Here is a 72,089-nt window from a genome sequence, read left to right as displayed (position 1 = left end):
GAAGCGTAGCTGTTGGTTTCGCATGCGAAGAAAAGCTGGAAGAACAGCAGGGATGATGATTGCGGATCCACCTCCATTCCTAGGGACCCTGTGATGGGCCCATTATGTGGTGTGAATGAGCCACTGCTCCACCCTGGATCCTCTGCACAACACCTCCCGCAGTGGTGGAAGTGGGTTGGCCTACCGACAACCTTCAGCCTCCTTGGGCATCCCTTGTCCATCCTCCGTAGCTGGGCTGCGGACCCCAGCGGCCTCTTTGAGGTGGTGACTGCTCCGACAAGGAAGACGACGAGGCTGGCTTTGCTGCTGCAACACATCGGGTGGGATGAATGCTGCTGGAGACAACGATTTGTCGACCGGGCAAGGAACGACGACATAGTCACATCCTGCACCAGCTGTGCCACAGACACTGCGGCAGGTGCAGGTGCCAATGTCACATAACTATGCTTTGCAACCGGTGACATGGGCTCGGCCAAGGGGAAACTGGAGGCTACTGGTGGAGAGACAGCGATGGCTGCTGGAGTGAGAGGTTCAAGCAAAGGCTATGGCTGGGCTGTGGGTCCCACTGGTGGTGGTGGTGTCTGCTCCCATGGTGATAGGGGTCGGGGCAAAGCCTCCCAATGGGAACAGCACGGGAAGTCATCCCAGTCCTCCTCCCCACTCGAAGCTTCGCTCAGCACCTCTTCCTCCTTGCTCTCAGTCTCCTCCTCAAACAGAACCTTCTGCCACCACTCAGAAGACAAACCTTCCCTCTCCATCGTGGCAAGCACTGAGACACAAAAGTTCAGTCTGAGCTAGATTCATGTTGCTGAAAAACAAAGAGATATTATTCACTCATGCAACACCAGCACTATGCAAGTGATGTGATATCTTTCCATACGACCAATCGCTGCACCATTTACGAACACTTCACATAAACGATAACTTTTCAGTGTCTTAGCATGGTGTAATACCTGTCCACTGGCATCCCTGGGTGTGTGCCATATATATATATATATATATATATATATATATATATATATATATATATATATATATATATATATATTGTTACGGAACAGAGAGAGATAATGAACACTTCAAGTGAGAATACTAAAAATCACTACTGTCCCGCAAAGTTCCAGGTTCAAAACAAAAGAGTTAGGTAAAATTACAAATTAAAGTTTAATGCTCAAACTAACAACTAAACATTCAGGACTCATAAGGATAATGTAACGGCAAAAAACAGGTTAAATATATGGTTAACTGCAATAGCCTCTATTAACACGAAATTAGCAAGAGTAAATTTATCTAAGTAAGCACTGATAAAATGAGAAAACCGGATAATGCTCAGTTAATGCAAGATATATTATTACAGATACAAAATATTATTAATGATGGCTGACATCAAAAACTCCACATGAATCACAAAAACCTTACCAGGCCTACGAACCAACACCTTATGCTATACAGTACAAGAAAAAATGTAATAACAATTATACTCAAATTAAACAGCAGCTAGATGGCTGGAGACTTCCTGAGCACTCACAAAAATAATAACAACTGTACAGGGGAGGACAGAGATGTGAACAAAGTGAGGAGTAGATCTAAGTGGCAATTAATGCAGAGACTGAGCTCATTATATAGGGGCCGGCAGAGCTTGATACAACTTGTAAGAAGGACACGCAAATGAAGCCATAGGGGACAAAGAGTTGACAATCCTGCTCTGAACAACAGAAAGAACGACTTACTCTACTATAAGGGAGGAGAAGGGGGGAGTGAGGTAGAACACGGAAACTTGGTCACTATGGAAGCCACGAGGCGAATCGTGATCAAACATGCAGCATACTGTACATTAGAATTATACAAAGGATGATGAAATCATAGGCTATGTAACACCTCCCCACAAAAAAAAAAAAAGAAATTTACAAAGGAAATTTCTTATTACTCTAAAACAATCTGTCTAAAGTCTAGACAAGCAATCTGCAATAACATTTTCTTTCCCCTTGACATGTTGCATGTCTAATGAATACTCCTGAAGAAGTACACTTCATCTTGTCAATCTCTGATTTTTATCTTTAAACTTACTAAGGAATTTCAGTGGGTTATGATCGGTATAAATGACTATGGGGTCAAAACCAGAACACAAATAAAATGAAAAATGCTGTAAACCCAAAATCAAGGCCAAAAGCTCTTTCCCAATAGTTGAGTAGTTCTTTTGAGGTGGAGTGAACTTCTTACTGTAATAAGATACAGGGTGTTCAATACCTTGATCATCCTCTTGCAGGAAAACAGCCCCAGCTCCTGTATCACTTGCGTCAACAGCCATCTTAAAAGGCTTAGCAAAATTTGGAGTAGCGAGCACTGGCTGACTTAATAGGATAGCTTTAAGTTTGCTGAAAGAGGATTCACAGTTATCGGTCCAGACAAATTTAACTCCCTTTCTCAGTAGGTCTGTAAGTGGTGATACAAGAATTGAAAAGTTAAGAACAAATCTCCTGTAATAACCTACCATTCCCAAAAATCTTTGTAGCTCTTTCCTACTTTTAGGTCTGGGAAGATCACTTATAACCTGAACCTTGGCTCCTGGTGGTGCAACATGTCCATCACCAATTACGTACCCAAGGTACTGAACTTTAGCTTGAACAAACTCACACTTTGATAAATTAGCTACAAGATTAGCCTGAGCCAAACGCTCAAAAAATTTACTGACATGGCATAGGTGATCTTTCCATTGTCACTGAAGATTAATACATCATCAATATAAACAACACACCCTGCCAAATCCTCTGTTACAACATTCATGAGCTTCTGAAATGTGGCTGGTGTATTCTTCATACCATATGGCATTACCGAACATGCGAAAGTCTTTCCTAGTGTTACAAAACATGAGATCTCCCTAGCACGTTCAGTCATAGGTACTTGCCAGTATCCCTTTAACAAATCAAACATACTTATGTACCTAGCCTTTCCGATCTTGTCTATGCAATCTTTCACGTGAGGGAGAGGGTAAGTGTCTGATTTGGTTATCTGATTAACACGTCTGTAGACGATGCAAAGCCGCTGTGACCCACCTGGCTTAGGGACTAGAGTGACAGGAGAACTCCACTCGCTCTGACAGGGCTCAATCATCTTGTGGTCCAACAGGTAGCCAAGCTCCTTCTGGATGAGAGGAACTTTCACTGGGTTCACACGGTAAGGAGGCAGTTTAATTGGCTTTGCGTCTCCAACATTGACATCATGCATCAACACAGTGGTTCTTCCTGGAGTGGCACGGAACACTTGCGGGTACTCCTGCAGTAATGCTGAAAACTCCTGCCTTTCCTCGGGAGCTAGATGAGAAAGCTTAGTCTGGAGGTCATTCATGATATCAGGATTCTTCCCCAAACTATCACTCAGGCTCATGCTGCATGGGAGAACTTCACTTGCAGACTCGGGTGGAACAGCTACAGTGCAGACTGGGTTATTTTCGTCCTGCCGGTGATATAACTTTAGCATGTTGATGTGACAAAGTTGCTTGTTCTTTCTACGATCTGGTGTGGCGATGACATAGTTGACATCACTGAGTTTCTTCTCCACGAAATAAGGACTACTAAACTTGGCTTGAAGAGGTTGCCCATGCACCGGTAGCAGAATCAAAACCTGATCTCCTGGCTGAAAGTGGCGTAACCTGGACTTCTTATCATACCAAGTCTTCATCTTCTCCTGAGCAGCTCCTAAATTCTCTCTCGCCAGTTGTAAAGCATTGGACAGCCATTCTTTGAACTTCATCACATACTCCAGCAGGTTGACGTCATCTTCCTCCGACAGCCAGCATTCCTTGAGTAGCTTAAGGGGTCCTCTTACTTCATGGCCAAACAGTTGTTCAAAGGGTGAGAAGCCCAGTGATTCATTTGGAGATTCTCTTGCGGCAAATACAACGAATGGAAGACCTTTATCCCAGTCTTTCTGATGTTCCAAACAGTATTTCCTGAGCATCGATTTGAGTGTTTGATGATATCTCTCCAACGCTCCTTGGGTCTGGGGATGGTAAGATGAAGACGTGATCTGGGTGATGCCCAACTCTTTCAGAGACTGCTTGAAAACATTTGACATGAAATTACTTCCCCGGTCTGACTGTACCTCCTTGGGTAGACCAAACTTGGTGAAGAACCCTAGCATTTCCTTAACCACGTTCTTTGCTGAGATATTTCTAAGTGGAATGGCTTCAGGATAACGAGTAGCCATATGAATCAGGGTCAACACATAAGAAAATCCTGAAGAAGTCTTAGGAAGAGGGCCCACAATATCCACCAACACACGGGTGAATGGCGCCTCAAAAGGAGGAATGGGAACTAGAGGTGCAACCTTTTCGGTCTGATTACACTTCCCCACAACTTGACAGGTGTGACAAGACTTACAATACCAGGAAACATCCCTGAAGATACCTGGCCAGTAGAAGTGTTTCAAAATGTGTGCCACAGTCTTCCTCACTCCAAGGTGTCCTGCCAAACTGGAATCATGAGCCACTCTAATGATATCCTGCCTACAAACACGAGGGATGATAACTTGATGTACAACCTCCCATTCACAGTCGGCTGATGCTGTTGGGGGTCTCCACTTTCTCATAAGTACTCCTGACTTCATATAATAACAAGTAGAAGCACCAGCTGACTCTTCCTCACTGCAAGCAGAGTTAGCTAGACCTTTCAACTCAGGGTCAGCAACCTGCAACTCAACCAACTCTTGACAAGACAAATTATCAACACTACGGGGTACTGCCTCATCTGGTGAATGGTCCAAATTAGCAAGAAAAGTGTCAGCTAGGATAACATCATCATCATCATTATCCTCTAAGTCACCAGTAACTTTAGACTTAGCCCTAGTGACAGCACATGCAGAGAACACATCAGGGATATCACAATCCTGGGTCGCAGTCACTGGTTCACTAGACTACTGAGGAGCTGGACACACTTGACTTCCACCAATATCAATTCCAAGTAAGAAAGTTACACCTAACATTGGGAGTGTCTCAACCAACCCAACCATAACGGAACCATTAACAAAACCAGACTCCAAATTCACTCTGCACAGAGGGACAGAGAAGTAATTATTCCCTACACCTTGTAAGATTACAGTTTCATCAGAGGAATTAACATTAGAGCCTAGAACACTGGTCAACATAAGGGATTGGCAATCACCTGTATCACGATATATTTTAACTGATTTCCTGTCATTACTGTCCAGAGGACTGACAAAACCATCAGACAGGAAATTAGCACATGAACTCTCGAGAGTGTCACCCACGTTACTGCTCAAAAGAGGAGCTTCATCATGAGAATTTAATTTACCCCTCAAAGCAGGTTCAGTTAACTCGGTTAAAGAATTCTGGGAACTCTCAAGGGTGGACACTAGACCAGTTGACTGAATATTTAAAGACTCCTTTTTGTTCACATCACGCTGTCTCCTGAAACATTTCTCCGTAGTATGACCAAGCTTACTACAATAAGTACATTTACTTTTCTGAAATCTAGAGGTGAAGCTGGTATTTACTTCCTGAGAAACATCATCTTTATTCTCTTTCCTGTTACCTGTACTCTGAGTAGAGACAACGTACTTACTCTCAGCTTTCCTTTTTTCTTTAGAATATCTCTGGTGAGTGAGAACATATTCATCAGCTAAAACTGCAGCATCAGACAAATTATCTATTCTTCTCTCACCAAGATATAGGCTTACATTTTTATTAATAGACCTTTTGAAATCCTCCAGCAAAATCATCTGCTTAAATTTATCAAAATCAGAATTCACATTCTTAGAATTTAACCACTGCCCTAACAGATCTTCTTTGATTTTTGCATACTCAACATGGGATTGCTTATCTTGCTTATAAGTTGTCCTAAATTTTACTCTATAGGCTTCAGGAACAAGCTCATAGGCCTTAAGAATCAAGCTCTTAACTACATCATAATTATCAGATTGATCCTGAGGCAAAGATGCATAAGTTACTTGAGCTTTACCGGTGAGAACAGTTTGAAGGAGTACTGGCCAATACTTTTTGGGCCAATTAAAACCTGTAGCTACCCTCTCAAACAACTGAAAATACTTTGTTAAATCAGATTCATTAAAAGGAGGGACAAGTTTAACATTTTTAGCCACATCAAAATCATCAGAGCTAGATGATCCAGTTCCACCTTGTTTCATGCGATGCTCATGGTCTGCCTGAATCCTAGCAAGTTCAATTTGTGCCTCCTGAATACAAGCCTGAGACTCAGCCTCCTTAGAACGTGCCTGAAACTCAGCCTCCTTAGCACGAGCCTCCTGCAGGGCTCGCTGTAACTTAGCTATTTCAATCTGCGTTTGCTCATCTGGAGGAGTTACATCAAACAAGCTTTTGTTAATCATGCCAACAATTTGATCTTTAGAATGATGAGAGTGAACAGCAATTCCCAATTGTTGAGCAACAAGCTTAAGTTCATTCTTTGTTCTGTTTTCTACATCACACACTGTTTGCAAATTTGACAAAAAATCTTTGGCTTCATCAAGCGTAGTAATAGTAGACATCATGAATAAATCACAGTCACAAAATATCAAGCAATATCCCTATGATAATATCCTGAATATCCTGATACGAGGTCTCTGTTACGGAACAGAGAGAGATAATGAACACTTCAAGTGAGAATACTAAAAATCACTACTGTCCCGCAAAGTTCCAGGTTCAAAACAAAAGAGTTAGGTAAAATTACAAGTTAAAGTTTAATGCTCAAACTAACAACTAAACATTCAGGACTCATAAGGATAATGTAACGGCAAAAAACAGGTTAAATATATGGTTAACTGCAATAGTCTCTATTAACACGAAATTAGCAAGAGTAAATTTATCTAAGTCAGCCCTGATAAATTGAGAAAACCGGATAATGCTCAGTTAATGCAAGATATATTATTACAGATACAAAATATTATTAATGATGGCTGACATCAAAAACTCCACATGAATCACAAAAACCTTACCAGGCCTACGAACCAACACCTTATGCTATACAGTACAAGAAAAAATGTAATAACACTTATACTCAAATTATACAGCAGCTAGATGGCTGGAGACTTCCTGAGCACTCACAAAAATAATAACAACTGTACAGGGGAGGACAGAGATGTGAACAAAATGAGGAGTAGATCTAAGTGGCAATTAATGCAGAAACTGAGCTCATTATATAAGGGCCAGCAGAGCTTGATACAACTTGTAAGAAGGACGCGGAAATGAAGCCATAGGGGACAAAGAGTTGACAATCCTGCTCTGAACAACAGAAAGAACGACTTACTCTACTATAAGGGAGGAGAATGGGGGAGTGAGGTAGAACACGGAAACTTGGTCACTATGGAAGCCACGAGGCGAATCGTGGTCAAACATGCAGCATACTGTACGTTAGAATTATACAAAGGATGATGAAATCATAAGCTATGTAACTATATATATATATATATATATATATATATATATATATATATATATATATATATTATTTCTGCCCTGTTTCCCCTGAGGTTCCCCCAACATGATAAACCCCCTAACTATATCCCCACGCACACTTCTGGCACATAGCACTAATCTTTCATATAAATCATAAGTTATCAACAAATGTCTTAGCACGGTACAGTACCTGTCCACTGACGTCTGTGGTTGCCCACCGTTCTTACATCCCCTGCACACCTGCCGCTAAGGTACCACTAACATACGCTATGCACCCTAAATATCCCTTCACGAACACTCGTGGCACATTTCTTGTACATTGAACATAAACTATAAGTTCTCTGTAAATGTCTGAGCAAGGTACAGTACCTGTTCACTGACGTCCGTAGTTGCTAGGCGTCCTTACATCCCTTGCACACCTGCTGCTAAGGTACTGCTAACATATGCTACACACCCTTAATATCCCTACATGAACACTCACGGAACATTTCACGTACATTGCACATAAAGTGTAAGTTCTCTATAAATGTCTGAGTGAGGTACAGTACCTGTTCATTGACGTCTGTAGTTGCTAGGCATCCTTACGTCCCCTGCACACCTCCCACTAAGGTACCACTAACATACAGTATGCACCCTAAATATCCCCTCACGAACACTTGCGGCACATTTCACATACATTTCACAGGAAGTATAAGTTCTCTTTTAATGTCTGAGCAAGGTCAGTACCTGTTCACTGACGTCCGCAGTTGCTAGGCATCAAACGTCTCCTGCACATCTGCCTCTAAGATGCCGCTAACATACGCTACACACCCTAAATATCTCTTCACGAACACTTGTGGCATTTCATGTACAGTTCATTCTAAATCACATGGAAATACATGACTATTACAATGATTCCATCCCCACCTCTGCAATTATTCAGTTCCTGACTACGGTACATTGTGACACAGCACCTTCACCTCGAGAGTATGACTGACCGCTATTATGGGACACACCACACTCCTTCACGAACACTCGCAGCATGTTTGACGTATATTTCACACAAATTCATGCACAAATACAATATCACTATTAAAATGATTCCATCCCTAAACACGTCTAATATTCCCTTCCTGACTACGGAGTACAGGTGACACCTGCCCTATTCCAGACTATGACTATGGTGTACATAACGCCTGCTAGTTCCATTATTTCACAAAGCTGGCCACTATATCTTTCACACAATACACAGTTTAGGGACTGGCTTCACTATACAGTATACATAAATATACTCACAACATTAGGGCCTAGGGGAGGCAAAGTGGCGAAACACTGTTACAGTGAACATGAGTCCTGCCCGCAGGCTGAACTACTGATAACGGGTACCATTGGTTTTCGAGATATATATATCTATGTTCCATTGACAAAACCACTTCAAAGTATTCTCACAAATAATATATAATGACACTCAGTCCATAGGGGCTTCAGCTCAGGCGGGAGGGGGAGAATTAATGGTGTTTAACCCGCCCTGTCCCGACCACTTTTTCACCACTGGTACCCCCCAATCCCGACCATTTTTGGACCCAAATTTTTTTTGCTAAAACTTTCGCTTTTGGTCAGAAACAATGGTCAGTCACGAAGAAATTGTTCCCCGGGGTCCATAAGTGCCCTAAACAGGTATAACTTCGTCACACCTGGTACCGTGTTCTCTGTAGGTGGTCTGAGCCTCTAACGTTTTCTATGGTATTATAAGTCTGGGAAACCAATGAAAGTAAGTAGATATGTATTTATTACAAACATAAAAACATGTGATAAAAGAGTAAATTGGATTTTATACAAAAATAGAGCTGAAATAAGCATTGTACCATCGTGCGAAACGAGCAAAATCGGGCAGATTGGTCACGATGAATCGCTAATATTCTTGAATCATGATACATATCATTTTTTCTACTTACATAATACATCTACAATAACATTATACCATTTTACATTTTATTGAACTGTTTTTACGTATTCACAGGCCTTTCGATAACATTTAGCGTAATGTTAGCGCTTATTTACGTAGTGAGTGAACTCGCTGTGACTGTTGTTTCAACTCGTATTGTGTTTTTTCTACTTACATAATACTTTCCTAATAACATTATACACTTTTCAACTTTAGGGAACTGTTTTGAGATAGTTTCAGGCCTTACGTAAATATTTAGCTTAATAATAGCTCATAATAACACAGACGGTGAAGTCGCTATGACTACTATTTCAACTTACAACCTTTTTTTGTACTTATATAATAATTCTCCACTAACATTGCACATGTTTACACTTGATATAATTGATATCACATAATTTCAGACCTTACGATTCTACTGAGCGTCATATTATCGCGTACTTACACAGTGAGTGTTATTGCGATATCATTTGTTTCATCTTACACTATACCTCATACCAATTAATCTGGCCAGGCATGTATGGCAACAGTGTTCCCGCCGAGATTCTGATTGGCTGAAGGGGGTTGTTCGATTTCATTGTTTCATAAACCGGTACTCTCTTTATTATCAGATGTGATACTGAATTTGTCAACAGTACAGTCGTCAAAAGCAATAAGATATCCGTTATATACTTAACAACAATGAAATTTTCGTAGGAAGGTAGAGATATGAGTCAACAAAGTATTATAACAGTCCAAGTCAAGGTCAGCATTCGAACAACTCCTTTAAATCTCCAACACTCCTTAATATAACAGAAAATTAAGGAAACCTGCTAAATCTAGGCGTTGGTATAACACATTTAAAATTTGAGATCAGTCCTTACTGTGATAATAGAGATACAATGAAATAGTTTTCCTTTAGCAAACTTTGAATTTCACGATTGTTTCAAACCTCCCTCCCCGCAGAACTTGTCTTTTCATTGGAATTTTTAATTATTCAGAGTTTTGGTAAGTTTTAAAGGTGAGGACTGATCTTATAATTTAAATGTGTATTATACCAATGCTTAGATTTAGCAGGTTTCCTTAATTTTCTGTTATATTAAGGAGTGTCGGAGATTTAAAGGAATTGTTCGAATGTTGACCTTGACTTGGACTGTTATAATACTTTGTTGACTCATATCTTTACCTTCCTACGAAAATTTCATTGTTGTTAAGTATATAACGGATATCTTATTACTTTTGACGACTGTACTGTCGACAAAATCAGTATCACATCCGATAATAAAGAGTACCGGTTTATGCAACAACGAAATCGAACAACCCCCTTCAGCCAATCAGAATCTCGGCAGGAACACTGTTGCCATACATGCCTGGCCAGATTAATTGGTATGAGGTATAGTATTCAACTTATAACTTACCTTACTACTAACATTACAACCTTTTCCACTTTATATAATTCCTATCACATACTTACTGACCAGAATGTTCTACTGAGCGTAATATTTTCGCAGATTTACACAGTGGGTGTACTCGTAACATCAATTATTACAACTTACACTATTTTTCAACTTATATGTTCTATTCATGCTAACATTACACCCGTTTCCACTTTATATTCTTGCTATCACATATTTACTGACCAGAGTGTTATACTGAGCGCCATATTTTCACAGATTTATACAGTGGGTGTAGTTTTCATTTCACTTCGTTCAACTTACACTATTTCTCAACTTATACATTACTTTCCTGCAAACATTACACCCGTTTCAAGTTTATATAAGACTTAGCACATACTGACTGGCCTTACCATTATACTGAGCGTCATATCGCCATCCCACACAGTTTCAGTAGTGTAGGAAGTTATGGTACTCTCTGAAACATGGCTGAAGACACAACGCAACATTGGTGGTGGTGGGGGAGGTGGAGAGCGGCGCCTTTCATCACTCGCACTTCTCTTCCCTCTCCCTTTTCCTTTACCCTTTCCCTTCCCTTTCCTTCCTTTCCCCACATCCTGGGGCTGTGTGGAGGAAGTTTGGGAATATTGTATGGCGAAAGACTTGCTGGGGAGTGGCTCCACCTCCTCTCCCCTAGGCCTACGTGCACCACGTGCTCGTGCTGCCTCCCTCACACCACTTTCCCTTTCACCCCGCACTCCCACCACACCACTTTCCCTTTCACCCCTCGCTCCCGCCACACCACTTTCCCTTTCACCCAGCACTCCCACCACACCACTTTCGCCTTCCCCAGGCAAAACACTAGGCCATACTTTATTTGCCTTCTCGCCCCACCTTCTGATCCTCGGGGTGAGATTTTTTCCTTCCCCAACCACGAGGCAACATCACGTCCTAAGCCGCCGTCATCGTCATCGTCCTCATCCTCGTCCTCATCAGAATCTCTCTCTAGGGGATGGAGAGAGGTCCATGCAGGTGTTTTGGGTGCAGGCTGGCCTTCCCTTGCCTTACGATATGTGACATACCGCTTTTTCCGGGGCGAAGGGACCTCCTCATCACTGCTTGTTATTTCCTCCTCAGGCTGCACATAATCTCGATCCACCACATCATCATCAAGTGGAGAATCACTATCTCCAGTGAAGGCATCCAGGGCAGATTGTATTTCGTCGTCTGAGAGACCTTTACGCGCCATGTCTGACCTGGGTCACTGCTAACAGGTGAGCGACCGAGACAAGGGCGAGCGCAGGTCACGTGGGGTTTGGGATGCTGCCCGCCTGGCGGCAGGTAGGGGAGGCTTGGGTAAGTGGGTGAATTGAAAATCTCGCGCGAATTTTGAAAATTGTGGAAATTATGAACCTTGCAATTGCAGGACGTTGAAGTACGTCAACGGGATTGGCAGTGACAAAACGTGAGGACGTGGAAGTGCGTCGACGGGACGCCGCGGGTTAACCTGCCCCCTATCCGCAACGTATGATGCATGTTGCAGTTTTTTTCATGCTCAGTCCCCACAGTGTACGATGAATGTTTTGCTATTGGAAGGTCTATCGTTTGCACATTTTTCAAATTTCGCGCATGATTTTTGGTACATATACATGGGACACCTTCCTCTACCACACCTTAGTACATTTTAGTACATTACTGATACTGTGTGTGCTTGAGAAAATACTAGGCTCACTATTATAGTAAGGCCTGTAAATATGTGATAATATGACACTATAATAGTAAGGCCTGTGGTAAAGACTGGTATAATGTTAGTGAAAAAGTATAATGTAAGTTGGAAAATAAAATGTAAGTTGAAACAACAGTGATAGTGAGTCAGTTGTGCAAGAATTTGGCAATTTTCATGTGTTCATGAATGAAACAACACTTATATCACCTACATTTTTGTGTGAAAACCAATATATTCTTGTATTACATGTAAATTTGCACCAAATTAATAAACATTTACATTTTTGAGTGGTTTCCAATAGTTACCCTAACACAGAAAACGTGACAGTAGCAGCACAGCTACAGAAAACACAGTTATCAGGTATTCAGAGGGGCACCTCCCTAGACCATTTTAACACTTTCTTGGTGATTTTCCATTGTTTCCCACCAAAAGCGGAAGTTTGAGCCACACACACACACACACACACACACACACAAAAGCCAAAAATTTGTCAGGTTTTCGGGGTGGGTTTTGTAATAAGTCAATATGGGGCGGGTTAAAGGTGCAACCCTACGGCCTGGGAACTCATAAGGTACTGAGGTTTATCGCTGTAGACAGGCTCCGAGGAGGTGCTACAGTGTTGCCAAGTATTTACCTTGGAAAGGAGAGACGTGCCCGCTACAACGCACCAAAAATTTTATGCAAATTGGCCAAAAACTTAATTTTTGGTGAATTTTTTCTGCTTTTTCACACGATTCATGTCAATGTGTTTTATCAGAAAAGACACAAGGTACGCGATTCGTGTCAACGTTCCCAGAAGGGGGAACAGACAGTTATTACTTATGAAGGTACATTTGTTTTCCTTATATTTGTCTGATTTTTAAAATATGTTTTGTTACTTTATATGAACAATAACATCCCAAAGTTTGAGAAAACTTGATCAAATAGATTTACAGGAAAAAAATAATCTGTGCATAAAATGTATATATAAGAAAAGAGACACGAGAAATGGGACACTAGGGAAAGTGTATTCATCTGATCTCTATGATATTTGATTGTTTTACTGATAAAACCCTCATGAATAAATGCCCTAAAAGTTATTTTAATATTCTTCATCATTACTGAACAAAAAAAATCCCAAAATGCCTATGTATTTATCCCAAATTTTATCTCCCTTTTGCCAAGTTCAAAAAATCATTACAGTCATGTTTTTCAGTCTCTGACAAAACTTTACGCACGAAATGTTCCCCTTTCATTCCTCTTTTTGTAGGTATTTTGCTTTTTGTCTTATGTCCAAAACTAATGGACTTGTATCACTCCAAAGGACAATAAGTTTAGTTCCGAGATATCACTCGTTTTCTGTTGACTTGCAGTGTCTGTACAATTAGAAACAACTTAGGTACTTTTTTTTATTTTGGAGTTAGGATTAGGGATGGTTATGAAAAGCTAGAGGGTGCTGGAGAAGACAAAGTTGGAGAAAAAGACATAGAAGGTTGGGGGTCGACAGGTGAGGTGTTAGTGGGGGGAGGGGGCAGGTGGCGATAGTGGAGAAAGAATTGCTACTCTACAACTGCTATATCAACTAAACTGAAAAAAAAAAAATTGTAGTTACACATATATATGCTTTCAGCAATTTTGCATGCCATGACAGTACTGTATAGTCATACAGAGATTCATTCTTTTTGCTTTTCTCTTTGAGAACTGATGCTGACTCACCGCGATTCTCTCTCTCTCTCTCAAGTGATTTATTTAATTATTTATTTATTTATTTTAAAGGTTTATTATATTTTTAGCCCCATATGACTTCAAGACCTTCAAGGGGGGGCAACTGCCTCCTCCGCCCCCCCCCCCCCTTCGCTATGCCCCTGAATGAAACTGCTACAAAGCCATCACAGTTGAGAAAAAGAAGGACGGATGATGATGTAATGTTGCTGGCAAGGTTTTTGTTGATGTGCCAGAAGGAGTGCAAGGAATCTGAGTTGGTGAGCTCAGAGCAATTAGTACAAATTAATTTCTTTTTAGCAGAGTGAAAAACAGACTTCAGCACGATTCCGGTCACAAACATAAACAAGATCAAAATTAGGGGTAGGATGGCTTTGATACCTTTTGAAGGCCTTCTCCTTGTTGGGAACATCATAACAATCGTGATACATCAAGTTTTTGTTTTTTGCATCAATCACAGGATAAGAGAAAAGAATGTATGCTTTCATGACCACGAGAATTACCTCTGTAATGCCCGAGGCACACTCAAATGGCTCTCTGTCATGAATGCAATAATCATTCCAGGAAAAATAAATGAAATATGGTTTGAGGGCCTCCCAATAAGCAGGTCCAAAGTACCATACCCACTGCTATTTGAGAGGGTCCACTAACCTTACTGGAGGAATAGGGTAGGTTAAGGTGATAATGTTTTGACAGGATGACCCGATGAAGAGGAAAGATTAACCCTTAGCTGGTGGTGGAACTATATATAGACTGTGTAAAATCGACTGAAAAATTGCAGGGAGACTGTATATAGACATTACCCCAAAAATTGTCCCCTGTAAATCCTAGCTGAGACTATATATAGACGGTAATGTGTAAGTGCTCTAGAGCCTCAGATATCCCTATCTGGCAACCTACGGGGGGCGGGTAGCCCATACAAGATCCACACCCTGTGACTCAATTGGGACTTCTATCCTTGGTCGCGAAGAGAGTGGATGTATGCTCGTGTGCTCTCTTCTCTAGCTTTATAGGGCTGCCTCACTGGCATTAGTTTTCTTTTTCACCCTTCTGGTGGTCGATGGGATAGCTAGTTTCTCATATTCCTCCCATTCCTCTAGCTAGGTACAGTAGTTGTCTGTGCAATTGTACTGAGTTTACCTTTGCTTACTCGCCCACGGAGGGTCCCCCCCACTGATCGCTCTGGGGCATTAACAAACACGGTCGGGCCTCCCTGGAGTGGTTTGAGAGGGCAACCTCAGATGTAGGTGTTTGGTCCCGGGTTGATTGTCTTTTGCTTGTTTTCTCTCCTCCTTTCCACTTCCCCCGTTAGGGGGGAGTGGTACTATGGAGGATGCCCCTACTGCCTCCCCCTTCTTCTGGGGGGGAGGCAGTCCTGACCGACCCCTGACTGATCCACGGACTGACATCCCCCAGACAGAACAGCCCCAGACTTGTTTGCCTCGTGACATCCTTGTGAATAATGCTGAATTTGTTACCGTCCATGTTTTAGGTTCCACTCCCTTGAGCAGTCTCAATCCCTTCATGATCAAGGTTATTGATGACTGGGCTTGGGAGGTGGAACAAGTTAAAAAACTTGCAAACGGAGACCTCCTTGTCAAGACTTGCAATTCATCCCAAGTTAAGGACTAGTTGAAGCTGCGCAAGTTTCATTGCTATGATGTCGAAGCCAAGAACCCAACCTCCATGAATTCCTGCAAGGGTGTTATCACTTGCAGGGATCTCATGGTGATGAGTGAGGAAGAGATCATAGAGGAACTCTCTCAGCAAGATGTCATCAATGCTAGATTCATCACCAGATTTTTAGAAGGTGTCAGGACAAAGACTGCAACTATCTTTTTGACTTTTGGTAAAGTGTTATTGCCTAGCCATGTAAAAATTGGTTATGAAATTGTTCATGTGCGGCCATTTATCCCCAACCCTTTACGTTGTTTGAAATGCCAGTTATATGGGCATGGTGCCAAGACTTGCCGGGCTTCCCAGCCAGTGTGTGGCAAGTGTGCAAGCTAGGGTCATGATGTGCAACATTGCACATCTGAGACAGTATGTTGCTTTCACTGCAAGGGCACTCACTCCACTTCCTCTAGGCCTGCACGGTGAAGGCAACTGAGGGTATTTCGTACTATGAAGCTAGGAAAAAGGTAGAGTTGCATGCAACTCCCACGCCGAATAGGTCCTAAGATTCGGCGGTAATGTCCCATCCTGTGATGTGCTCTGTAAAGACGCAGACTGATCTTGTCCTTCTCCCTCCTGCCACTCACAGTACCTCTCCATCTCAGCCTCCCGTCTGCTCCAACTCTCTCACTGACATCCCTAAGGCTTCAAACTATTCTCAGGCTGCTGTTGCCTCTCTGTCAGTACGGCCAAAACTGAAGTCAGACAAGTCTAGTAAATAGTCACGTCCTCATGTTCTTCCGGATCCTACTCCAGCGAGGGAGAGAAAGGTTAGCTCTTCCTCAGGGAAGTCTGAGAGCCTAGTTATTGATGAAAATATGAAGGTTTCCATAAACAAGCACCGGGATAGGTCCCCCGGTAGTCACTCACCTATTGGCAGGTGGCAAAAAAAGACTAAGCATACTGGCCCCCAACGTAAATCCTAAACCGTCGCTTTCACTATATTTCAATGGAATTGTAGAGGTGTTTGGAATAAATTACAAAATATAGCAATCTTGCTTTCAATACACAGGGCAGACGTTGTTTGTTTACAGGAGACGGGCCTGGAGGATGATCCTGATCCTGCACAGTTCAAACACTACCACTCGTATAGACGATATGAAGGTCACGAAGTTGCCATATACACACACAAAGCATTCCCACAAACGGAAGTGATTCTAAATTCTACTCTGGAAGCTGACGTGTGCGGAGTAAAATTTAATAACACGTATCTGTCTATTTCCTCTCTGTACTGTCCTCCACATTTTTTTTTTTTTTTTAATAACAGAACGGAGGAAGGAAAAACAAGTGGGGGAAAAAAAAAAATCCATACACCAGATTACTGGTGTCCTCTATTCGTAAAATAGCTGTAACAGTTAGACTTGAACAGTTGTGGGTTGAAATTTGGAGCAAAACAACTCTGGGGTAGCGAGTTCCAGAGAGATGCAGTTCGGGGAATGAAAAAACTCTGATAGGCAGAAGTTCTGCAATATGGTTGAGTGACATTCCAGTCATGAGCGCTACCAGATGCCCGTGTAGCACAAGGGAAGGCATGGAGAGGTGGCACCATGGACACAACTTTGTCTGAGCATTTGCCAAAAAAATATCTGTAAAATAATGCAAGGGAGGCAACATTCCTTCTTACTTGCAGGGGAGGTAGTTTATATGTAATGGCAGGGTTGTTAATGATTCTAACAGCTTTATTCTGAATTTTGTCTAGTTGTCTTAATGCAACCTCTCCACAACCATTCCACAAGGGTGAGCAATATTCAAGCTGAGAGCGCACATGACTCTTATAAATTATAGCTAACTGCTCATCGGCGAAGAAGTTACGGACTCTGTACAATAATCCAAGTTTCTTTCAGGCGGTTTTAGCAAGTGATCTGACATGAGAGGTCCAGCTGAGGGCACTGTTAAGTGAGACACCAAGAATTTCAATACTTTTGGAGATGGGAATATTAGTAGCACTGAAGTTAATGTACGAATCTGGCAATATCTGTCTATTAGTAAACTGTATATATTTAGTTTTACTAGCATTAAAAGAGACAAGGTTGTTTTGTCCCCATTCACTGATTGTAGCTAGATCTTGATTTATGGAGATGGCTGTACTGAGTTGAGAGGTAGAGATATTAGACTTTGTAAATGGATGTCTGAGTGTGAATGAATTATGTAGTGTTGAGTCATCTGCATATGAGTGAACGGGATTGTGAGTGACAGATAAGAGATCATTAATATGAACCAGAAATAGGGTTGGCGCCAGAACTGATCCCTGCGGCACGCCGGCATTAACTGAGTGGAAATTCGAATATACATCATCTACTTTTACTCTTATTTTCCTGTCACTAAGATAAGAAGAAATCAAAGGAACAAAAGACGTTAGTCCATAGCAAGGGAGTTTGGACAGCAGGGAACGGTGCCATACTCTGTCGAAAGCTTTAGAGATATCAAGAGCTACTGCATGAGTTTCTCCAAAAAGATCAATTGCTTGATGGATGGTATGAGTTAAGAGATTGAGTATGTCAATGGTGGATCTTTCGTGGCGAAAACCGTATTGTCTATCACTAATTAAGTTGTTGGATTCAAGATGTTTAACAATATGCTTATTAATTAAAGTTTCAAATACCTTACCAAGAGAAGATGTGACAGCTATTGGTCTGTAATTGGAGGGGTCAGACGAACTTCCTTTCTTCGGAACTGGGTGGATATTGGCTTCTTTCCATGAATTTGGGAATAAAGAAGTACGTATGCCTAGTCTGAATAATTTGGCTAGGACAGAGGCAAGTTCAGGGGAACACTTTTTCAAAACAATTGGCGGAATTCCATCTGGGCCTGGAGCTTTGTTGGTAGGAAAATTGTCTAGGATGGATTTTACGAATCTTGTCTGTATTTTAAGTGGGGCAATTTCGGGAGAATCAAGTTCCAGTACTGAGACATTCTGGCTGGTATCATCTATGGTAGAGTTTCTTGCAAAGGTACTAGCAAAGATATCTGCTTTCCCACGTGGGTCATTTGTAATATTGCCATCTGAAGATTTTAGTGGGGGAATGGAAGATGACTTGTTAAAGTTATTATTGAAAGAATTAAGAGTTGACCAGAATATTCTATTGTCATTAGGGTTGTTAAGTAGTTTTGATGCTAGCTTTTGAAGAAAGTTTGATTTAGATAGATTTAATACAGATTTTGCATGATTTCTAGCAATTTTAAATTGGGAGAGTGATTCAGATGTTTTTGATTTTAAGTAAGAGTTATATGCTAATGACTTTTGGGCTGTTGCTCTGGCACAATTGCCATCAAACCATTTTGGAGAGTTTGATCTTTTAGTGAATTGTTGACTTGATATGAATAAATCCATACCAGCTAGTATTAAGTCGCAAATGTGGGACTGGGTAGAATTGGGATCACTAGAGAAGAAAGACTGCCATGGAACATCAGCAAGATAATTTCTAAATCCATCCCAGTCTGCCCTGTCAAAGTGCCATCGGGTCACCCTGACAGGTTCGGAATGGGAAGGTGTAGGAGGGTTAATTAATGAGGCTTTGATGAGATTGTGGTCAGAGGATCCAAGTGGTGACAGTACCTCTATCCTGTATTGATCTGGATTATTTGTCAAGAATAAATCCAAGAGATGGGCATTATGGTCAGGATTATCAGGTATTCTGGTTGGTTGCTTTACCAACTGGGTGAGATTAAACGATTCCGCAAACAGCTCGCATTCTAGACCAGCGTCGTCAGTCCGGGCAGAATGCAATAACCATCCAACATTGTGTATGTTAAAATCACCCAAAATGGTAATTTCATTGCCAAGGGCAAGGTCAAGGTTACTCAACTGAGTGGGTATGGAATCAAATACACTGGGTTCCGAAGAAGCATTGGGGGAACGATAAACTACACAGATATATTTGGTAATGTTTTGGCAATTTAATTTATATAATGAGTAATCAAAACTGGATGAAGTGAAGTTTAAAATAGTATCAACTGCATATTGGGATTTGACATAACAACAATGGTCTCATTGATAGTGATGCTTTAAATTCACTATTTGAACATCTTCCTGGGAATAAGTTAGTGTTGGGCAACTTTAATGCCCATCACTATCAATGGGGTAGCTTGAGGATAAATGGTGTTGTGAACGATGGTAGAGCGACTCGTGTAGATGATCATATTGGTAACTTTTTGGCCATTGACTTATCTCTGGCCTCCCCTGGTATACATCAAGATTTCTCATGGGACCCTTATGCCGACTCCTTGGGAAGTGATCATTTACCCATCTGTCTTTCTTATACACACAACATCGTTTCAGACCCTCCACCTCCAAAATTTAACTATAAGAAAGCAGATTGGGGATCCTTCTCAAGGATCGCCAGTTTAGATATATCTGGGGAGACCATAGATGTTAAGGTCGAAAATTTAACCAAATCCATATTAGACGCAGCTGAGGCTGCTATTCTGAAGACTTCTACAGTTCATGCGAAGCATAGAGCACGTTGGTGGACGCCGGACTGCCGACAAGCATTAAGGAAATGCAATAGGAGATACAGGATTTTTTATAGTCAGCCCACTGAGGAAAATTTTATTGCATACAAACAGACACAGGCTGAGGCAAGGAGAATAATGAGAAGGGCCAAACGTGACTCCTGGCGGTCCTTTCTGTCCACCGTGACTCGTACTACACCATTAAGTAAAGTCTGGTCCACTATAAGAATATTAATTAATAAAGGCCCATACTTCCCTGTCACCACCCTGCAGGTGAACAACACCATCTATGACAAGCCCGTGGACGTTGCTAACATCCTCACCAGGAGTTTTTCTCATGTAAGTAGCTCAGCCAATTATGACCCGAGTTTCCAACATCATAAACGCACGGCTGAGCAACAGTTAACAGACTTTGCCACAGAAGACGTAGACTCCCCGTACGACCAAGAGTTTATGCTAGATGAACTGCTCCTTGCCCTTAAAATCCCATAAAGACACCAGCCCTAGACCAGACACCATCGAATACGGTATGATTCAGCTTCTTAATCAGAACAGCTTGATTAAGGCATTAGCATTGTACAATGAGATTTGGGCGTCTTGAACGTTCCCAAACTCATGGCTCTTTGCGCATGTCATACTGATACCCATAGAGGCTGGTCGTCTTATGAATCCCACTTCATTTCGTCGTATTGTGTTGACTTTTTGTCTATGTAAGGTCATGGAACGTATGGTTAATAATAGGCTTCTTTTTGTTTTAGAGTAAAAGAATTTGTTAAATGATCAACAATGTGGCTTCCATAAATACAGAAGTTTGCTAGATCATTTAATGAATTTGGAGCATTGTACTGCAGAGGCGTTTGCTAATAAAGAATTCATGATAGGGGTGTTCTTGGACATCCATAAAGCCCATGACATGACATGGCGACATGGTATACTAATGAAGCTGTATGCTTATGGTTTGAGAGGGAATTTGCCTATTTTTATCTCAAATTTCTTCAGGGACAGGACTTTCTCTGTAAAACTGCCCTGTAACGTAACATCAGATATATTTATGCAGGAAAACAGGGTGCCACAGGGAAGTGTGCTTGGTCCCACTTTATTTAGTATTATGATCAACGATATTCTGTCATCACCTCCCATCCCAAGGAATCTTAAATACTTGCTCTACGCTGACGATTGTGCAATATGGCACTCTTCCCATAATGCACACTTTTCGGCTGGGCGGATTCAAGCAGCCCTTGATTCCGGCCACCAATGGGCCTTGCAGTGGGGATTTAAGTTTTCCATCCCTAAGTGGGCCGCTGAAGTCTTCACTGATCATAACGTACCTAATTTGTGCTTAACTTTGGATAATCAGGTGGTACCTTTTCAAAATTCTGTAAAGTTTTTGGGAATACATTTTGATCGTCGTTTGAACTTTCAAAATACATATTATTAATTTGCTTGCTCATTGTGATAAACCAGTAAATGTCCTCAAGTACCTAGTGGGTACTACATGGGGTGCCAACAGAAAATCTTTATTAATGGTGTATAAGTCCCTTATTCATTCGAAGATAGATTATGGCGCACAGGTGTATGGCTCGGCATCTGATGCCACGCTGAAAGGATTGGATGTGTTGCAGGAATAAATGTTTGCGAATGTGTCTTGGAGCCATCCAGTTTACCCATGTAGCTTGTATGGAAGTGGAGGCGAATGTGCCTCCCTTCTGTATTCGCCGTGACCACCTGGCATTATCTTACGGGTTAAGAATATCAAGGAAAAGTAATGTCGGCAATGTGGCCTGTACCCCCCTGCGTCAATACCACCATCTTATGCGGGGGTACGTTGGCCACTTGCCGTTTGCCTCCACTTACTGACTCAGGAGCCTGGTGTGGACCCCAGTGACCGTGACAAGTTGGTGATTAAAAATATAGTGCCTTAGGAGCCACCTGGCTTTACCATTGATGTAACATGGCTCCCAGCACGTAAGACCAAGGCGCCGGAGGCGGAGGTCCACCACTTGTTTTGTACTATCATTGTTCGTCATTTGGGGTCCCACCACTTGTACACCGACGGCTCCAAGTTGAGTGAATGTATGGGTGCAAGTGTGTGGTCGACTGAATGTGCCCTCAGATATTGGTTGCCAACTCATAAATCTGTGTTTACCTCCGAACTTTTTGCTGCTGACAAAGCCATAGACTATTGCTGTATTTTGGCGGACCAAGCGGCGGATCGGATTCGAAGCTGGTCTACGGTGAAACCAAGCTACCCCGTTTTGGCGGACCAAAGGATACGAAGCTCGGCCCAATCCAAGGCCATAGAAACCAAGCGCGTCTTCGTATCTCACCGAAGCGTGATTGGGAGCAGTCTTGGTGGACAAACAAGAAAGAGAAGACTCTGGTGTAGCAATTCACAATGGCCAGCAATGACAAATAAATATATCATGAAATTATCCATACTTACATCTGGTTGCTGGTGACAAATACCAACGACGTAATCATATAGAGGTTCAGTTGATATAATTAAAATGGCAGATTGTGAATTGTGAATTAATATCACATCAAGCAGGTTAATTCTCGAGATATTTCCACTCTTGCAGGGGAATGAAAAACAATTTTGATTTGTAGAAACTCTCTGTGATGGTCTTGCCTAATGCAGGTCTGCTGTAATCTCTAGAATGAAAGTACAGGTAAGAATAGGCGAAACATTGTTATGGCTGGGTGGACGTCTAATGAAAACACCAAAAGTTTGGTAGATATAAAAAAGGACAGGAAGGGGAATTCACTCCAATTATTAACATGGTAAAAGAGAAAAAACTGGGTAAAGCATCAGGTAATTGCTTAGTTCAAAACAGTTGTGTATTTTTTTCTTTCTTTTGAAATTTTTAGTGAGGCGGGTTTTCATCTTAACACCGTTTGGTTGCAAATGCACATTTATGGGTAAATTTATAGTTTCAACCATCCCTATTTTACAACTTTTAACTATCATTTTCCACTATTTCCGACCATTCTAAAGCACTTTCCTTCTCTGGCATTTCCGTCGCAAATTATTTTTATTTTACTCTTGAAAACAACCAATCTTAACCTAACCTGGAGAAGTTCAGTAAAAAAAATTTGCAACAAAAATGTTATAGAGAACCCCCCCCCACCCCCAGTTTTGGTAGCTTAGGCCAAAAAGTAGCGTGGAAAAACCTGGAAGGCCGGCTAGTTGAAAGTAAAGATTCCCATTTATGGTGGTAAAATACTTGTCCTGTGTTGAAGATCCATGCTTAAAGTAAGGAAAAAAAAATTGTAAAGCAACAGGTAATTGTTAAGTTCAACACAGCTGTGTACTTTTTTTTCCCACCCTTTTATAAGTTTTTAAGTGAGCGGGGTTTTCATCATAGGTTTTTCGGTCTAAATGCACATTTATGGTGGTAAAATACTTGTCCTGTGCTCTATGGAAAATGACCAGTTCATGTTACGAAGAGATTGTGGTCTGTTTACACTGCAATCGGCAAGTGTAATTTTTCGGCTTTCTGTTTTGGCGGACAGAAACCAAGCGCCCCTAGACGAGCTTCGAATCCGAAGCTGTAGCTTGGGCCGCATTTTCCGCCAAAATGCGGCTTATGCTCTCAATTCTAGGCATGAGTCATTTGTCATATTTTCGGATTCAAAATCAGCCCTTCAGGTAATTGCATCTTGTACTACGGACTCTCACGAGATCCAGGGCCGCATTGTTAATAAATTGCATTCATGCAACAAGTCATTCACGCTGATCTGGGTGCCTGGTCATTGTCGTATCTACGGCAATGAGCAGGCTGACTTACTTGCAAAGTCGGCTGTAGAGCTCGAGTCTCACTCTCGGAAAGAAATCAATAAATCTTCTGTGGCAAGGTCAGTGGACCAGACTAAATATTCCAACATGTAAACCGTACCTGGGCGACTGGGACACTGCCAACCGCCCCAGGAGTCTTGAAGAAAAAGTGCTGGGTCGTTTGCGGCTTAATGCCACCATTCTAACTCACATGAAACCTTATATGGAAAGACGATTCCCACTGCACTGTGACATCTGTGATGCGGTGTTATCTATCAGTCATATCATCCTGTGCTGTCGGCGATTTATTCGTGAACGTGCTTCACTTATAAATTACTGCGGCACAGCAGACGTCCCCTTTACCTTTTGCACCATCCTGGGTGATGGGGACATTGTTATGACTGATAAAATTATGGCTTTCTTGAGAGAGACCGGACTGATCAGAGTGATGTGACTTTTTTACTGTATGGTTATGTTTTTTATCGACTGTAAATATTTATATATTGTCCTATTCCTTAGAGTTGACAGTTGACATATCTGAAATAGTTCCTTCTTCCCACTGATCTATTTCTAATATAGATGTCCCCTACATTAAGCCAAGTTTCTTGCCTGACAGTCACAAGCTGATGAGTGCAAGTGTGCAATACAGAAAGGTATTGGGCATTTGCAGTCGACGGTGCTCTGTTGGGCGAGGTTCTTCACTTTTTGTACTTATTATGTAAATACCGTATACCATCTTGCTTAAGTTATTCTAATTAGGGTCGACAGCGGACGTATATGGAAATGTTCCTGACTCGTCTGGTTGCCTTTCATATATTGATGTCCCCTATATTAGGTTGTGCCTCGACTGACAGTTACCAGGTGATGAGTGCAGGTATGTAATATAGAAAGGCATTATATATCAGTAGTCGATGGTGTTCTCTTGGTCGAGGCTTTTTTACCATTAGTGTAGGTCTAGTTATTTGTCTCCTAGGATTTAGTATAGGTTAGCGATTTGTCTGTTAGGTGATTAGTTTTAGGGTCTTTAGATTAGGCATTTTTGTTTATAAATAATGTATGGTTAAAAAAAAAATTATAAAATAAAATAATAATACATACATATATATATATATATATATATATATATATATATATATATATATATATATATATATATATATATATATATATATATATATATATATATTTACCTTGATGACCAGGGGCCTCGGCCCCAATGGTCGATAGGCAACAACAGCAAAAAAAATAGTGACTCAATCATTCTCTTACCAGCTCTTAGGAGGGGTGCAGCACTCTTTTGTTCTCCCTGTAGAACCAATATATGCTTTTCCTCTGATATTTGGATGTCTCAGAATCATGTACCACAAGAGGAACAAACACATTAGTGATGATGAGATACAAATTATTCTAGATCAGGATTTGGATGATTACTTCCTGGGTGATATTAGTAGCGATACTACATCAGACAGTGATGGTGATGACACTGACAGTGGTGATGAATCACAACTTGAAATTGCAGATGAACAGTGTGATAGTCTGTCAAATGCAGAAGATAATGGCAATGATGACTGTCCTGCAGTTGGGTGATTGAGCCATTCTGCAGTTAGTAGAGAACGACTGTCATTTACTGGAGACACAGGGGTCAAAGTAGTTTTGCAAAATCCTCAGGACCAATTGGAGATGTTTATGTCTTTTGTAGACATGGATATAGTTGAACATTTAGTTAGACAAACAAAGAACTATGCTGCCAAGGTCTGTGAAGAAAAGAGAAAGAAGGGAAAATTGATAAGGAAGAGTAGAGATCTGATGTGGAAGGAAACCAATGTTGGGGAGATGTATACCTTTTTAGGTTTGGTCATTTTACAAGGCATAGTAAAGAAGCTACAGTCTTCTCATACCACTCCACCAACCAGATGCTTGCAACACCTTTTTTGGGAAGTGCATAAGCCGGGACAGATTTGCACTTCTTCTGAAGTATTTGCATTATAGTGACACAGAAAGTAATGATGATCCTGCCTACAAATTTAGGGAAGTGTTAGATCACTTTAGGCACAGATAGATGTCTAATTTCATCCCCAAGGAACATATTAGCACTGATAAATCCCTGCTTCTCTGGAGAGGAATACTGAAATGGAAAAGGTATATTTCCCTAAAGAGGGCAAGGTTTGGCATGGAGACCTACGTCCTAGCAGAAGCTGAGACAGGGTATGCATGGGATCTTTTGCCATATACAGGAAAAGGCACAGAATATGACTGCCAAATATCGGGGTTGTCAGATCAAGCTATAGCCAAACTTTCAAAACCAACTAAAATTGTTCTTGCCCTAAGAAAGCCTCTACTGATAAAGGGCTATATGCCTGGAATGGATAACTTCTATGCTTCACCCGAACTTTTTGATATTCTCTTAGCTCATGGAACTGATGCCATAGGCACAGTAAGATTTAACAGGAAGGGACTTTCTGAAGAAGTAAAAGAAAAGAAGCTAAAAAAGAGAGAAACAATCTCCAGGTTCAATAACAAAGTGATGCATATGAAATGGAGAGACAAGAAATATGTGAACATGCTCAGCACAGTCTATGACGAGTCCATGGAAATTGTACAATCTGGTGGGAAAGAGGTAAGCAAGCCAACGGTCTGCATCAAGTTAAAAAAAACTGCACATGGGAGGAGTAGACCTAATGGATCAGATAACATCTGCTTCATGTGTCACACGTAAGGGTTACAAAGTACTAAAAGAGAATATTTTTCAGGTTGATAGAAATGAGTTTGCATAACTGTCGTGTAATCTACAAGAGAAATGGTGGCCAGAAAAAAGTCATTGACTTCAAGTTGCACTTGATTGAACAGATAGTGCATGCATTTGGCAAAGATGTTTATTGGATAATGAAACCCACAAGCTCAGTCACTATTGGGCCATGTCATACAAGGCTGAGTGGAAGACATTCCCCAACAGAGTCAGCTAAAGGTGGAACTACAAAATAGGTTCAAAGGAGATGTACCTACTGTGCAATGCAAAAGAAAGTAAGGAGAAGCATCTACAGCTGTGATGTATGTCAAGTTGCATTGTGCATTACTCCATGCTTTAAGCTGTATCATACTTCAGAATACCTTCCAAAGTAAGAGGGTGAAAGCATCACAGTAATAGATGAAAAGAAAAATGCCATAAGATGCAACAGTTAAAGGCTACGTTAGGTTAGCAACAATTTAGTGTGGGAGGGTGGAGGGAAACCACATCCAGGTCACAAGTCCTGGACACAGCTTTGCCTGTGGGTGTGAATGGCCCCATTTACCTTATTTTTAAAATATGAACAATAGCTGCTAGCAAAATTAAGGTTTTAGTATTATGAGCATCTTTGCTATGCTAATGAAATGTAACAACTGTTCCACATTGCAGTAGAGTCTATGTATAGATTATATTAAAACCTTACATTGCGGTAGAGTCTATATATAGATTATGTTAAAGCCTTACATGTGGTAGAGTCTACAGTATATATAGATTATGTTAAAACCTTTCATAATGCGGTGTAACTATATTTATATTCCAGTCCTGTGGTCGGGGGCATCTATATAAAAACGATGTATTTATTTATTTATTTTTTTTTAGGTGCTTCTCATCAGCTGCTGCCACCGGCTAAGGGTTAAAAGCGTAAGCAGAAGGATTAGTTGTAAGGAAGATGTCCCGTATGTTGGAACTGTCTCCAAGGCAGTCAGGGATGCAGCTAGGATGCTGTACAAGCTGCTGTAGGTCATTAGGGATAGAAAATATGTAGGTTTCTTCAACAAGTGGATCAGTGACAAAACGAGAGCCAAAGGTAGTGGTGAACATTAAAATCACCAATAACGGAGATTTTAGAGATGGGAGATATCAGTAGGGTGTGTTCCATCTTGGAAGTAAGATAGTCACAGAATTTTTCATAGTTACTAGATTTAGGGTATAAATACACAGCACAGGTACATTTAGTCAGAGAATGACAGGATAGCCGAAGCCTGGGAGTAGAGAATTCAAGTTTCAAGTTGAGGAACATGAGTGCAAGATATATTGTTGTGTATATATATACAACAGCCATAGTTGGCTCTGAAATGAGTAAAGGGAGAGTAGGAGGATACAGAGTAGGGTTTGCTCTCAGCAGTCTCAGACAGCTGGGTCTCTGTGAAGAAGAGAATTTGACGTATAGAGGAAAAGAGAAGATGTTCAGCAGACAGAAAGTGAATATTATTCATTTTAACAGAGGCGCGTGGTAAAGCTCAAAACGATTATTCCCAAATGAGTATATTATTTGAGGGTAGTATCAATGAAACAAAAAAAAGGTTACCAGACTGGAGTTATATTTATTGTGTTTAACCTCATGACATCAATATAGGCCAAGTATCTGTGTAATTCTCCACAGATTTTTAATACAGGAAATTATCTCTTCCCTGCTCCAGTTGAACCAGCATCTGCCGCATGTTGTATGTGTGTTCGACGTGTCCTTGGAGGGTCTTGCTGACAACGAGACAAAGGTGGAGTTCTCTCGGGTAATTGGTAAAGCCCGTCAGGTAATATTATTTTTGCTGGCCTAGAGGTGACTCTCAAGAACAGTTCATATATATATATATATATATATATACAGTTAAATTACACAAGGACTCGGAAAAAAATTAGATTGAGAAGGGCGTGCATCAGCGAGATACAATTTCACCAAAATTATTTACAGCATGCCTAGAAAGTATTTTCAGAAAGCTAGACTGCGAAAATAAAGGAGTGATAATAGATGGAGAAAAGCTAAACCATTTGAGATTTGCAGATGACATTGTCCTAACCTCAGAAACAGCGGAGGCATTGCAAGAAATGTTAAATGACCTGAACAGAGAAAGTCTGAAAGTAGGACTGAAGATGAACCAGAGTAAAACAAATGTTTAATCCACAAACACCAAAGAGCGTCATCAGAATGTGATGAAATTCTTGAAGAAGTTGAGGATTACAACTACTTGGGACAAATAATAAAAATAACGAAGGATCATGAGAGACGCATTGCGATTGGATGGAAAGCTTTCGATAAAAATAGAGACATTATGAAAAGTAGCTTGCCAGTTTGTATGAAACGAAAAGTATATAGCGAATGTATAATTCCAGCTATGACGTATGGTTGTGAGACCTGAAAACTCACAAAATCGATGGAAAGTAAATTAATCCATTCTCAGAGAGCAATGGAAAGGTCAATGTTGGGAATATCTTTATGAGACAGGAAAAGATCAACTTGGGTGAGAGAGCAGACTAAAGTCAAAGATATTATAGAAGTTATAAAAGAATAGAAATGGAGGTGGGCAGGCCATATAACAAGAATAAGGAATATGGGATAACCGATGGAGCAAGAGGCTGACAGACTGGACACCAAGAGATTGTAAGCGTAGCAGAAAAAGGCCAGACAGGAGATGGAGAGATGAGATAGAGAAATTTGCTGGGAAAACGTGGCAATAATTGGCTCAGTCAAGGAAGTCGTGGAAAAGGTTGAGGGAGGCCTTTGTTCAGCAATGGACTAGTTATGACTATGATATATATATATATATATATATATATATATATATATATATTTACAGCAACTTCTGTATTTGTGATCTTCCAAATACTTTCATCTTTTTTAACCCTTCCGTAGCTGTAGGTCAAGAATTTTACATGTGCCCCTGACCACCACCGGGGCCATTTTCTGAAGTTTCGAAAATTGATTATTTTCCTTGCCATGTTGAAGAGGAAGTTCAGACGCATCTAACAGTACAAATCCCAGCTTCCTAGAACCATTCTATGGCTTGCAATGGAGCACGTAAGTTGCAGAAATATCGGCAACGGATATCTGCTGCAGTGGTGTATTACCACGGTACAACATCACACGTGTTCTTATCATTTTTTTTACCCCCCAAAACAATGTGAATGGTGGTGAAATGTTGCGCATATATTAGATATCATGATGTCGAATGATTTCAGGACATAATATGTTAAGACTGTCTAAAAAAAAAAAAAAAAAAAATCTGATACATAATATGTTAAGACTCTAAAAAAAAATATATATATCTGATACATAATATGTTTACGGTAGTTTTGAGATATTTTGCTCATTAACATTGTATGGTTGGAAAAGGGAGTGAAAGGGATGAATATTCAGTCAGGGGCGTCATTTCAATTTTCCTTGGGGGGGGGGGGGATAAGCTATTTAGGAGGTCCCCCAACTCCCACCTCCCCACATGGGTGGGGTGGCAAGCTAGGATTTTGAAGCCACATGCAAAGCTGTATTTAGAGAATTAAAGCAGTAAACAAATAAAATCACTGTATATAATTATTTATTAAACCAATTACTTCCTGAAAGACACACTAATGGATATTCTACCATTGGCAGTATTTCTGTGTGAAGTTGAATATGTAATTTAAAGTGCATGGTAAAGTATATATCATTGCATTATATGCTAATGACCATGGATAAAAGACCAAACAGCAATTAAAATATTTATATTGGTGAAAGCTTTAACTGACTTCATTCTTACAGCCTAAGGAAAAGATAATTAATGTCAAATTGAGAATTAAAAGATGTAAACTTGTAACTGAATTAAAAATGGAAAGCTTTTAGCTTACTAGCCCCCAAAATACCATGAACCATAATTATAAAGTAATGTGAAAAAGTAAGCTCTACACTAAGAGATAGGAGAAATAAAATGATGGTTTTTAAATTTGGAAGAGGCTCACGTAAGAAGAGTATATTAATTTGAGAATTCATAAGAGGAAATTGAAAATTAAACTACGTATATTTATTGCATTGACAAATGAATAAACTACTGCAACAGTGGATATTTCCTTAATCTCTGCTTTGCAAAGTTATCAACCAGGGTATTAAAGCTAAGATTTTTAACAAGTTCCTTTTCTGAGGCCGTAAGTAGCAAGTCACGTACGGTAAGCGATCATTTCTCATTGAGGTTTTTAGATATATCTTGACTAAGCTAAATACTGAAGAAAGTCGTTCATTGCCTGCGACAGTTACTGGAAGGATGAGAAGAATTTTGATAATTTTCACTATTTCTGAATACTGTACACACAATCTCATGGTCTGAGTTCATATAATTAAAACAGATTCGTTGGCTTGTCACTCTTACTTAGAAAATGTCTTTTTGCAACACATATTTGGGAAAGCAGAAGAATTTCATCTATGTCTATATCTATGTAAGACTGTACTGTAATAGAAAGCTTCTCATATTATTCTAGAAGGTTTCTGAAACTACAATCAAGTGCATTCTTTGCTTCTATTAGGGGCATGTTTTGTGTGAAGCGAATATCAAGCTCTGAGAGAAATCCATCTATCAAAATAGGTTCTTTTGATTTCAGTCTTTGGAGCAATACAAGTATTCACCTCATTTCTCCCTAGAGCTGAATCATTTAAGAAGCTCTTTAGTTCTGATGATACCTTCTGAATTCTCTTAGGCTTAGGTCTGCTCAACTGATTTGAATTTTCCAGGTTGGTATCTGTCTCATATGTTGAAGCAAAATCTTTAGCTTTGTCAAAAATATAAGAGAAAGCCTCGTCCGTTCTCATGACTTCCAATTCCTTAATAGTTGACTGTATGAGAGAGCAAGCTTCAGATAGTAAGGCTTCCTTTGCTTGAAGCTGATCTGACAAACTATTGGTAATCCTAAGGACTTGTTCAGTAATATGTAAATCCATTACGAACCTGAAAGACTAACTTTTTGTACAGTCCATTTGCTTCTACCGCAGCTTCTGAATCAGAACCCTCTGAATCTACGAAGCACTGATAGCAAACTTCCATAGCGAAGCTTAACCTTTGATACTGACCTATAATAGTAAGACCATGTAGTTATAGTAGGTCTTTCTCGTGTCAAAACCTGAAGATCTTCTGCTTTCTGTGCCTCTGTGAAAAGTTGGTTCCCTGTGTTAATGTTTAATAAATGTGTAAAGTGTGTTAATAATTGAAAAAAACTGAAGAGAGGCCACTGGTATTCTTTATGCAGTCGCCCAGTACTAAATTCAGCCTGAGTGCATGGCAATGTATGTACAAGTATACTGCTTGGTGAACTTTATCCCTTAGTCTTGCTTGAATCCCGCTAAAGCATCCACTCATTACACTAGCACCATCATAACACTGAGCCGCACAGTTAGACCAAATTAAACCAGATTGTTGTATCTCCCTATATATAAAATCATCTAAACTTGCTGCATCATCCTATTCCATCTGATAGGTTCCGATGACACGTTCTTTCACAATACCCTCACTAAAGTACTGCACAAGAATAACCATATGTTCCTTTTTTTTATAAGTCTTTCCTTTCATCAACCATAACTGAAAAGCACTTGGCTTCTTGTGCTTCAGCACAAATTGTGACCTTGAAATGTCTTCCAACAACTGATGTCAACTCATTCTGGTCGATCTAACTTTTGTTTTAGAGAGGGATTTGATTCAGCAATTAGATGAAGAATTTCTACAAAATTTCCTGAATTTAATGTATCACCACCCTCATTATGTCCACGAAAAGACAGGCCTTGCCTTCCCAGTAATGCAGTGACTTTTAAAAGTAACTTTACATGTTTCCTGTTGTCCCCAATTTCTTGTACCCTACCTGAAGATAGAGAAGATGCTACAGACTGAGTGGACCCTGGCTGAATATCCTTGACATTAGACCAAGCGATCATACTGTTAATGTGTCTTTCACTTGCCTGATGTTGTTTGAGAAGGGTACTGGTATCTTTCCATTTCCTTGTTCCAGCAACAATAAACGGCGTCCTACCTAATCCTTCCTCTTAACGAACAGATGCTCCAGCAAAGTGCCTACATGGAGAGCAGTAACACGCGTCTTGTGAGACCAAGTATTCTAACCAAGAAAATAAATCAAAATAGGGACTTCTCAGTTTCCTATTATTCTGATTGCTTGAGTTGCTTGGCATTTTTGGTTGACTGGGTTTATCACAGGGGGACTTAGATATATCAACTGCTTGAGTCGCTGGAGTTTTTATTGTGTTTGGACTGGCTTTTGTATCTTTTTGATCCTGGTTCAGTGCAACAGTATGTGCTAATGTGACTTCTGGTTCATCAACAGAAATAAAATCTGAGTCTTGACTAGGGGATGATGTGGTGGCTAAGTCAGTATTGTTAGTTGTTTTACTGGTTATATAAATATATATATATATATATATATATATATATATATATATATATATATATATATATATATATATATATATATATATATACTCTTCATTATACAGTATAGGATGATGATGCCTGTAGAGCTTCAGGTTATTCAACCAGTAAAGCAACGCCCACTTTGGGAACCACTGATCTAAATGAACTCTCAAGACTCTTACCTACAGGTACGTACTTCCTGAGATGAATAAAGCTATTAATGATAGCCAGAATACAATAGAAAAGGCAGCTCGAAACTGAAGTTTTGGCTAGGAACATAATTACATTGACATCCTTTAATCTGTCTATATACCTAGGCTGCTTCCCCCAAGGGAAGGGAGGTAGCCGAGACAGGACGACACACTCCCCATTGACTCATCCATTCAAACACATTCATTCACATCTTAGCCCCAAAGGGAAGAAGGGACAGATCCTCACTGCACCACACTGCACAAGGGTCAACTACGCAGTGCAATCAGTGACATCCGCAGCAGGGCCCAACAGCAGAGCTGGTTTACCCCTGCCACATCATAATAGACCATCCCCTGACCCACACCTGACCTGACTAGCTGATCAGACCAAATGTGGAAGAATATCCCCTCAGGGCTGCGTCATCATTTATTCATTCACAATTTCTCTCCATTTATTTCTGACACGCACAGCCACTCTTTCTTGCTCAACAGACATCCCTCTCGCATCCAGCGCTCTCTTCACATTGTCCATCCATGCTGTCTGTGGTCTCGCTCTCAGAATTACACCTCTCACATCAGATCTAGTTATCTTTTTCACCAATTACTTATCCATTCTCTCCATATGCCCAAACCATCGCAACACCCTCTGCTCAACTCTACCAGCCATCTCCCGAACAACTCCAGTTCTCCTTCACACTTCATCATTTTGCACTCGATCCATATGTGTCACTCCACACCTACTCCTCAGACACCTCATCTCCATTACATTCAAACTTTTCCTCTCTGCTTCACCCATATTCCATGTTTCAGCCCTATATAACGCAGTCGGTACCACAACACCCTCATACAGCCTTCTTCTTACATCCATTCTAAGTGAACGACATCGAAACACTTTTTTCATTCCTCACAGCACCTTACCTACTTCATTTATTCTAAACTTCACTTCTGCATCTATTCTTCTATCCACAGCAACATGTGACCCTAAATATTTAAAACACTCTACCTTCTCAAGCAACTCGCCATTCAAAACTATGTTCATCCCCCTACCATCTATCAACCTCGTACACTTCATCACTTTACTCTTATTCTCATTTACTTTCAATTTCCTCCTTTCACACAGCCTTCCAAACTCCTCTACCAACTGTCTCATTCTCTCCTCTGAATCAGCCACCAGTGCAGTATCATCTGCAAATAGCAGCTGCTTCAGATTCCACTCTCCACCATCAACATTCACCAGACTCAGACCTCCACCTAAAACTCTTGCATTCACCTCCCTTACAACACCATCCATATAAATATCAAACAACCAAGGTGACATCACACATCCCTACCGCAGCCCCACTCTCACGGGAAACCAATCACTCACAGCATTTCCCACTCTTACACATGCTCTACTATTAACATAAAATCTTTTCACCCCTTTTAGTAACCTACCATCAAGTCTATACAATCTTAAAACAGTCCACAAAGCCTCCCTAATCAATTCTATCATACGCTTTCTCTAAATCCATAAATGCCCAAAACACATCCCTGCCATTCGCTAAATACTTTTCACACACTTGTCTCACAGCAAACACCTGATCCACGCATCCCCTCCCTCTCCTAAAGCCACACTGCTCATCACCAATCACTCCCTCTGTACCCTCTCTAACTCTCATAATTAACACTCTGCCATACACCTTACCTACAACACCCAACAGTCTTATACCCCTAAAGCTAGTACATTCATACTTATCACCCTTGCCTTTATACAGCGGGACCACACCAGCACTTGCCCAGTCAGTTGGCACCATACCTTTCACAAAGCACACATTCAACAATTTTACTAACCAGTCAACAATAGTCACTCCACCACTCTTCAAGCATTCCACAGCACACCCATCCATACCTGCAGCTTTCCCTGTTTTCATCTCCTTTACTGCTTTCACCACTTCCTCCTTCGTGATCAAAGAATCATTCACCTCTCCCAACACATTTATTCCTTGCACCCTTCCATCCACCACAATCTCAGCCATCCTTTCCTCCTCTACATTTAACAATCTTTCAAAGTACTCTGCCCATCTCTTCCTTACTGCATCCATCTCAATTAACATCATTCCATCCTCTGCATTTACTCGCTCTTCCTTCCCAAACTCTCCCTTTCGCACCTTTTTAACCTCCTTCCAGAACATTTTCTTATTCTGTTGAAAATTCTCAGTCAGCCGCCTACCCCACCTCTCATCTGCTGCCACTTTAGCATCACGCATAGCCCTTCTCGCCCTATTCCTCTTTTCCTTATACCTCTCATATGACACCTCATCCTTCCTCTGCAGCCACACTTCATATGCTCGTCTCTTCTCAGCCACAGCCATACTTACTTCCTCGCACCACCATTCACTTCCTTTTCTTACACCACCACCCACAAGTCTCACACCACACACTTCTTCTGCATGCCCCACCACAGCTCTCTTAAACAACTGCCATTCCTGATCTTTCACTGTGTTCCACTCATCTTTCAATTTCTCCTGATACTCTATCTTTTTCTCTCTTTTATCCAACTCACTCACTTTCAAAACCTCCCTGCCACACCTAACCCTCCTAGCTCTCACCCATCTCTTTCCTACTCTTAACTTTCCCTCCACCAGGTAGTGGTCAGACATACCTCCACCCTCCCCTCTCAGAACTCTCACATCCAACAATCTTCCTATTACATTCCTAGACACAACCACATAGTCCATCAATGCTTTATCCACAACCGTTCCACCCTCCTGTCTCACCCATGTATACTTATAAATATCTTTCTTCTCGAACAGCATATTTCCAATCACCATCTCTCGCTCAACACACATCCCTATCATTCGTTCCCCATTTTCATTTCTTCCAAGCACACCATGCATACCAACTACACCTTCAACTGCTACATTTCCCACTCTAGCATTCAAATCTCCCATCATTACCACATTCACATTCGCTCCAAAACTCTGCAGACACTCATCAACATCATTCCAGAAGGACTCCCTCTCTTCTTCATCCCTTTCACTACCAGGCCCATATGCATTCACAAACACCCACAACTCACGCTCAAATTTCGCATTTACCAACATCAGTCTCGATGACACATCCTTCCATTCAATCACACACTGCTGTACTTCCGGACTCACTAACAAGGTCACACCTTCTCTTGGCCTTCCTCTATCAACACCTGACAATCTTCCATTCACACTTCCAAACATAGACTCATCCTTCCCTTTCATCTTCGCTTCACTCAAAGCTAACATATGCAACTTTCTTCTCACAAACATTCTCCCAATCTCCTCCCTTTTAGCCTCAATCGTACTACATCCACGCACATTCATAGACCCAATCTTCAGGGTACGGGGATAACTCAATCCCCCATCCCTTTCTCTGGCCTGTCTCTTTTTAGGAACTAAAAACCAGAGGAGGGGGTCCCTAATCCCCTCACGCCACCCCTTTTAGTCTCAAGATGTATTTCACTCAAAACGTATTGAGGCTAAACACAAACTATTTTTCATTTCACAGTGTTAACCTTATATTTTTTCATTAACTGTAGTTGATTTGGAGGCCCCCTCAGAAAGCTTTGGGGGGGCTAGCGCCCCTCGCTGCCCTCCCCCCCCCAATGACTCCCCTGTATTCAGTCCTAAACGAGAAAATTGCCGGTCCTCCGAGGATGAAAGTGGAGGGTCTGGTGGATTAGTGCCTGTTCAGCTCCGATTAGGGGTAGGTGAGTGGAGGCACTTTTAGCCGCTCCCACACCACCTGTATGGCTAAAATAGAATCGTAATGCAGGTTCAAAAATATGAATAAATCAAATTATTATGAGCAGAGAGACGAAGCATAAATAAATTCGTATACAGACGAGGAAAGAATGTATTTTTCTCGTAATAACATGCTTACGTTTCTCTGTCATTATACTTTATTTTCGCAATATATAGACTCGTAAAGCATTTCAAAACTATGAATAAGACAAATTAATAAGACTAGAGAGACAAAGCACAATTAAATACGTATACAGATGGGAAAACACGTATTTTTCCCGCAGTAACACGTTTAATTTTCTCTCTATCATTTGACTTTGTTATTTTCGCAATATATAGAATCGTCAAGCAGGTTCAAACCTATGAATAAGTCAGATTGTTAGGAACAGAGAGACAAAGCGGAAATATACAGAAGAAAAATATATATTTTTTTCCTGTAATAACAAGTTTACGTTTCTCGGTCACTTTACTTTGTTATTTTCGCAATATATGTTGCTGTCTGTATGTCGTGAGTGTGGGGAAGTATGATATTGTCTGCCTGGGCAAGGAAAAAGGATAAAGTCGTATTTTTGCCTACACTTTACACTGTCAAAATATAAGAAAATACATGGGGCTGGCATCTGAGAAATAAATACAGATCAGAATACTTACTCACCTCAAGTGCATGATGCGATGTCAGGAGTCAGTGCAGGGGAACTTTTATCCATCTCTGCCCTCCTAGCACGTCAAAAGTCACAAAACATAATCTAATTTACACAGTACCACTATTTTACACTTCTATATCTTACTTCGTAACACTGCACTAAGTAATATACACTGTATACACTGAAATGCCCGTGAAGTGGTAGGAAGTGATGAGGTGGCGTGAGAGAAGTGGTGAGGTGGTGAGGCAGTGCGGGGTGAGTGCACTTGCACTCAAGCCTTCCCTTCCTCCCCCTCCTTTACTTCAGTGAAGAGCCACTTCACCATCATCCGTCTCCTCTTCGGTGGTGGCTTCTCCTCATTCTCCTAGGAGATGTTGCTGTCGTCCTCCTCAGTAGTAGGAGAATGACACCACTGATCACCACTTTCGTCACTACTCCCCACCATACTCTCCACCTCCAGGTCAGACCTAATTCGGTCCTCGTCTGTCTCCCCCCGTGGGGAAACAGGTCCACCCTGATCTCGGGGCTGGTTAGCGGCCTACAGGACCAAAGAGAGTGGCGCTGGGTGGGGGTTCGGAAAGAGAGATAGGCAGAACTCGGACGTCCACTCATCACAGAAGTGTGCAGTGTACTGATGTGTGGGGTGTATGGGAGTGTTGGGTAGGTCAGTCTGAAGATGTTCAGAACGTTCGGTCACTTCCCAGAAAATTTTGCTGTTTTTTATAGGCCGCACTCATACACTGCCTCCGGTCATTTATCAGCTAAACATCATTCGACGCCGGCGGCTACAGAGGGGTTAATGGCAGACTTCTGTTCCTGGTTTAATAAACATTACATCCTCCAAAAGGCATCAGTAAAAGATGTACTAAAGGTTTTTTCTTGCATTTTTGACATTTCTTACACCACGTACTGTTACTAACACTGATACTTGTACAGCGGCTGGCATGTTTTCGTAGATGTGGCATGGTGTGCTTGTTTACATCATAGCTACAGTGGTATGAATGGGCTAGCAAGCCCCGTTATTACAGTACTGAGTTCTAGGTCCGTTTTGGGTAAACTGGTTGGAATATAATGTATGTGAATACATATAACATGTTTACGAAATATAAATGTAATACATGTAACAGAAATAACTTCGAAGATAAATTAATATTACTCATTTGGTTGTGTCAGACCTGGTTCATGCTAGATGAAATATAAGTGCACTGAAGTTACTGAGATAAGAAGTCTTATTAATAAACAGGTAGGTTAAGGCATGGTGTGAACGCAATAAAGCTAATTTGAAAATACAATAGTATACACAAAATGAAAATTTCATTTAATGTTTTGCAGTACTAGTTATATGAACAGTAAATATCAGGCATGGAAGTAGGTGGAGTTCTAGGAGTTTGATTGAATCCCCTCTTCCTTTTGTGGTTCAACTAATGGATGATTATGCAAGAAAATATGTAATTTTAAATGAAAACCAACTTCATGGATGTGTGATATTAAGATTAAAGATAAATGACAATGAATTTCATACTTATGTTAAAAAAGTCTCTCGTTCCATCACTCTAACACGTGTCCAGTCCCTTCTCCTGCCTCTTACTAACTTTCTGTGTGACGCAGACACTGCACCCCCTATTCACCTGCATTTAACTCTCCTGCTCCTGTGTGTGTGTGTGTGTGTGTGTGTAATGCACCGGGTAGGTCATGATCATAAGATTGGGATGTGATCATCAGCTTTGGCTCTCCCAGAAGAGAGCTGAGAGCTTGTATAATCCAGTCTAAGGACCTTCACACACTCACACACCCATCCCCATGCTCAATGGGGACAATAACCACCCCCTTTGTTAACGAAAGTTTTTGCAACCTGAGCGAGGTGTGAACTCCCGTCTACCAGATTGCAGGCGAGTACTTTACCACTTAGCCAGCAAGCGGTGTGTTTGTATGTGTGAAAACTTGCAAGCCGTATGTGAAAATATTAGTCAAGGGTGAGTAGGCTACTAGGAGCAACTATGAGTAGGGAGGGGGAGCAAGGTAAATGGAATTGGTGGGTGTGTGAGTCAGAGCTAGCTGGTTTGGGTTGATGGGAGTGGGGGTGGACGATTAGGTTGGTGAGCGGGAGAGATGCTTGGGCATCGTGGGTGGGTGTGTGCAGTCAGTAGATGGGTGGAGGTGGTCTGTCACTGGGTTGGAGAGTGAGTAGGGTGGAGTACTGACTGAGCACGTGGGTAGGCAACGTTGTTCTGTGGATTGGTGGGTGGGTGGAGGGGCAGTGTGACTATGAAGATGGATAGGGTGAGCAGGGCGGTAATTGGGTAGTGTTAGTGGGTGGAAGGGTGGGTTAACCCGCGGCGTCCCGTTGACCTTCTTTAATGTCCACACGTTTTGTCACTGCCAATCCCGTCGACGTACATAAACGCGAAAAAATTGCAAGGTCCCTAATTTGCACAATTTTCAATTTTCGCGAGTGATTTTTGGTACGTATACACGTGACACCTTCCTCTACAAGATGCCAGGCAGGGACAATGCCTTGCCCAGCATGACCTCCTCCCCCCCCCTGCATGCCATTGTCTCAGCAATTCACCTATTATCAGTGACCTGGCCAGTATAGCCATGTCATGCCACGGTACGAAATTCAGGGCCAGAGTGATTCCCCAATCAATGACAATGTGGAGGACAAACTTTACATAGCATTAGAGGAAGAAACAGTTAGAAATGATGATCAGGTAATGTGGCAAAGAAGGTCAGGTATTAGTGAGTGAAACAATGCTTATAATGCCTATATTAATGCTTGAAAACCAATATACTTTCGTACTGCATATAAATTCGTACCAAGTAAATAAATAAATACCGTTTATGAGTGGTGTGAAATAGTTATCCTCCCATAGAACTCGTTTTCTTTGGTGTCAGCCTGATAGAAAACCCAGTAAGGTAAGGAGGTACTCCTACCTGTACTGAGTATTTTAAACCTCAGGTGAGCGATTTCTCTATGAATTTTCGATGTTTCTCACCAAAAGCAAAGGTTTGAGCCAAAAAAATTTTTTTCCAAAAATGGTCGGGACTGGGGGGGAGTCAGTGGTGGAAAAGTGGTCGGGATGGGGCAGGTTAATGGATTGAGAGGGTGGGTAGGTGGGCCTGCAGGCAGATCCATGGGCAAGGTTGACTGGATAGGTGGGCCTGGGTATGGATTGGTAAGTGAGTGTGTGGGTAGGGTGGGACAGGTTAGATTGGGTGGCTGCGTGGATGGACGTGCAGAGTGGGAGGAAAATCAAGGTAGTTGGGGGAGTGGGAAGTGGGAAAATGCACCAGTAGGGTGAGGAGGTCCATGATAGGCACAAGTTTAATTAGGAAATAGGGCCATGGTGAATGTGTCCCTGCAGAAATTGCCCTCTCCTTCCACCCAAAAATTGTCCAGGCAGTAAAAACAGGTCCGGTCTATGAGAAAAAATAGGTCTACTTGCGGATTTGGCTTTGCCACATGGGGAGAACATAGATCCACAGTGGAATATGGGTTTAGAGGAAAATAAGTCAATTGTCTAATAGGTCCACAAGGAAAACTAGGTCAATAGGAATGTAGGTGATGTGAGGAAATTAGTTCGTCGTGTTAAATGAGACAATTTTAAAATAACAACCAAAGTTATACTAGACCCATGTGGAAAAAAGTTCATGGACAAAAAAGGTCCATGGGAGAATAAGTTTTGAGGGAAAACTAGGTCCTTTTAGAAAATTTTCTGTGAAAACTGGTCCATAGGGATAATGGATCCCTGGGGGAAAATAGGTCCATAAGGAAAAGTTTGCCAATGTTGGAAGAGGTCCCTGGGGAGAAAGTGGAGGGTGGGAGATGCGCCCAGGAATCCTTGTCTGAGGAATTTTTATGTGCCTATTTTCATGATGCATTCTTAGACTACGATTATTTTCTTTCCAGAAAGGTATAAAATCTACCCCATCAAATCAGTGTTCTCACTTGACAAGCATTCATAGATCCTGCAGCAGCAGCAGCATAAACTAGAGTGGCTTACTGTAGAAGTGTGATTATAAAAATTATTGCGAATGGTATATTATAATAATTAAGACTAAGAGGATTAGATGCTAGATTCGCCTGGCGCAAAGACACTTAACCCTTAGCTGCCGGGGGGTTCCCGGCCGCAGCACACGCCTCTCTTCGGGCGATTTCCGAGATTTTGAAAAAAATACCCTTACTTCAAACCCTTATATCTGCCAAACTATAATAGCTACAGAATTCAATGAAAGTTCATAAGACTCAACAACTCTTCCTCCTTCTAATGAAGGTATCCCGAGGTCTCTATGTGGTCCCGTGGATGAGTAAGGATGAGTTGAAGACGAGTGGTTTTTCACATTTTGGCGTGCGGCTCCAAGCGCAGGCCACTGGCCATGGCATTGGCCAAGCCGGCTAGCGTTGGCAGCACTGATTGGAGTGGTGATTGTAACACTGCCCAAGCGTCCTTGGAATGTGGAATATTCCACTCTTTTTTTTTTACTCCTCCTTACTCACCCCCATGAAAATGAGTCATCACCCTGTTCATGTAGCTCACCCAAGGATTTACTGCCCACACCACGATGCCACTAAGCCCCGTAGGTATGTGGGAAAAGAAATATCTCGTCGTTTTTCTGTACTCACTTCTTCTGTAAAAAATCATATTTCTCCTTTACTAAGACACTTAGAAATGCACTTTACATCACGATTACGGGTAATTGCACTTTGACAAGTAAATGCTGTTGCTCTTTCACGCCTTATCGTAGAGTATGAGGTAATTATTTGTACTGTAAATCAGACTGCTTTGTACTAATCATGGTTACAGTGAAAATTATATAAATGTTTCACACAACTAACATTATTTGTGCTTCCCATCACAGATACACTGATGCTCATATTTGGCACAATCCCCCTGAGTATTGAGTGAAATAATTTAGGTGTACCGAAGCAGGTATTGTTCATTGTTGCCCGCTCACAAGTGGTTTACTTTCAGGTAACAGGTAGGCAAACTCAAGGTATATCCAATAATTTTCTAACCAATATCCAATAAACAGTATCAACTCCTGTACTGCACTTACTATAAATCACTTATATGCACTTGTAGAACTTATAAAAGACTTATATCTTAGCACTTTCTATAATTCACTTACAATATCACACATTTCACTCATTTATGAAAATACACAAACTTCTGCACTGCTGTACACTATTTACACTTCCCCACACACCTGCTCAGTACTCATACCACTCCCGAAGGGCCTGGTTGTGGAGATTCTGCCCTTGAAGTGATAGGCTGAGGTGTGGGGAAGCGCAAGCAGGCAGCGAGAGTGTGGGGGAAATGGCTCTGCGGCTTTTTATTCTGCAGATGACCGCCAGGTCCGTGTCACTTTCCCAATGTCCTGGGTCATCTTGCACCTCCTCATCGCCGAAATCATCACTCTCGTAGACTGTCCCTTCCTCCTGGAGAAGTCGGAGAGCCCTCTCTGATGTCAGAGAGCGAGTAGGGGTTGGAGAGCGAGAGAGCTCACTCTCCACGTGGTAGCTTTTTTTCTCCTAAGAGGACGTACTCGTGCTGAGTATACGAGAGGAGACAGTATCGTCAAGGGCAAGCCCTATGGCACTATCACTAAGCCCTTTACGTGGCACTAAGGGCTGAACTTTCGCGGGGATTGATGAGGCAATGGGCCCTTCATGCGGTAGGACAGAATCGGATGATGTCAAGGAAGATGACATGGCTCCTATCACTACCACTGCCGAGTACAAACTGAACAGCGCAGCCGCAGGGTACCTGGGGGTCCTACCTACCCTGTAGGTATCACAGAAAATGGACCTGCTCTTAAACAGTGGCGGAAAGGTGAGTGCGGTATATCAAGTCAACCGGCGGCCCTCCACGCCCTGAATCCTGTCGTGCATACACGTCAGCCGGCGGATAGAGGTTAAGGTATAATCGTATAGGAAAGTAGGTGGAGGGCTTTGAGGGTGCAAGATACAATTGCGACAACCAATAGCAGATGTGTGCCCATGCACGTGTGTGTGTAAGGCGGTATATCATTGCTGATGGACTATTCTCTATAACTAGTGCCATCTGATATATTTTAATGGTACATAAGCTTATGCATGTTTGTCACTGATGACTGATGATCTTCGGTTTTACAGTAAATATGAACAATGCTAGCTGTGGGCTGGCAGGCAAACATCAGCATACATGCTGCTTGACACAAGAGAATGGGTAAGAAAACGCATACCATGTGATCTGTTACAGCTTACTTTACCAACCAGCTGTAAGTGATATGCCGAGGAGTGAATACAAAACATTGGAGATGCGGAGAGGGGGTGAGGGGTGAGGACAAAGGAAGGATAGGCAACAGGACGATTAAGATTGTTCCTTGCAATTACTCATCTCTTGTCTAAGAGCATGTAAAGATGCTGTGATAAATAAACGGCAGAATACGTTGACGAGGCTATATTAAAATTACAACCACTCATTGTATATTTTCAGGGATAATCAACAAAGTGCATGGGTGAACACAGGAACTGAGGAGGGGGAATGGACCATCTGAAATTGTTTCCCACTGCGTTATAGTAATCATTCTCCATAAAAATCCTTTACGTTCAGCTATAACCAATCATTTAATCAGCTAAATTCACTGAATCAAATGACAATAAAAAAGTTCCTGGGAGTGCCACATGACTTTTCTGTGACCTTGTTCTTTGACTGATTGCTCTCAACTATGATTTGTTTCATTCTTGTTTAACCCTAAAGCCATCCAGTTAGTGTGGATCAGATTAGACTAAAAATATGAGCTGCTCTTGTCCCATGACTTCGAAATTGATCTTTCCCTGTGACCTTGAACTTTAATTGCATGTCTTTGAGTTCAAATCCCCATATCCCTGTCTTATTCTGTAACATTCCACATACTTTTGCTTAATGGAGATAAAAAGAGTTTACGTTACCTTGCAATGTGACCTTGACCTCTAACCAAGTCACTTCAGAAGGTATAGATCCTTGGCTGGTCCTCAACCATCCCATTATATTTGGTCCAAATTACATAGACTGTGTTTATATATAGACTGACCTATAGCACTTAAAGAAAGTTAGGTTTTAATTAGGTAAACTCTGTATATAATTATCTAGTTAATATATATAGACAGACAACCGGACAGAGAGGCACGTGATGTCGAACAAAACATTGCAATGACTCAGACATTCCAAGTGCATATGTAATAAATCATGTATCACTACAACACAACGTGACAGAAGAAGTCTCGAGTAAAATAACAGTGTGAAAAAGGATGAGCGTGTAATAATGACTGCTTGAAAGATTGTACTGCTAAAGGAAGGTATGTGAGACGTGAGGAAGTGTTGTGAATACGAGAGTGCAAGGGTGTGAAAGTGTGTAAATCAAGATAGTGGGTAAAGGAAGGAGATAGTTAAAAGAAAAAATACTACCCGAGGGAAAGATATCTTGTGGAAAAGAAGGGAACAAGTTAAATGAAAATATGTAATCCTAATGTGAAGCAGTACATTATGTATAAAAGAAGAATTAGGTACGGAAGATGGTAGTTTCGGGAGGTAATTGTATAAAATATGATTATATTCTCGTTTATATCTATCTATCTATCTATATATATATATATATATATATATATATATATATATATATATATATATATTGCCAGACGCCTCAATCCTGTTTGGGATGGCCACAAACAAATCGCCTCCAAGTCGCCCTGTCCCCCGCCATTTCACTGCCCAGCTCCCAACTCACACCCCCGCACACACCTACCGCTCCACCCCATCCCTCCATCTCATCCTCGGCCTCCCCCTCCCTCTTCCCCCCTCCACCTCACTCATATACACTCTCTTCGTCAGTCTTTCACCCTCCATCCTCTCCACATGGCCAAACCACCTCAGTGTGTTCCTCATAACGCTTCCTATCACATCCACATCCACACCACAACGCTCCTTTATATCCTCATTCGTCAGCCTGTCTCTCCACGTGACTCCACAGGCTCCTCTTAAATAACTCATTTCCACTGCTCTCACTCTTGACTTGTGTCCTTCCAATAATGTCCAAGCTTCACTTCCGTACGTTAGAGTTGGTATCACAATACTGTCATGTAGTAACTTATTCACTTCCATGCTCACTTCCCTGCTTCTTATCACTGCTTTCAAGGAACCAGCAACCTTTCTTCCCTGCTGTACCCTTTCAAGCACTTCACCCTCCAAACCTCCATCCTTACTCATCACACTACCCAAATACTTAAACGTACTCACATTTTCCAATTCCTCACCATCCAACCTCGCTGTACATTCACTAACTAACCACCTCTCAAAGACCATCACTTTACTCTTCCCTACATTCACCTTTAGGTTCCGTTTTCTTACACTCTCTCAAACTCATCCACCAAGCCTTGCAGCTCCCCTTCGTCTTCACTCAACAACACAGTATCATCTGCAAACAACAGTACAGGGAGTTTCCAAACACTATCCTCTCTCACCAGGGCCACTCCAACATCCACTACCCTACCTTGCACCTCTTTTATTACCCCATCCATGTACAGATTGAACAACCATTGAGACATGACACATCCCTGTTTCAAACCAACTTTCAAAGAGAAAAATTCACTTAGTTCACCATCCACACGTACTGCAGCCTTCGCATCATCGTACATACTCTTCACAGCATTCAACAACTTCCCATCCACTCCATATATTCTTAACACTTTCCACAACCCTTGTCTATCCACCCTGTCATATGCTTTCTCCAAATCCATGAAAGCCGCATACAACTTCTTTCCCTTCTCTAGAAACTTTTCCACTAAAGATCTAAGAATGAATATCTGATCTACACAACCTCTTCCCTTCCTAAAGCCTCCCTGTTCTTCTCCAACTAATTTCTCTGTTCTTTCTCTAACTCTGTCTATAAGTATCCTACCATACACTTTTCCTATTATACTAAGAAGACAAATGCCCCTATGATTACCACACATTTCTTTTTCCCCTTTTCCTTTGTACAAGGGAATAATTATACCTGACTTCCAATCCTCCGGGACTCTACCTTCCTCCCAGGCCAATCTGCACATCTTCCACATCCATTCTACTACTATCTCTCCCCCATGCTTCAGCATTTCACCACACACTCCATCAATTCCTGGGGTTTTCCCCGATTTAACTTTCTTCATTGCTTCCACAACTTCTATCCTACTGATTTCTTCCTGTCTTCTCACCTCCCTCCTTCTCCCAGCCATTCCCCAGCCACTTATACTCGCATTACTTCCATCCTCTACGTTCAACAATTCCTTAAAGTGTTCTCTCCATCTGCTCACTTTTTCTCCCTTCTCCACTAGTAATCTACTATTTTTATCTTTCACTCCCCTGCTAACTTCACTTCCACCCTGCCTTACTCTTTTCACTTCTCTCCAGAACATTTTCTTACAGTCCCTCCAATTTACACTCAAATTCCTTCCAAATTCCTCATCCACTCTCTTCTTACTCTCTCTTACTAATCTTTTCACCTCTCTCTTCCTTTCCACATATAACTCTCTCTTCCGCCTCTCATCTTCTTCCACGCCTCTATTTTTCATCCATTCATTGTATGCTTTCTTCTTTTGTGCCACAGCCTGTTTCACCTCTTCAGTCCACCACGCTGTTCCTTGCACCCCCCTCCGTCTTCTCTTCCTTCCACACACCACATCACATGCTGCACATATTTCTTCTGTAAATATCTTACACATACCTTCCACGTCTCCCATCTGCTCCAATTCATATTTGTCCAATCGTTCCTCCACTTCTCTCTTATACTCTGTCTTTTTCTCATCCACTTGTAACCTTTCCACTCTCCTTGCAACTACTCCTTCCTCTCGTCTTTGCCTTCTTCTATTCCTCCATCTTACTTGCATCCTAATTCTGGCCACCACCAAGTAGTGGTCAGAAAGTACACTCTCCCAACCTCTATACACTCTTGCATCCTTTACACATCTTCGCATCCTTTCATCCACACACACATAATCAATCATTGCCTTCCTTTCATTCAGTTCACCACCCACCCTTCTCATCACTTGCCATGTATACCTGTGGATCATTTTATGCCTGAAGAGGGTATTGGCTATCACCAACCCCCTCCCAGCACAAATGTCCACTAACGCACTCCCATTCTCATCTATCTCAGCAGGCACACCCCACTCACCAACTATTCCATCCACCTTCACATTCCCAACTTTACCATTCATATCACCAATCAAAAACACTCTCTCATTCCTTCCAAACTTTTCCATGCACACTTCGCACATTTGTCCAGAACTCTTCTCTCACTCTTCTAGCACGATCTTGCGTTGGCGCATACACACACACAATCACCCACATTTGTATTCCAACTTTCAACTTTACCCACACAATCCTTGACCCAACTGATCCATACTGTCTTATGCTCTTCTTCCATCTTTTACTCACAACTATACACACTCCTTCCTTTGCCCTCTCATTCTCATCTACTGCACATATACCCCATCCATACTCCCATTCTCTCACACTTTCTCCTCCCCATTTTGTTTCAGTTATTCCACATACATCCACTTTCGCATCCTCAAGCACCTGGACAATCTCTCTCTCTTTCACCTCATCATTCGCTCCTCTTACATTCCATGTACTCATTACCAAGTCCTTTGTCCGGTCCTGGGTCGTCATCGTTTGGTCAGTCCTTGTCCGAGGCTTCTTGTTTGTTTTTTTAGTTAGTTGTTTTCCGGGGAGGGGCACTAACCCTCCGCCAACCCTTTTAGTCGCCTTTATATATATATATATATATATATATATATATATATATATATATATATACACCCACCCACACACACACACACATACAGTATATGACACCTCTGTGGTACAGTGGTAAAGTGTGCATTTTCGCATACTCAAGAACGAGGGTTCACGCCCCGCCAGAGTAGTAAATTTTGGGTGCGTTCTTCTGGCCACGTACTGCATTGGCGGACATCAAGGGTGCTGTGGTTGAACCAGTGTCGCATACTATAAAGTATGCTTGCACCCAGTCGGCTTGCGCGGGCCGATTACAATTGGTTCACAGACTACACACGCATCCAAAGCCACTCCAACACTACAATACACTTACAAGCACTTCTCACCCTACATACAATCTCTACCAGACAGCCTAAGTCACTTGATAGTGATACATTGGCTGTATCGTCCCCACTTTGGTTGGGATAGGCCGGTCCTGCAGTGGACACTCAAATGGCTGATGAGATGATAAATATATACAGTTAGATAGATAGATAGATACATACATACATACATACATAGATACTGTAGATAGATAGATAAAAAGACAGATAAATATAGATATAGATGTATGAGCAGGGGTACCTGGTGTCACCTGGCCCAAAAAGGCGAACACTATAATCCGATTTGTTCTAATTCTACTCCAGAAATACCATGTACCTCTCATGCTTTTGAAGAGCGATTATAAGAGGTCTATGAAGTTTTTATTTCAGCTTTCACAGACTAACGCACAGTATCTGTGTGCACTTGTTTACTACTGATAGTGACCTCAGACGACATCAGAGGCCAACCTCACATAGCCTTTGTCAGAACTGGAGGTTCTATGAACCTCCATGCCAAAAATTAGGCTGCAGGGGTACCCTGGGTTGACTGGGTCAAAAAGGCAAATACTATACCAGTGACCTCAAATAACCCAGATCTGAATTTTGACCCCACTAAAACCTTCCTATGGTCACCCTGATTCAGTATGTATGTGAGTCTGGGAGTATCTGTCCTTGGTTTGGGCATAACTGAAGGATAAACAAACAAATACACAAATAACAAACAATGTGACTCGTCTATATATATATATATATATATATATATATATATATATATATATATATATATATATATATATATATATATATATATATATATATATATATATATATATATATATATATATATATATCCGAGGAAGAAGGAACCAAAGGCCATGAGCCCGTAATAAGAGTACCCTCCAAGAGAAAAACAAAATACAAGAGAGAGCCAAATTCAAGATCCATTCATTTCGAGATGCCTGGACACACTGCGTTTGAAAGACTGGAGATCATAGGCAGCAGGAAATACAGACAGAGGGAGACAGTTCCAGTGTTGACCTGTTATATAAATGAAGGACTGGGAGTAATGGTTAACTCTTGCATTAGAGAGTAGGACAGAAAAGGGATGAGAGTTTGCTGCTAGACGGGTGCTAAGCGCCTGTCGTAGAGATGGAGGAATGCATGCAGACAGTTCAGAGAAGCAGTGACCATTAAAGTAGCGATAGAAAAAAGATGAAGATGCAACACTGCGGCGAAGAGACAGAGGTTGAAGAGAGTCAGTAAGAGGAGGAGAGTTAATGAGCCGAAAAGGCTTTGACTCCACCCTATTGAGAAGAGCTCTATATGAGGAGCCTCCCCACACATGGGAGTTGTACTTCACACAGGGGTGGATAAAACCTCTGTATAGAGTCAACAATTGTGCAGGGGTAAAGAAAGAACGGAGTCGGCTTAGCACACCCAATCTCTTGGAAGCAGATTTTACAAGAGATGTGATATGATCTTTCCAAGATAAGTCCCGAGTAAATGAAACCCCAAGCATGTTCAAGGACGATGCAGGATTAAGCTGAATATTATTAAACATTAGTGGGTATACCTGTGGAAGATTTTGACGGGTTGATAGGTGTAAAAACTGAGTCGTAGATGCATTAAAAACAACAAGATTATTTTTACCCCAGTCAGAGATACGAGCCAAGTCAGACATTAGGTGTGCCATAGCCTCTTCCCTTGTTTGTTGAAGTAACTGCTGAGATGGGCGTTGCGGGAACTGAATGGAAAGGTGAAAGGTGCAGTTATCAACGTAAGAGTCGATAGGGTTAGATGTACAGCTTAGAAGGTCATTGATGAATAAAATGAAGAGAGTTGGTGATAGGACAGAGCCCCGAGGAACACCACTGTCGATAGATCTAGGAGAAGAACGATGGCCGTCTACAACAGCGGCTATAGAATGACCAGAAAGGAAGCTAGTGATGAAGGCACAGATAGAAAGATAGAAACCGTAAGAGGACAGTTTGGATATTAAAGATTTATGCCAGACTCGATCGAAAGCCTTTGAGATGTCAAGTGCAATGGCAAAGCTTTCGCCAAAGTCCCGAAAAGAGGATGACCAGGAGTCAGAAAGGTAGGTGAGAAGATCACCAGTGAAGCGTCCCTGACGGAACCCGTACTGACGATCAGAAAGAAGGTTGTGATAGGAAAGATGCCTTATAATTTTTCTATTGAGAAATGACTCCAAAACTTTTGAAATACAGGACGTTAAAGAAATAGGACGATAGTTGGAGGGTTGGGATTGGTCACCCTTCTTTGGGACTGACTGAATGATAGCAAACTTCCAGCAAGAAGGAAAGGTACAAGTTAACAGACAAAGGCAAAAGAGTTTGCCTAGGCAGGGTGTAAGCACAGAAGCACAGTTCTTGAGAACAACAGGAGGGACTCCATCAGGCCCATATGTCTTGTTAGTATTGAGGCGAGTGATGGCAGAAAATACATCAGCTGATGAAATTTTAATGTCAGCCCTGAGAAAGTCAGAGGTGGGAAGTGATGGAGGAACAGCACTGGATTCGTCTAAGGTAGAATTGGAGGAGAAAGTCTGGGTGACAGATCTGCTTTATCAGTAGAAGAAATAGCTACAGAACCATCAGACTAGAAAAGAGGAGGGAAGGATGATGAGGTAAAGTTGTTAGAAAGGTTTTTGGCAAGGTGCCAGAAGGGGCGGGAAGAATTCGAGTTGGAGAGCTGAGAGCATTTAGTACGGATGAAATGATTTTTAGCAGAGCGAAGAACAGACTTTGCACGATTCCGGGCAGAAACGTAAAGATGATGTGATTCAGGGGTGGGTTGGCTCCGCTACCTTTTGTATATATATATATATATATATATACGAAAACATGTTGTGTGTGTGTGGGGGGAGGGGGGGTCAGTCATTGCAAGGAAGGATGGAATCAGGTGAAGATAATAACTAGGAAGTGAGGTGATAATTGCGCTTCAGGGAAGGGTTGGGGATAAGTGGAGGAGTGGAGACAAGAATGGGCTGTAATCTGCGGGGAGAGAGAGAGAGAGAGAGAGAGAGAGAGAGAGAGAGAGAGAGAGAGGATATCACAAAATTAGGTATGTTGAAGAAAGGCGATGTGGTAGAGGGAGAGAACTTTGACCTTAGTAATTATGGGATTAGGGTTGGGTTGGAAAGAAAGAGAGAGAGAGAGAGAGAGAGAGAGAGAGAGAGAGAGAGAGAGAGAGAGAGAGAGAGAGAGAGGGAGATGGACATACGAAAAAAAACAACTGATGAATAGCCTTTAGGAACCAATATATACTGTATATATATATATATATATATATATATATATATATATATATATATATATATATATATATAAGCAAATCAAGGAGCCTGGTTGTTTAGTGGGTAACTAACCCCTAACGCACGGCCAATGGACAGCCGACCCCCACCGGGAGGCGGCGTTCGATCGCGGTCTGAGTACCTGTAGGAAAATATTAGCCAAAAATCAGAGATTAACCCTAGAACATTATACTTGTTATGGCAGATAGTACTTACATTCAGCTTTCTTCAGAGACAGGTGTTGAGCCTTCGTGGACTACCCAAGGACTTGTGAAGACTTGCAAAATTGGGTAACAAAATCTTCACTTTCACACCTCCAGCAACCCGGTTTCCCCTCTACCACAGCCTCATTCTGTCACAGTAAACTTTATACTACAACGTACAGGTAGTTTGGAATCCGTATTTGTACAATAAGCACTGAAAATAAGGTTAAAATCAACAAAGCATACGGCTGACATGCAGAGCGGCGGCGGTCTTCCTGTCACTCAACAAACATTTCCATTTTCACGGCTAAAAACACGTATAGTACATTATTTTCAATCATATTACTTCCCAAAAGATCACCACAGCGCGCTTTTTATTCTGCCTTACGCCCGTCACTTTATTTTCGTTCCTGTCGGCTGCTCGAACTGACTCGGAAGAGCTAGAACTCGCCATTATGTCACTTTGAAAGCCTGTGGTAAATTGACGCTAAACAGGGGCAAACCGTGCGAAAAAAAGCTAGTGTGACAACTGGGGAAACAAGCATTTCCTATTAGCATAAACTGCTTGTGAGAGGAGAGCGCAGATTTACAGTTCTGAGCAGTCAGAGTGCTGCCATGTATCACAGCCAGGCTGGCCGGGCCATGGTGGAGGGGGGAGGGAGGAAAAACGTGATACTTGGCAACAACAGAGGTCAGTAGTACAAAGGTAAAGTATGCTAATTGTAACTAAAGGGTGGTGGTAGTGATAGACAATACCAGCTGGAACATCCTTGCCCGCGTTTATTCAAAATTGACTCGAATCGCAAACGCGACGATCCGCCGTTATGTCTTTTTTGGCGAGCGTCGCAAACGCGACGACCCACGCTTTAGGGGTTAACGCTCTCCAATGGAACTGAGCCTGTGCAGGTTAATATTCAATGGGTGGTTGGGGTTTATTGCTCAAGTAATGCCACTCAGGGATGATGAGGCTGGTCACTCTTGTCTTGAATGTCAGGAACAACTTCCCTAGACCTGCGCTCTTGCGCTCCTTATAAGGAAACACAGATTTAGATGATGAATGAATGATTTATGACTATACAGTATATATATATATTATATATATATATATATATATATTATATATATATATATATATATACTGTAAACCCTCAAAGATCCAGACTTCAAAGATCCGGATTTTCCGAAGATCCGGACCATTTCTTGCCAAATTTTTAATTTAAAATATAGGCTACAAGATACACAATTTATTAATTAAAATTTACGAAAAAAAATATTTGTACACATTATTATATTATCCTATTAATTTTATACTGTATTAAATTTAATTTAAATTTTATCGGTTCTCCGGTATCTTTTTGTGAGGCACGCACATGTGAATGGGGGAGGGGGAACGCAGCCTTGAGGGGACAATGAGCTGAGGCAGTTGACCGAGTGTGAGTCGCGGGAAAACATTGACCAAGTGAAAGCACAGTTTACTTTCTTTACTCTTCCACCATGGCTCCATAAGTTTTCTTTCGTATGAGCAAATTTATATGATTTCTGGAAGATCAGGATTTTTCGAGATCCGGACAGGGTTATAGCCCCAATTAGTCCTGATCTTTGAGGGTTTACTGTATATATATATATATATATATATATATATATATATATATATATATATATATATACAGGGGTCTACCGAATGTAACGAATAAGGTGGCACAAAAATTAAGTCTCACCAGAAACTATATGGCAAGGAGGTGATATTATTTGCCACAATCCTCCCAACCAAACATGAGTTCCATTGCAAATGATTTGACGGTCATTCCTGTTGGATCATTGTCTACTAAAGGTCCAACCATACTGTCTTCTGTGCTTACGGGCAATGTGCCATCGAAAGTGAGTAGGAACTGTGTTGGCAAGATAGAGACTGGGATATTAAAGAATCTGAAATCCATGAAGCTCTACTGTATGCATACAAAGTATGATGCCTCACAGAGGATTACAAACTTGATAACTTGGTGACTGAACTTGAAAAAACATTATTTCGGATATTGTAGGTTTGAGTAAGACCCACAGAAAGGAAGAAAAAGTAATGCAGCTCGAAGACAACAACCACCTAGTTTACTACAGAGGAAGGCAAAATGAAAGAGTCAGTGGTGTAGGATTTCTAATTAACAGAAATCTTGCAGGCAACACTGTTAAATTCAGCAGTGTATCTGACAAAGTAGCACTGATGGTAATTAGACTGTGCAAAAAATATACCCTGAAAGTAATAAAAAGTATATGCACCAACTTTTCAAGCCTCAGAGGAAGAAACATTCTGTGATGACATCTCCCAGATTATGGAAGAAGAAAAGACCACATATATTATACTCATGGGAGACTTCAATGGAAAACTTGGGAAATTATAAAATGGAGAAACATGTATGGGAAAATTTGGAGTGGGAAGAAGGAACGAAAGGGGAGAAATGCTGGTAAACTTTGCTGAAGTGTATAACATGAGAATTACAAACACATTCCTTTACAAAATAACAGGGAGAAAGTGGACCTGGAGAAGCACAAATGGAGAAACGAAGAATAAAACTGACGTCATTATAGCAGATACAAGTGCTCGTGGGCCCTTCGGGCCCTCTTGCACTTGATCCTGCAGAGGGCTCTCATGGTGGGCACTCGCTTTCTCGTGCTTCGCACTCGTTTCCTCATACTTCTCACTCGTTTCTTCACAGTTTGCGCGTGCATTGCTATCACTTTAGGTAATCCGAGTTATGTCTATGTGCTGTTGTAGTCTAATGTTGTTACTATCGGTCATCAAGGCGACATCGAAGGGCCCATGATGATCCTTTTATGTGCTGTTCTAGTCTAACGTTGTCATTTGGATTTTTTGCAGCTAATCAATTGATTGTTTTATTTGCAGCTTCGGGAGTGAAACCCAAGTTATCCGCACGCAAGTCCGAGATATTAACCACTCGGCCATGGCAACAGACCGAGCGCCAATTTTGGTGTGATTTAAATGCGTAGTTATGGCTGTCCAAAATACACACACAGACACATGGCTACTGCTATAGTATATGTCATAAAACTCTTAACCGAGCATTAATATGCTCCCCAGAAATATTATCAATAGAGTTTTATAAGGTTCTTTGCATCATTGCACACTAAATCCTTACTGACCAGGCAAACACAGGTATCATCAAACAAAGTAAAGTTTTCATATCTATATATTCAAAACAAATATTCACAATATTTACAAACAAATAAATTACTTGTCTTTAATGTCGGGTAACTTCAAACAAGCACTTCACCTCTGCCATTGTTAAAGGTACCTCAGACAATTAATAACCTCAAAGTTAGTTATTCTTATTACAAGTCAGTATACTTAAGCAGAAACAGCGTCTTAAATGCAGATTACAAGAATATCAAATAAATTTGTATATTAACGTTAAGTTAAAGTTAATAATGAAGGAATGATTGAGTCGGGAGTCACTGGAGCACGGCCCAGGCTCGGACCACCACACACCTTCCCGCCACCGACCGTAACCTTTCTGTTCCTCACTGACCGCAGCCATTAACTTACTAAATAAATTGAAATCATCACTGATTCACAGCACTGCAACAATTTCTCAAATAAATTCAATTGCACTAGATTCCAAAGTAGAATCACACGGAACGGTATACAGCTGCACTAGACACTCGTGGCGGTGGTGGTTAGTCCGAGCAAGGGCAGGGCTGCCAGGTGACTGCCGACTCTAAGCTGGTGAAATCCCTCCTCACCTCCTATTGGAAAAATGAACTTAACTTTAATACCGACTCGAGAACTAATGAAACATTGATGCATGAAAATGAATCTACATATCCAACAGTCACACGCTGGCTGTGACAAACCTCCCCCGTTAAGTAAGAAAATATATTTTCTTATCAATTTATAGTCATGATATATCTAATTACAGGTGTTGTAACAATTAATATTAACCCATACAAATTACAATTCCCCTTAAAGTAAATTATTTCAACATGAATGAATATCACCCGGAAAATTAATATGCAAAGTATATATCAACACCATTATTCTCCTAATCTACTAAGGTAGTCAGCTCCTACATTATCAGATCCTTTAATAAATCTTATGTTCATGACATATGGCTGCAATATCAGAGCCCATCTCATTAGTCTGCCATTTAAAGTCTTAGAAGTCTGTAAGTAGGAAAGGGGCTTGTGATCAGTCTCAAGAATGAATTGCCTACCATAAAGATATACTGGAAACTTCTGAACACCCCAGACTAACGCTAAACATTCCCTTTCTATGACGGCATAATTCCTCTCACGTGGCTGCAGCTTGCGACTGGCATACGCGACTGGCCACATCCGTCCATCCCGCTCCTGCAGTAGTATGGCTCCAAGACCACTGCCTGAGGCGTCGGTGCGTAACACAAACTCCTGCTGTAGGTTGGGGAGAACAAGAACAGGTTTTGTGGAAATATGGTTTTTTAAGCGCCTGAAAGCATAGTCATGTTCTTCTCTCCACTCGAGCTTATTCGGTTGAGTCTTCTTGGTTAGTTCAGTCAAAGGAGATGCTATGGTTGAGTAGTGCGGGATGAATTTTCTGTAGTAGCCACTTAACCCCAAAAATGACCTCAGTCCTTTCTTAGTGGTGGTTACAGGCGCATTGACTATCTTCTCCACCTTATCAGCCATTGGCCACATGGTCTCTCCACTAGTTGTGTGTCCCAGATAATCTAATTTGTGCATACCAAGGTGGCACTTAGTAGGTCTTGCCGTTAATCCCGCCTTTTGAAGTCTATCCAGTACATTCCCAAGTATCTGCAGATGTTCAGTCCAGGTCTTAGACACAATTAGAATGTCATCCAAATAGTGATGAACCCCAGAAACACCCTTAAATACTGAACGCATTAACTTGTTAAAAGTTGCTGGGGCATTAACTAATCCAAAGGCTAATACAGTGAACTGAAACAGACCCTTATCTGTGGGGAAGGCGGTATACTGTTTACTTCCCTCCTCTAAGGGTACCTGCCAATAACCACGACTGAGATCGATCTTGCTGAAAAAGTTATTACCACCAATACTTGCAAATATCTGATCTGGGTCAGTCATTGGTTCACTGTCAAACACAGTAAGGTTGTTCAATTTCCTGAAGTCAAGGCAAATTCTGTTAGAGTTATCAGGTTTCTTAACAACAACCATGGGAGTGGAGTATGGGGAGTTAGATGGTTCAATTATCTTCATCTTTAACATATCATCTATTTCTTGTTTGACTTGAGCTCTTAATGCATAAGGTATCTTATAGGGTTTTGAACGGACTACTTCTTCATTAGTCAAGTTGATCTGATGCTCAATGACTGACGTTCGGCCAGGTATATCAGACATTACGTCATCATATTTAAGTAATAAGTCATTTACTTCCTGCTGTTGATTTGAAGTCAGGTCCTGGCTGATGTGCACGTTCTTCCAAGTTTCCTTCCTATCCAGGCTCGGTAGTATCAGCTTGTGTAGGTCGGCATCCTCCTCACATTCCACTACAGCTGCAGAACACACCGCTGCACTGACCTTGGAATCATCAGGCCTAGAGACATACCTCTTCAACATGTTAGCATGAAATGTCTTGCTCTTGCCATTTATGGTAATTATGTAATCCATTCCACCCTTCAGTGCCACAACTTTGTAAGGTCCTCTCCACTGCAATAAGAGTTTGTTGTGGGCAGTTGGCAATAAGAGCAATACCTGATCTCCTACCTTAAATTTCTTATCTTTAGCTTTCTTGTCATAGTAGTACTTATATCTGGCTTGTGACTTCCTTAAGTTCTCATGAGCAAGCCGGCAAGTCTCTTCTAACTTCTCCCTCAATTCAAAAACATATTGATATGTGATGCGAACTTCTCCCTCCTTTTCTCTATCCCACAGTTCCCTCAGAATACTGGTTGGTCCCCTGACTGTCCTTCCATATAACAGTTCAAAGGGTGAGAAACCAAGGGTTACCTGGGGCGCCTCACGGTACGCGAATAACACTGCCGGCAGGTACCTGTCCCAGGATGAGGGCTGTTCGGCACACATCTTCTTGAGCATACTCTTCACGGTCCCGTTGAATTTTTCCACCAGGCCGTTTCCCATTGCGTGGTATTGTGTCGTAGGAAGGTGCTTGATCAACAGTAGACGTCGAACCTCATCCATCATTCCTGAGGTGAACTGCGACCCTCTATCTGAAACCAGTTCTTCAGGCACTCCCACTCTGGAAAACATGGTCATTAGGGCCTCTGCTACTTGTTCAGTATCGATGTTGGGTAATGCTGTGGCTTCAGGATAACGGGTAGCATAGTCTACCAGTGTTAAAATATATTTGTTCCCGTTCTCACTCCTAGGCTGTATGGGTCCTATAATATCTACGGCCACACGCTTGAACGGTATATCAATAATGGGCACTTCTCCTAATGGTACTTTCCCAACCTTACCCTTAGGTATAGTCTTTTGGCATATATCACATGACTGACAGTGTCGACGAACATCTTCTCCCATTCCTGGCCAGGTAAAATCTTGCTGAAGTCTTCCTAAAGTCTTACTAGCCCCAAGATGTCCTCCAAACATGCATTCGTGTCCTACTTTCATTACTGCACTTCTTACTTTAGCGGGCAAGACTAGTTGTTTGAATTCTCGTTCATCACCATAATATATCTTATATAATAGTCCATTTTCCATAATTACCTTTGCCTTACCCTTCTTGTCTAACCACTTTCCGTCCTGGGCCTTCTCAAACCATCGCTTCAGGGTGACGTCCTCTTCCTGTGCCTTCTTCATGTCGGCTGGAGTCATCCGTAGCTGGTCTGTTAGGTCAAAACTTCGTAGTGTCTGTCGTGGTCGGGGTGTGTGCTTCGCTGCTGCCCTGGTCACCACAGCACTGACAACCTTTTCCTTAAAAGGATCATTATCAACGAGCGGTGTAGCATCTGCAATGTTGCCAATTATGAGGTCATATATAGGAGTCTCCATGCACACAGCGACAGCTCTACCAGAATAGTAAGGGGAGACTATGGTGATTTCAGCTAAGGGATACTTGCAAACTTGGGAGTCTATCAGCTTAACTAAACAATGTTTCCCTGTTAAGCATTCCCGTGGTACTAAGCTTTTCCTCACTACCACTGTACTACAGCCTGTGTCTCGTAGTACCTCCACCTCCTTACCACACATAGTACCTCGTGTAGTTGGCATGGCTGCTAGTGCACTCACCACCTCTACAACATGTCCACAGCCCAATACTTCTGCATGCGCACATACATCCCTCTTTTTCTCTTTACTATCATTATATCTTGATTTGGTAGGGCAATCATAGGATTTATGGCCAACTTTGTTGCACTTATAACATTGCACCCCCATACCAAAAGTTGTAGTGTAAGCAGACTTTCCTGCTCGTTTGAAGTCGCCATCGTCCTTGGTTGCTTCCTGACCTTTGTGGATGTGCTGGCTATTGGTCCGGGCGTTCTGGTACAATCCTCCGTGGGCGGTGGCATACCTCTCTGCCTTCTCTCTCATGTCATCGAAAGAAAGAGGCATTTTCTCACGAATATACATTTGTAAAGGTTTACCACACATTTTCAGAAATTGCTCCGAGATAAATAAGTTCGTTACACTCTCATAAGTCTTTTCACAGTGCTCCGATAGTTCAATCCACCGGTTAAGGAAGTTACGCAGGCGAGTTAAGTACTGAGCCACATTTTCACCAAGTTGTGGACGAGCTGAACGAAACTTCTGTCTAAAACCTTCCTCTGTACATTCAAACCGAAGCAGTAATGCCTTTTTAACCTTCTCATAATCCCCCACCTCATCTTGACCTAAACGAGAGTACACTTCTAAGGCAATTCCTTTTAAGTATGAACCCATAAGGACCGCCCATGATTCTTTTGGCCAACCGGCAGTCTTCGCAAACAACTCAAACCAGCGCAGATAGGCATCTATATCGTCGTTTTCATCATCGAACACTGGTAACTGTGGACCTTTCGCTCGAACACCAGGTGGTGCTGTATTAACAATAGAGTCATGCCTATTCATTGCCTGTAGTCTAGCATGCTCGAGCTGGAATTGTCTATCCTTTTCACGTTCACTGGCCTCTCGTTCACGTTCTTCACGTTCATGTTTACGTTCCCGCTCAAGTTCGCGTTCCTGATGTTCACGTTCCTGTTTCTGCCATTCACGTTCGCGTTCCTCACGCTCTTGGATTTCTTTTGCGTGTGCAATTTCTCGTTCACGTGCTTCATGTTCACGCTGTCGATCTTCACGTTCACGTTGTCGATCTTCACGTTCACGTTGTCGATCTTCACGTTCACGTGCTTGTTCTTTACGTATAAACGCGTGTAGTTGATCACCCTCATAACCTAATTCACGACCTAAATCTAGTAATTCTTTTGTAGACATAGTAAATAACAAATACTAAATTAGAATAACCCAAATAATACCTGTGTAAGCCTGGTCCTGTCACGGTCGCCAAATTGTCATAAAACTCTTAACCGAGCATTAATATGCTCCCCAGAAATATTATCAATAGAGTTTTATAAGGTTCTTTGCATCATTGCACACTAAATCCTTACTGACCAGGCAAACACAGGTATCATCAAACAAAGTAAAGTTTTCATATCTATATATTCAAAACAAATATTCACAATATTTACAAACAAATAAATTACTTGCCTTTAATGTCGGGTAACTTCAAACAAGCACTTCACCTCTGCCATTGTTAAAGGTACCTCAGACAATTAATAACCTCAAAGTTAGTTATTCTTATTACAAGTCAGTATACTTACGCAGAAACAGCGTCTTAAATGCAGATTACAAGAATATCAAATAAATTTGTATATTAACGTTAAGTTAAAGTTAATAATGAAGGAATGATTGAGTCGGGAGTCACTGGAGCACGGCCCAGGCTCGGACCACCACACACCTTCCCGCCACCGACCGTAACCTTTCTGTTCCTCACTGACCGCAGCCATTAACTTACTAAATAAATTGAAATCATCACTGATTCACAGCACTGCAACAATTTCTCAAATAAATTCAATTGCACTAGATTCCAAAGTAGAATCACACGGAACGGTATACAGCTGCACTAGACACTCGTGGCGGTGGTGGTTAGTCCGAGCAAGGGCAGGGCTGCCAGGTGACTGCCGACTCTAAGCTGGTGAAATCCCTCCTCACCTCCTATTGGAAAAATGAACTTAACTTTAATACCGTCTCGAGAACTAATGAAACATTGATGCATGAAAATGAATCTACATATCCAACAGTCACACGCTGGCTGTGACAGTATATTAGACAAGTACTTATGGGCCCTTCGGGCCCTTTTGCACTTGCTCCTGTGGAGGGCTCTTGCGCTGCGCGCTCGCTTTCTCATGCTTCACACTTGTTTCCTCCTGCTTCTTACTCATTTCCTCGCACTTCGCACACGCATTGTGATCATTTCAGGTAATCCGAGTCACATTTATATAAAGCCATTAAAAACTCTACGGTGAATGCAACCCTAATTTCACGCACTCACGCTGGGAGTGGCTTTTTCTGGTCAAACTTTGGTCGTTCATTAAATATAGTAAAGTTTTTCAATCGTGATGGGACCAAGTTTTTTCACATCAGCGAATTTTTTGCGATTTTTGTGCCAATTTTCATGTGATTTGAATGTGTAGTTTCGGCTGCACAAAATACACACACACACACACACACAGCCACACACACGGCTAGTGCTTTGGTATAGTACAAGAATACCTTGATCACAAATGTCACAGTTATCAACAAAGTAAATATAAGAAGTGACCATAAAATGGTGGGTTGCACAGCCAGATTCAACTTCAGAAGTGAAACAAAGATAATTAAAGATAAAAAGATATGCCCAATAAAAGTAAACGTAAACAAAGCAGCCTTTCAGTTGGAAATAATGAACAGATTTCAGGCTCTAAGTAATGCTGAATATGACATTAATTAGCTCAATAACAGTCTAACAAAATTCCTAAGAGAATCAGCGGAGGTAGTAGGAAAACCCAAAACAACCAAAACCAAGAAGTATTCAGATAAGACACTCGGACTTTTGGGGAAAAAAAAAAAAAAAAAAAACGGAATGAAAGTAAAAAACTAAGAAAGTTGAAACTGAGCGAGCAGAATTGAATATGGTTATCAACAAAAGAAAAGGAGAATGAAAAAGAAAGAGAAACATTTATTAGATCAAAGAAACCATCAAAAAAGGAAAAAGTCTGAAACAGATCCAAAGTAAAATGGCAGCAGGAATGCAACAAATTACATCACTGAAAGACAAAAACGGTGAAGTAATTAAATGCAGAGATATCATGGTGAAGAGAGTTGAAGAATTTTACAAAGAACTGTATACATCAAAGACCACAGTACCAATAGCTAACTTTTCAGTCGGCACAAGTGAAATACTAGAGGTAACACCAAGCAAAGTAAATATTTCTCTTAAAAATATGAAAAGAGGAAAGGCTCCGGGAGAAGATAGAATATAGCATATTTAATGTTGGATGCAGGAGCAGGAGCAGAAGTACAAAATTGGCTTATTCACTTATCTACTCAATGTATAAAAAAGAAGAAAATTCCCAAAACATGGTGTAATGCAATTAGTATTTTACTTTACAAAAAAGGTGACTCAAAAGATCTTATTAACTACCAACCTATTAGCTTATTATTAGTCAGTTACAAACTCATCACTAAAGTCCTGACGAACAGAATAACAAGAAATTTGAAGGAAAACTAATCTCGTGAACAGGCAGGATTCCGAACGAGGATTCGACTACTGATTATCTACACACAATGAATCAGCCAACTGAGAAAACTACAGAATATAATAAACCACTGTGCTTAGGTTTTGTTGATTTCGAAAGGGCTTTTGACTCAGTGGAGCACATAGCAATTATAAATTCCTTGCGAGAACAAGAAGTGAATGTGAACATTGTAAAACTGCTCGAGACCGTACATAAACAGGGAACTGCTTCAGTAAAATTACATTAGGACTCGGAAAAGATTAAGACTGAAAAGGGGGTGCTTCAGGGAGAAACAGTTTTACCAAAATTTTTTAGACCATGCATATAAAGTATTTACAGAAAGCTAGACTGGGAAAACAAGGGAGTGAACATAGATGGAGAAAAGCTAAACCATTTAAGATTTGCTGATAACATTGTCCTAATCTCAGAAACAGCAGAGACATTGCAAGAAATGTTAAATGACCTGAACAGAGAAAGTCTCAAAGTAGGGCTAAAGATAAACCGGAGTAAAACTAAAGTAACATTTAATCCACACACACCAAAGACCGTCACCAGAATAAGCGAAGATATTCTTGAAGAATTCAAGGAGTATAATTACTTGAGACAAATGATAATATTAACGAAGGATCATGAGAGCGAAATGAAAGACGCATTACAATTGGATGGAAAGCTTTAATAAACACAGAGACATTATGAAAAATAGCTTGCCAGTTTGTATGAAACGAAAAGTATACAACGAATGTATAAATCCAGCCATGACATATGGTTGTGAGACCTGGAATCTGACAAAATCGATAGAAAATAAATTATTCCGTTCTCAGATAGGAATGGAAAGGTCAATGTTGGGAATATCTTTGACAGCCAGGAAAAGATCAATTTGGGTGAAAGAGCACATTAAAGTCAAAGATATTATAGAAGTTATTAAAGAACAGAAATGGAGGTGAGCAAGCCTGTAACAAGAAAACGGGATAACCAATGGAGCAAAAGACTGACTGACGGGACACCAAGAGATTGTATGCGTAGCAGAAAAAGGGAAGAGAGAAGGTGGAGGGATGAGATACAGAAATTTGCAGGGAAAACATGGCAAAGATTGGCTCAGTCAAGGAACTGGTGGAGAAGGTTGGGGTAGGCCTTTGTTCAGCAGTGGCCTTGTAATGGCTGATGATGATTATGATGGTGATGATATCTATCTGTCTATCTATCTATATATCTATATGTGTGTGTGTGTGTGTGTGTGTATATGTGTGTGTGTGTGTGTGTGGAATCTCTTACAGCAGTTAATACAGTAATCCCTCTAATATCCAAACGCCCAATATCCGAACATCCCCACTAACTGGACATAATCGTCCCGGGATCCAATATTCCCAAAATGGTCCGAAAACCGCAAAAAAATCGGAAAAAAAAAAAAACGAAATATTCCCACCCGTAATTTGAACTTGGCGCGGGACAGCTTGGTTGTGGTGCATCATTCCTCCGACGTTCAATAGAGCGCCGCTGCATCCTCCCCACTTTCTGCCTGTCTCTCATCGCGAGTGCACGCTCGTCGTCATGGCTGCCCACATGCTCACTTTTGTGGTGGTGCCTTACCTGCTGCAGGCACTCCTGCTGCTCTCGTGCCTCTCCTTCGTGTGTGTGATGATGGCCCCGCCGCCTGAGATGAGGAAGAGAGTGGTGTTGACTCTGGAGAAGAAACGGGAGATATTGGAGAAAGTAATTGCGGGGTGGTCTTCTTCCCACATCCTCCGCGAGTTCAGCCTGGCTTGATCTACTTTGTTCGATATCAAGAGATCCCAAGACAAACTCATGCAGTACACGGCTGACTTCTCGTTGAGAAGCAAAAGCAACGTGGAGAGGAAGGTGATGTTTACTCCCAAGTTTGCTGAAATCGACCGCTCCACGTTGATTTGGTATCGACAGCAATGTGCTACTGGTGTGACTGTACGTGGTACGGAGCCGAAGGCTGCTGCTGAGAAGTTTGCCAGGCTTCACGACGCCCTACACTTCAAGGCATCCGAGGGTTGGCTCTTCGCCTTCAAGTTATGGCATGGCCTTACCAACCATAAAGCTCATGGCGAAGCTTTGGACGCTAACGAGTATGGAGTTGATGAGTTTCGGCACAAGGTGAAGGGCTTGATCGACAGGGAGGGCCTCACTCTCGGTCAAGTCTACAATGCTGACGAAACTGGTTTATTCTATCGCTCTTTGCCAACGAACACTCTAGCCGAGGAGACGGAGAAGCGTGTACCTGGCCGCAAGCTCTCCAAGCAATGAATATCTGCTATGTGTTGTGCCAATGCTAACGACATGCACCGGCTTAAGCCCGTTTTTGTTGGCCGTGCAAAGCAGTCTCGGTGTCTTCGTTGGATGATGGATGTCCTTCCTGTCGTCTGGTACCATTCTTTGAAGGCATGGTTTACAGCCCAAATATTCAAAGACTGGTTCCACCGCCACTTCCTCAAGGAGGTCATACATTACCAGACGAAGACACTGGGAATCCCGCGTGACCAGGTAAAGGCCCTCCTTCTCCTCAACAATGCACCTGCCCACCCGTGCGACAAGGACTTGGTTCCTGAGAATGGCCGGATTGGGTGCATGTTTCTGCCACCTAATACAACTGCTCTCATTCAACCAATGGACCAAGGAATGATCGTGGCAACAAAGCGCCTATACCGAAGGAAGTTCTTGGACAAGGTGATGGTTGTTCTCGAGAACGAGGACGAGCACAGGGAGGGACGGGACACTCGAGGCCAGCAGACTTTGGAAAATCTTCGCCGCTACAACATCAAGTCTGCAATCTACAACTGGGCCAGTGCATGGAAGGAAGTCCCTGTCAAGACTCTAGAAAATGATTGGTCTCGTCTGCTTCTCGGAACAGATGTGGAGTACGATTTTCTAGGTTTTGATGTGGATGACTTCCATGCATGGCGAAGGTGTTGATGTGGACGATGTGCGTGAGTGGTTGGATGACGACGAGGGCAATCCTGGGTATCAGACATTGTCTGATATCGAGATCGCATCTTCAGTTGAAGCTTGAAGATTCCGATGAGGACGGCGATGATGATGCGGACTCCTCTCAGCATGACACTACTCCAGCAATCCCCAAGCTGAGCACACTCCAGGAATACCTAGAGTTTGTTCTCGACTACCTGGAACACCCGGACTGCGACAGGGAGATGGGGTCCTTGGGACTTGTGGAGGAAGTGTGTGCTTTCAGGCAGCGGATCATCAATTGTCAGAATCGTCGTTCCTTGTGTAAATCAACGATTGACAGTTTTTTCAGGCCCATGATCCCCACTGTGCCCAGCCCTGACTCCACTCCGTTGCCTCCCAAAGACAGGCCCTCATGCTCCGAGCCACAGCCCAGCACATCAGCCACGGTGGAGTCACCGCTCGACGTGAGTTTGCGTCTGTCTTCAGAGTCGTCTGCAGTGGGTACGCCATCACCATGACCCAGTGACGCACCCCTAGGTCACCTGCCAGTGATACTCTCGGACTCTGACAGTGATTAAACAGCAAGAACTTCTCCACTAGACCACACGGGAATTTACAGTGTTGTGCAGTGAAAAAAACAGTGTGTTGTGTTAAGGATTTACAGTTGTGAGTGAGAAGACAATTTTGGAACAAAATTTAACGTAAATAGACTTGTTTGTTTTTGCTTTAGAAAATGGTTAGAAGAGTGGGAAAAGTTAAAGTGCAGAGTGCAACACTTAGTAAGTTACAATGGAGCATAAGTTAGACAAGAGTGTGCACTGTGAAGAGAACGGACTTCTGAGTGCGATTGACCAAGTTCAGTGCAAGACTTCATGAACAGTGTACTGCAAGTGCTTCAGGAAATCCTTCTTACCGTCAGAGTCCGAGAGGAGGCGGTTATTCATCGGGATGACCATGGACTTGCTGTAAGTAGGCAGAATGTTTCATACTGTACTTTTTTCCATACTATACTTATCTCAAACACCTCATTTCACTCTTTAATGTCCTTTATTGGTGTGAATAGGGTGTTAGGACCTATGCATGTGCAGTAGGAAGGTGTTTTTCTGAGTTAGGCTAGGTTAGGGTCCATAAGTACCAATCCAGGAGCCAGGGACTTGTAAGTACCCAGAATGTTGATTATTGTATGAACCTACCTCAAAAACCTCATTTTATGCTTCTTTTGCATTTATTTCAGTCTTTTATGTGCCTTATTGGTGTGATTTGGGTCTTAAATAGGTGCTATGCATGTCCAGAGGGAGTTGTATAGGTGTTTCTCTGAGTTAGGGTCCATAAGTACAAGTCCATAAGCTGGGGCCCAATATCTGGACAGGACCACTATCTGGACCTGCCTATGGCTCTATTACATCGGATATTGGAGGGATTACTGTATATTATTTAGTGTGTGACATTTTTTTTTATATTTGCATCCATTACTGTTTAATAACATACCTAATTTATTTTTTGAATTCTCCGTGTTTATATAGGGACGATATCCCGCCTAATGGACTTAGTCAAAAGGAATGAATGTCTCTTTCATTATCAGTTTGGTTTTGGAAAATGTCGCCCAGCAACGGATGCACTTGCCCTTCTTGATGCTGCAGCATGTGATGCTTTTGCTAGAAAGCTGCATCTGTTCTGCGTTTTCTTTGACCTAGAAAAGGCATATGATACTACATGGCTTTTGGTAACTTCAAACTACTCCATTTGTTTGGTTTACGTGGCTGGCTGCCCCTAATTATTTAAAATTTTCTCAGTGACTGTTCATTCACTGTTTAGATTGGTGTCACCCCATCTCCTCCATACCCTCAGGAGGAAGGGGTATGTCAAGGAAGTGTCCTCAACGTGACCTTTTTGCTCTAGCATTGGATGGTATTGTGTCCTTCATTCCAGTCGGGATGTCTGCCTCACTGTATGTCGATGATTTGGCTCTACTGTATGCTGCTTCCCGAATGTCCATGGCCGTATGTAGTTCGTAGCATGCGGTTCGGCCTGGATACTCTCCCATTAGGCCACCATGCATGGCTTCCATTTCTTGCCAACAAAAATGGCGACCTTGCATTTCTGCCGCCTGAGAGGTTGCATGGCCACAGGGTGCAATGTGTGGACGAGACAAGGTTTCTTGGACTTGTTTTTGACAGGAGATTGATGTGGGTTCCTAATATCCTTTCATATCAATACTCTGCTTTGCTTTTACAATGCCTTAGTATGGAGCAAATTGGACTATGGATGTGTGATGTACTCTTCTACTACTAATGCACAGCTACAACCTCTAAATTCGAACCATCATGCTAGGATTCATCTGTCAACTTGAGTTTCTCGGTCTTCCTTGTTTCCTATTCTATTGGTTGATGCGAACGAGCCACCATTGGATCTCCGCCGACAGTCCTTAAAGATGCAGCATTGGCACTGCCTTCACCGTCTTCCTGCCTATTTGTTGGAAGGCTGTTTCCAAGGTCGCTCTTCTCCTCTTTTACAACACCCACTCTTGCTATCCACACACGTTTGGGTACAGATTGAGTGGGAACCATGGGGAAGTTGGGTATTCAGTCCTTCCCTGCTGCCCAGTGTGTGTTCCCCAAGTGGTTCCCTGGCTCCTCCCAGAGGTACGACCATATGTTTACTTCCCTGGAAGGAAAGCCTCTGTTTTCTCTCAGGCAGTTCTGTCTCATTTTTTAGAACATGCCTCTGCTCACAGTGACTTGACCCCAAATCCTGTGCGGGAACAGGCTTTGGTGTCACTTTCAATAATTTTAGCCTTGCTGTAGTCTCGTTCCTTCTGCATTTATCTTTACCAGTAAACTTACTGCTATATTAGTTGCAGATGAAATAATTTTTAGTTTCTCTCTGCCTTCTTTTACCATTTTTAGTGACTTAGCCAGTGCTTTGAAAACTTTGTCTCATGGCCTTCATTAAATACCTTCATCCTGCCTATCTTGGAGTGGCTTTTCTTATTGCACAGGTGTGACTGCTCTGTACTGTAGCATTGTGCCCGTGCTCATGACGAGGTTGTGGATAATAAGCATGCTGACTCCTTGGCGAGAGCTGATGCCTCTTGCCCTTCCTCTCCTCATTTCCGTGTCCCGTCCAAGGATGTATGTGCAGCCACAGTGCAGGCTGTCTACTTCTGCTGGCAGAGGAGGTGGGATGCTTTAGGGGTGAAGAAACCCCACAGCATTTGTCGAGACCTGGGTGGTGGGTGGTATGTGGGACTGTCCTGACAGTGGGAGAAAGCTTTAGCCCACCTCTGATTGACCACACTAGGTTGACTCATGTTCCTTAATGGCAAGGGCGCCCCCTCCCTATTGTGATGACTGCCTGGTTCCTCTGACTGTGCAGTTTCTCATTGTGGAGTGCCCCAGTCTTGGAGACCTTCGTTGGTGTTACCGTTCTGGGTGTCGAGCTGACAACAGATTGTGCCTTCTTTCTTCGGTGCTTGGAGAGGAGGCTTGTGTTATCGGGGGAGGCACCCTCTCCTTTGTGTTAAGTGCTGGCCTTCTCCACAAAGTGTATGGCTTTATCCTATTTTAGTTTGTGTTTTAAAGGTAATGTTCTTATTTAGCCTTTATTTTCCACGACTTTTAGTTTAGCTTCTTCTTTTTTTTACGTTTGGTTTGTTTCATGCATCGCTTTTCATTTTGCTTTTTTATGTTTTTCTTTTCTTTTTTTACGTTTGGTTTGTTTTATGCATCGCTTTTCATTTTGCTTATTTATGTTTTTTGTTGTATTTAGACTTTCCATTAATGTCTGTGTTCGGTGGCATAAGACCTTTGACGTTGCTTCACCATGTCATAAATTCATTCATTCATTTTCAGCAGAAGGAAAATCCTCTTACGCACTCAGTCGAGGAGACAGACTAGTGATACCACCACCTGTTAAAACAATTTTTGCCTGAAGTCTGATAAAAAAAATATATATTGCATCGCCATTACTAATGATGTATCATATTCCAAGTTTTTGAATCTGTTAATTCATTGCTCGGGCTTGGTAATATAAGTAAAAGATGTTGATTCTCCATTATTTTAATTAATCTGCGATAATTCCCCCTAGCTGCGGGAGGTGTCACAGTGTATGACCATTGTGGTGGTTAGTGATGACTCACTCTTCCTCACGACCTTCTCTGACACATCACGCAGTGGCCGTTATCTTACCCCATCGACCAGGCTTGTCATCATCACCAGCCTTTCACTCAGCCACCTGCAGGGTCTACATAGTTTCCACGCTCTCCTCTCTTTCAGCAACGCATTGTTGGTCCTCATGGGAAATAGTCTGGATGATACTGGGTAAGCATATAATTGTATTTTACAAAGTCTGTTACATAATAATCAAGAAATATATTGATAGCATGTTTTAGATTTTTTACAAATAAACTTTAACCGTAATGTTTTCCTCTTGGATTACAATCCTACGACACAGATATCCCTAATGAAAACTTTCGACATCCTTTCCTGCCCTTCCATGGCTGTTTCTATAAACATCGGTCATTATACTAAGTGCACACACACACACACGTACTTGTGTGTGTGTGTGTGTGTGTGTGTGTGTGTGTGTGTGTGTGTGTGTGTGTGTGTGTGTATGTGTGTGTGTGGTCATCATCATCATCAGCAGCAGCAGCCATTGAAAGTCCACATCTAAACAAGGACTCCCTCACCCTTTTCCACGAATTCCTTGATTGAGCCAATCCCTGCCACGTGTTGCTTGCAGACTTTTGTGTCTCATATCTCCACTTCCTGTCTGGCCTTTTCTGCTTCATTCATTATCTCTGGGATTCAGTCAGTCAGCCTATTGCTCCATCAGTTATCCCTTATTCTTGCAACATTACCTGACCCCCTCCATTTCTCTTCTTTTATAACGTCTGTAATTCTCTCATTATATTCTGCTCTCTCAGCCAAATTGGTGGCTGTCTCTTAAATATATTCCCAACATTGACCTTTCAATTGCTCAATGAGAACGGATTAGTTGATTTTCGATCGTTTTTTTTTTTTCCAGTTTCCAGGTCTCACAACCGTACGTCATAGCTGGGATTATACATTCGCTATACATTTTTCGTTCCATACATATCGGCAAGCTACATTTCATGTTGTCTCTGTGTTTACTGAAACTTTTCCATTCAATTTCATCTAGTTTTTAATTTTAGTATTTGCACCAAGTAATTATACTACTCGACTTCTTCAAGAATTTCGTTGCTTATTCTGATGACGCTCTTTGATGTATGTGGAATATACATTATTTTCACTCCAGTTCATCTTTACCAATATTTTGAGAGTCTGTCTATTTAGGTAATTTAACATTTCTTGCAATGTCTGTGCTATTTCTTAGATTAGGACAATGTCATCTGCAATCTTAATTGGTTTAGCTTGTCTCCATCTGTGTTTACTACTTTGGATTCAAGGTCTAGCTTTCTGATAATACTTTTTGGGCATGCTGTAACACATTTTGGTGAAACTGTACCTCCTTTGTGCGTGCCCATCTCAACCTTAATTTTTTACAGGTCTTTATGTAATTTAATTGTAGGAGTTCCCTCTTTATATAATTATGTTTACGGGCAGTTTCACGATGTTCCCATTTACTCTTTGTTCTTGCAACGAATGTATAATTGTTATGTGCTCCATTGAGTTGTCTTTTCGTAATCAACAAAACTTAAGCACAGTGGTTTATTATATTTTGGTACTTTCTCATTTGGTTGATTCATTGTGTGTAGCTGATCAGTAGTCAAATACCCACTTCGGAATTTTACCTGCTTACGAGATTTTTTTTTTCTTCCAAATCTGTTGCTAAACCATTTGTAAGGACTTTAATAATGAGTTTGTAAATACCTTTTAATAACCAATGGGTCGATGGTTTATAAGAACTTTTAAGTCCACGTTCTTGTAATGAAACATAACTCTTCCATAATACTATGCTTTGGAAATTTTCTTCTTTATAAACTGAGTACATAAGTGAGTGAACCTGTTTTGTATTTTTACTCCTACATC

General features: G+C 41.6%; 1 protein-coding gene across 1 annotated transcript; it reads right to left on the bottom strand.

The window, feature by feature from the left end:
• Positions 1-38,161: 38,161 nt before the first annotated feature.
• LOC145397104 (uncharacterized) lies at positions 38,162-61,812 on the bottom strand. Its single transcript, XM_080270307.1, has 4 exons — positions 61,735-61,812; positions 56,673-60,655; positions 52,281-52,347; positions 38,162-38,335 (listed from the first exon to the last, which is right to left on the bottom strand). The coding sequence occupies exons 1-4, from the start codon at positions 61,810-61,812 to the stop codon at positions 38,162-38,164; spliced, it is 4,302 nt and encodes a 1,433-aa protein (XP_080126433.1).
• Positions 61,813-72,089: the final 10,277 nt, after the last annotated feature.

This window comes from Coenobita brevimanus, chromosome 40, assembly GCF_032717465.1.
Source record: "Coenobita brevimanus isolate Jiangsu-jjx chromosome 40, ASM3271746v2, whole genome shotgun sequence".
NCBI lineage: Eukaryota > Metazoa > Arthropoda > Malacostraca > Decapoda > Coenobitidae > Coenobita > Coenobita brevimanus.
The sequence above is the reverse complement of the archived record's forward strand: the minus strand, read 5'-3'. Positions and strand labels throughout refer to the sequence as shown.

What these genes read in the sequence shown, in the direction of transcription:
- LOC145397104 (XM_080270307.1), bottom strand. Translation starts at nt 61,812, where the DNA reads ATGAGTAAGAAGCAGGAGGAAACAAGTGTGAAGCATGAGAAAGCGAGC. An exon ending in ATAGAAAGGGAATGTTTAGC is followed by an intron (nt 52,348 to 56,672) that starts GTTAGTCTGGGG and finishes ATTTTCCTACAG; the next exon opens with GTACTCAGACCGCGATCGAA. An exon ending in CCATTGGCCGTGCGTTAGGG is followed by an intron (nt 38,336 to 52,280) that starts GTTAGTTACCCA and finishes TTGGTCCTGTAG; the next exon opens with GCCGCTAACCAGCCCCGAGA.